This window comes from Nicotiana attenuata, unplaced genomic scaffold (assembly GCF_001879085.1).
Source record: "Nicotiana attenuata strain UT unplaced genomic scaffold, NIATTr2, whole genome shotgun sequence".
Taxonomy (NCBI): domain Eukaryota; kingdom Viridiplantae; phylum Streptophyta; class Magnoliopsida; order Solanales; family Solanaceae; genus Nicotiana; species Nicotiana attenuata.
The window spans coordinates 1-72,089 of record NW_017671904.1 but is presented as its reverse complement, the minus strand read 5'-3'; the positions used below and the strand labels follow the sequence as shown (position 1 = coordinate 72,089).

The 72,089-nt window shown below is 39.3% G+C and overlaps 2 long non-coding RNA genes across 2 annotated transcripts; both read left to right on the top strand.

Annotated features, from left to right (window-relative positions):
- The first annotated feature begins 48,858 nt into the window (after positions 1–48,858).
- On the top strand, positions 48,859–54,352 carry LOC109210826. Its single transcript, XR_002065613.1, has 3 exons — positions 48,859–49,099; positions 49,317–49,370; positions 54,089–54,352. It is a non-coding gene; the product is annotated as an uncharacterized LOC109210826 (long non-coding RNA).
- A 3,376-nt stretch (positions 54,353–57,728) lies between these two features.
- LOC109210818 lies at positions 57,729–58,944 on the top strand. The gene is made up of 3 exons (XR_002065612.1): positions 57,729–57,957; positions 58,663–58,751; positions 58,842–58,944. It is a non-coding gene; the product is annotated as an uncharacterized LOC109210818 (long non-coding RNA).
- Positions 58,945–72,089: the final 13,145 nt, after the last annotated feature.

Genomic DNA, 72,089 nt, shown 5'->3' with positions numbered 1-72,089 from the left:
CTTCTCGAGGCGACCCGCAACCAACAGAGTCTCTTTCAGTTATCTGTATTTATTTTTTGTCCAATATTGTGTTCCGGACAGTTGTTGTATTTTTTTTCCTTCTTAGTAAATGCTCATGCACTTGTGACATGGGTTCTGGGATGGTTTGGAAATATTTTTGTTTAACTGCTTATTATTTAGTTTGAATTGAAGTGATTATCTTTTATTTATAAAAATGGAGGAAAATCATAGATTTCAAGAGTATTAAAACAAGAATTTAATTAAGTAATTTGGTTGGCTTGCCTGACGGCTGTGTCCGGCGCCACCACGACCCTTAGTGAATTTTGGGTCGTGACAATTTTTAAATCATTAGTACATAAAATTAACTTAAACTCAAAAAGATTCCTATACTTGCTGTTAGCTATAGAACTCTCTGATTTTACTCCATGTTAAACCAAATACAGCAAAGACAAATCTTGAAAGCTTTCCTTTTCCATTCAATAATCCAATTAGTTTTGTAGCAATCGCTACATTTGACGCACAAATTAAAAGGAATTGGAAAGGCAAAAACACCGAGAATTAAGAAAAAGGAGGAAAGCCTCCATTATGTTGCTACAAGAAAATACCATTATTTTTGGTTTTGAATTTCAAATTATTCCCCCAGGAGGTCCAGACCCATTGTTATCCTTCGAGAAAAAAATTCAGCTCTTCTTGAAAAATGGGAGGTCTATAGTCAATTAATGAATAGAGTTTTTTTTTTTTTTTTTTTTTTTTTTTTTTTTTTAACTTTTGTTGTTTTGTCAACTATTTCCTATTTATATAATTTTAGAAACCTACAACAAAAAATAGATTTTGGAGAGAAAATAGAAAGAAAATTAAGAACTTGTTTTGCATCGCTCAAAAATGACAATAAGTCTTAGAGCTCATTTTTTTTAAGATTAAGACGTCTGAATATGAATACACATCTGAATATCAAGATGTGCATTAAGATTAAGACATCTGAATCTAAATATATATCTAAATACTAAATGATTAATACTGTTTATTTTTTAACATCTGAATGTATAAAAATTATCTTTATTTGAATAAAATACTAATTAATATAATATTCTATCAATAATATATATATATATATATATTTTTTTTTTTTTTTAAATATGGCAGTTAGTGGTGGTGATGGCTAACGGTGGTACTTGTGAATGCTGACTAAATGCGGTGGTGATTTTGGGTGATGGTGGTGGTTCTGAGTAGTAGCTAGTGATAATTGATAGTTGTCATGACCCAAATTCCACTAAGGGTCGTGATGGCGCCGGACACCATTGTCAGGCAAGCCAACACCAAATAACTAGTAATTTCTCGTTTTAGTTATTTCTGAAATCACTTTTTTTTTCATTTAGACAATAGATAATAAATTCCACCGAATAAGTAATGATACCTTTAACAATTTTAAAATAATGAATAATCCCATAGACATCCCAGAATCCAGTGTCACAAGTGCATGAGTAATTTTTAGGAAATAATATAGTACAACAACCGTCCGTAATACAAATGGGACAGTAGAGAAAATACAATACAGTGAAAGAGACTATGCCCGCTGTGGGTCGCCTCGAGAGATGCAACTCACCTAAGTCTCTATATCATCCATGCTGCTACGCCCATTAGGCCGCTAGAGGTACAAGTGCCCGTGCAACAAAAATGCACAGCAAGTGTAGCATGAGTACAAAATTAACATGTACTCAGTAAGTATCCCGCCTAATCTCGAAGAAGTAGAGACGAGAGGTCGACTTCGACACTTACTAGTGGTCCAGTAATGATACACCAATAATATAATAAATCAAGGATTTTTATAAACATGATTGTAACTTAATAGAATGAAGCAAGTGAACAATTCTTTCTTTTATAGAAAATTTCCAAATTCCTTTTCATTATTAATGCATTTATCTCAGTCTAGGGAGAACAAATATCAACATTTATAATTTTTAAGGCAAACTTTACAAGTATGCGCAAATCATGCTGAGGTCGTACGACCCGATCCAACATAATAATAAAATATGCACTGCCAGAGGGTCGAATGGCGCGAACCAGAGATGTATCTATTACCCCGCTCGCGAATCATTCATGCGACACAGGTACACATAGAAACATACATTCAAACAGCCAATCAAGACTTCATCAGAAAAATAATTATTCAAAGAAAAGTCAATTCTCTTTTAACGATTTAAGAAAATAAAGTTCAACCTTTTTAGAAATTCATTTATTAATTCAATATGATTTAAGCAACCTAAGTTGTCAATAAGATTACAAATATTTCAGGCATAACATGCTTTTGGGTCCTAGACTACCCGGACTTAAACATAATGTTGGAACCTAAGCGTTCACTAGACTGTATAGAGAACCGTGTTCTCTATGAGTTTCCATTGAAGATACCGATGAACCAAACTGTATAGCGATTTGGTCCTATATCAGTTCCCCCAGTGCTAACTACTGAACCAATATGTAAATGAGACACATGATAAGTTCCTACTGTATAGAGAACCAGATTCTCTATCTGCTCCCACTGTAGGCAACGGCCTGTAAAACCAACTAGTATTGGGAATCAAGTTCTCTAATTGTTCCACAGTAGCTCGGCAGTAAGTAAAAAACACAGAGGATTTTTACGTGAAAAAATCCCAACTCAAGGGGACAAAAACCACGACCTACACTTGTAGGCTTTCAACTTCACTAAATTGTAAACACCTATTACAAGCCACTTTGTAATGACTCTATTACAAAGAATTCAACTAACTTGTGGTACTCTTACCACAAGCCACTTTGTGAATCCCTAGTTACAAAGACTTTAACTAACTTGTGATGCTCTCACTACAAGCCACTTTGTCACTCTATGGTTACAAAGGCTTTTACTCACTCTAACTTGTAATAACACTTATTACAAGCCACTTTGTAACTCTCTAGTTACAAAGACTTTAACTTATGACTAAACCTAGTCACAACATAAATTGAAGAGTTTACGGATTTTGGGTTTCATACAAGTAGCTTCTAAGAAAGCAAGATAGGAGTTACAATGAAGAACAAATAACAAAGACTCAACAAACCTAAGGACTTAAGATATCTTCGATCTTGGATCAGGTCCTTGAGGTTGCAACAACTTTGTTCTTGAGAGAGGTTGTTGCTAGCACTTGAGAGAATATTTCATTTTTAGATTTTGCAAGTGTTGAAGAGTCTTGTGCCTTGCACCAGGTTTATACTACAAAAGACATCACCTTAGTGATGTCAAATCATGGTTAGCACATTCCTTTTCTCAATGGGAAGTGACTGCTGCACTGTCTGCTGAACTGTTGCGTGTACAGTTGCAGACAGTCACTTTCTGCAGTTGCTTTCCCGCTGTACAGTTGACTTATACTTCTGTCAGGGGAACACCAAGGTATCAGGTCCTTAATCTGGTTCTTGTGAATCTAAAGGCACACTGCCCAGATTATCTTGAGTCGATCAACTTGAATAATTGTACCAGGCATGCTTCAAGTCCTTTATCTGGTTCTCTCATGATGTAAGTTGTTTTACCTTCCTTAATTGTATTTATACGTGTGTGACACCACATACAATGATGTAAGCAAGGTAGGTAAAAAGCATTCCATAGAAAGTTGATTGCTGCACTGTTCCTGTGCAGTAGCGTGTGCAAGCAACAACTTTCCTACTGGAGAGTTGATTTCATACAGTCTCCTTGGGAACTGGTAGGAACCTGTTTCCTCAGTTGTTTCTTCAACTATGAAGAGTTGAGTTATATCCCACGCTGGATCCCAACCATGAACTTGTGATCTCGAGGTCTTGTAAATGTGTAACAGGTTCCTTATCTGGTTCTGGATGGTAAGTTTGTTAGATCATCAAAACATAAAGTAAAGTACCTATGCCGAAGGTACTTGTAACCTATCACATAATAGTAGCAACGCATGGACTCTCGTCAGCTCGTGCGTATGTAGCCCCCACAAATAGAAGCACATAACCCATTATTTTACCTATAGGGACAATTCCCCCTTACAAGGTTAGAAAGGAGACTTACCTCGCTCCTAAGTTCCATAACCGGCTTCCAAGCCCTTTCGACGACTCAAATTGGTGCACAACGCTCCAAAACTAGCCAATAAATGAGAAAATCCATAACTATATGCTCTAATACTCACAACTATTAAATTTAGATAAATTCCTAACTCCGCTCGAAAAGTTGACAAAATTTCCCTCAGGCTTACGTGCCCGTATTCCAAAAAACTGACAAAATCCGACAACCCATTCCGATACGAGTTCAACCATACCAATTTTATTAAATTTCGATAAAAACTTGACCTCCAAATCTTGAATTTTCGTTCTTGAAAAGTTTTGCAAAAATCTTGATTTCTTCCATTTAAATCCGAAATAAATGATGAATATAACCATACAATCATGAAGTATAATTACTTTTAGATATAGAACACTTACCCCAATCCATATGGTGAAAATCGCCTAAACATCGCTTCAATCCGAGCTACATAGCTCCAAATATGATAAAAATGGCCGAAACCTCGAAAAATAGCTTCTGTCCAGGTATTTACTCTTCGCGATCGTGAAGCACAACATTTCTCAGCCCAAAATTTGCCCTTCGCGTTCGCGAAGACCAAATGCCCAGCTCTTCCATACAGTCTCTAGTATAATGGCCATAACTTTTCGTAAAAAACTCAAAATTACAAGTGGTTTAACTTTCTGAAAACTAGACTCCAAGGACTACAACTTTCTTGCTCTGCACATCTTCAGTTCCTTATAGATTACGGGATGTAAGCTTCCAAAGTCATCCACGTGCAGCACAAATTTCTTCTGCGCGATTTCCAAATTCTTCCGGGATAGGCTGTAGTGTACCACTCATAACTTTTTGTACACAACTTCAAATACAAAATGGTTTGACTTTTTGAAAACTAGACACAAGGGACTACAACTTTTAATTTTTGTATCATCTCCAAATTCCTTATAGATTGCGAGATACAAGCTTCTAAAGTCGGGTCACTGCAGTAGAAACTTTGCTCTACGCGATCGCGAATGGCCTTCCGTGATCGTGAATCACTTGCCATTTTTTCCCACTTTACTCAACGCGATCGAGTCAATTCCCCGCAATCGTGTAGCATACTGCTGTAGCCAAAACCCATCAGCTAAAAATGGCCTAGAAATGATCAGAAACCACCCCAAAACTTACCCGAGCCCCTCGGGACCCCGTCTGAACATACCAACAAGCCTCAAGACGTATCACCGACTTAGTCGAGGCCTCAAATCACATCAAACAACTCTAAAAACACGAATCACACCCCAATTCGAGTCTAAGGAAACTATGAAATTCCAATTTCTACATTCGATGCCGAAACCTATCAAATCACGCCCGATTGACATCAAATTTTGCACAAAAGTCACATTCGACATTACGGACCTACTCTAACTTCCAAAAACGGAATCCGACCCTAATATAAAAAATTCCACTCCTGGTCAAACTTCTCAAAAATCTTCAAATTTCTATCTTTAGCCAAATGACTCCATGACCCACGGACCCCCGAATTCACTTTCGATTGCGCTCCCAACACCAGAATCACTATATAGAGATATTCCCAGAATTGGAATCCCAAACGTACATTGATAACACTAAACTGCACTTCAACCCAAACTAATGAAATTCTTCCAAAAATGCTAACTTTCACAATAGGTGCCGAAACATTCCCGGGTCTTTTGAAACCCGATCCGGACATATGCCCAAATTTGAAATCATTATACAAACCTGTTGGAACCTTCGAATCTTGATTCCGAGGTCGTTATTCATAAATCCAATCTTAGTCAATTATTTCAACTTAAAGCTTCCGAAATGAGAATTCTCTTTCCAAATCAACTCCGAACTTCCAAAAATTCAATTCTGACCATGCGTACAAGTCATTATACCTGAAGTGAAGTTGCTCATGGTCTCAAACTGCTGAACGACGTGCTAGAGCTCAAAACGACCGATCGGGTCATTACAGTAGTGATATCGATAATGGTTGAGAATGGTGGTAGTAAGTGGTAATAATTAATAATGGTGGTTGTTGATGGTGGTTTTGGTTGTGATTGAAGAAGGTGGTAGTAGTTTATAATGGCGGGAAATACCGACTATTGTTGATGATGATGGAGTGGTTAGTCGAGGTAGATGAGTTTGTGGTTGTGATTGAGAATGATAGTGGCGGGGGTAGTGGGGATTTTGGGTGGTGGTTGTCAATAATGGTGGGAGGAGGTGATGGTGCTTGAGTATGGTGGTGGTGGGTGGCATGACAATAGTTGATAATGGTAGGAGGTGGTGGCAATTAATAATGAGTATGGATGATAATGAAATTAAGTGTATGTTATATATTTAATCATACAGACCTATTAAGACCCATTAAGTGGTTGTGAAGTAAAAAAGAACAAACAAGCTTAATGATTAAGATCTAAATGATTAAGATTCAGACTTTAAAAAATAATGCACTTAATATCTAAGATTTGAATGATTAAGATTCAGACCTCTATTAAGTGTAAACAAATGAGGCCTTACTGAATTTCATTAACCAATTTTAAAAGTAAAAGAGAAAATATTTCATTCATTCTAATTAACATGCTATAAAATGGTGACTACAGCTGAATAGAAAGTTGTGAAGCACATGGACCTTGGTGACATCACTATCCTAGCTAGCAAACTAGCAACAGACTCCAACTGAAAAGAAGTTGAAGAAATAGGACTAAACTGTAAACGTATATACTTCATCCTGATCTAGCACTTCTTAGCAAAAATGTACTACTTTAGGAGGTCAAGGTACTGCTATCATGGGCGGATCTACTAAGGAGGAAGAGGGTGGCACACCACCTGCACACCTCGATCGAAACGTTATATGTATATGTATGTATATTTATAAATTTGGCTAAATTATTAAAGTGGCACCCAGAGTAACAAATGGCTACTGGTGCACTAGTTCTATTTTGCTGCTTACGGGAGATTCGTTCTCCTTTTCTCTTCTTTTCTTTTTCTTTCCTTGTTTCTGCTTTTCTTTCCTTTTCTTCAATTGCTGCTAACTCTGTTTTCCTTGTGAGTTCCTATTGAATTTCTTAATTTATATGTTCTTGCTTCTATTTTAAAGTTTTTAGTGTTCTATAAAAAAAATCTAGTGATTATTAAGTAAGATTTTGCTTTGAGTATCTAAATATGAATCTATAGCGAGTTTTAGTTCTATTTGCCCATCTTTTAGTCAAACCCTAACTCCAGAATAATACTAATATTTTGTTGATATTAGTTACATTATTGAAGTTTTATGCTTTGCTCACCATACTTGTTAATTTTTTTTGATCGATTTGTACCACAAGGCGAATAACCCGAACCGAAACTCAAAAGAGATCAAGTCAAAGTCCAAAGTAATACGACACCCATAATCTTCAAATTCTGGATCCGCTTCTGACCACCATTCGTTATACCGTTACAATTGTGTACGTGCCATGCTATGTTAGCACATTTATGCTAGAGGTATCGCTTTCGTGCTTTCTGAATTTTCCTCTTGTGGTTTGTTTACCCTTAAAAATAGTTAACAATTGGATTTATACGGAGTTTTAAGAATACGTAGTGATCAATAACATTAGATACATAAATTAACGATAAAATAAACAACCAAATCAATTGTAGTATTGAGTCCGGGCTCGGTTTTGAGCTTAATAATTAGTTTGCCTTTGATTCAGAGCCAAAATATATATGTAAAGCTACGAACAAGAATGAGAACCTTCGAATAGCTTAGAAACAGAGAGAATAAATGTATATTGCATTGATATACCTGTTACAGTGTGTTTATTGAATAATAAACTTCCCCTTTATATAGTAGGGGAGTTTTACTATAAGTACAATTCTAAGAAAGATAAAAATCTTCCTTTTCGCTAATCACTGATCTGCTACCGATACAGGCCGAGATCCACGTTGTAATATCTGGTTGGGCACAGATATCACGGCCCATTATTAATCGTGTGCGGATGTTTGGTAATGCTTTTCGATGTCTTGGAACTCGAACCAGATCGGGGCGGGGGGGGGGGGGGAGGGGGTTGGGGGTGGGGTGGTGGTGGTCTCGATGGCACCGGGGAAAGGTGTTTTGTTTGGGCCTTGATACGAGAGGCTCCCAGCTTCGATTTCGATTCCTTATAGTTACGTCCTTGCTTCATTTGCCCCACCAAGAAATCAGGGTGCTCATTAGCCTCGGTTTTACCCGTATACGGATAGTCCCCTTGTTTCTCAGAGAGCCAGTTTGCCGAAACGATGAGAAATGATAAGATGTTCTCTGGTTCCTACGTTATAACAAAAACGACAAAGAAGTCAAAACGTCCCATCAGTCGCGTCGTTCTAACTTCATACACGTGTCAACCATCGGCTGGATGCATCCGAATGCGAAGCATCGCATACTTCCCCTATAAAAGCTTCTATCCCTGTTCTTTTTCCACTTTCCAATCAAGCTTCTACCTTCTAATTCTCTAGCTATCACCAACTTCCATCAAATCATCATATCTTCATCCATGATCTTCAAATTTTCATAGTTGTTCTTAGGTTCTTACCAAGATTTTCTTCAAATCTTCATACTCTGTCCTTCAGCCTTCAAACTCGTTCTTTCAAACCTTCGTATTATTTCTTTAAATTTTCAAACTTTTTCAGATAACAATGGCTAAAACGTCTAAATTAGTTCCTCAATAGGTTGCCCCTTCATTTCCCATCCGGTCGCAGTATTGAAGCAGTCGCTCCCGAAATAGTTGTCCTCGAGATGGTTGTTCCCGAAGTGGCTGCCACCGAACCGGCCCCCGATTCCCCCTTGAAAATATTTATTCTCGGGGGTTGTTTAATTGCGAACGACTTTAAGGTCGAGAAACCCTCATCCAAACAGGATCGAGGTAAAGGAGCATCGAGCTATATATGTTCCGTTACCATAGACGTCCTTCCCGTGGTCCGAGAGGACTATAAATGGGAAGGCAAGGATATAGTAGTCCCCGGGCCCGAGGATGCTATTACTACCCACATGGAGGGGTATTTAAGTGTTTATACTTACCCTTCACATTGGGCCCGGTAGGCCCAGTCATTTTAGATTTTTACAAAAGATACGAGGTGTGCTTGGAGAAAATCCACTCGTCTCTTTGGAAGATCATAATCCTCCTCCGTTATTTTATGAATAACAATGAGTCTCATCGGTTTACCCTCGACTACCTGCTCCATCTATACAGTCCCCAAATTTTCCGTGGGGGACTAATCAAGCTTACTCACCAGACCAGCAAGGCCCCCTTTTCGAGTATTGATGAAGATCGAGACCGAGGCTAGAAGGGATGCTTCGTTCGAGTGAAAATTGAAGACTTGATCCCTCCCGAGTTAATGACATTCTTCGAGAAGTGGAGTGCATCTCGTAAGTGCAGCCTTTCCTTAAGTGTCTATTTTCTTCATTTCCTTTCTCATCATTCGCATTTGTGGTGGTGTAGCTGTTGCCTGGGTTCCAAATGTTGTCCCCCAGCTCAAGGAGTGGTCGATGGCATCTGTAAGCAGATGTCATACTTCGAGCGCTCATGGCGCATGCTTTCAAAGGGCCGACGGGAGGCCCGTTCTCATGGTAAGGTTCTCCTTCAAATAGTTATTACCGTGTTCTTAACTCACATCATACTGACCTTTTTTCTTTCTTTTGTAGGTTTGTCTAGGACCACCAAACTTAGGCCTTTGGAAGGGGACAAGGACGTATCCTTGTCCATTAATCCCTCTGTTACGGGCTAGCCGAGGCTGCTGCGGGGTAAAAAAAGAATAAGAATAAAAAAAGGCTTCAGGCTCCCCGAGCTCCGAGGTGGAGCCGAACCTGAAGCAAAAGAAAAGAATGGCTTGTAATCCTAAGAAGAGCTCAAGCTCTTGGGTGCCAAATTCTGATTCGCTTCTTTGACTTAGGGATGAGTCTGAAGATGATGATAATTTTGTTGCCCACGGATCGACCCCTCTCGAGGAGTAGGACACAGCCAAAGGGGCGGACCGTGAGACCGACCTCTCTTCGACTCAAGAGGTCGAGATAGATATGGGGGCTGAGACCCCCGAGATGCCGATTCTGCACGAAGGAAGCCACCAGTGTAATAGAAGTCATAGGGACGCTCTCTTACAACGAGTCCACTCTCGAGGAGGCCCAGGCAAGAAAAGAGAAATCAAGTGAAGGAGTCCCTGGTGCGGACAATCTTTCTCCGGTACTGTGTCGAGAACAATCAGGTCGAGCTCGAGTTCAAGGAGCAGGCTCAAAAAAGGAATATGTACAAGCTTCTCAACGAGCGACAAGACGGGGCTATCAAGGACCTTCAGACCGAGATGAATAGGGCTCAGAAGGAAGCTTCGACCCTGAGGCGGGAACATGTCGACTTGGCCGAAAAGGAAAATGTATTTGAAGTTAGAAACAAGGAACTAGTCATGGTGACTAAAGATAAAACCTCGCAGGTCCAGTAGAAGATCGACCTGATCGACCAACTCCGAGTTGAAATAAACGAGGTTTAAGCTATGGCTGATGGGTGGAAAAGAAAAATGGACCAACTGGCTTTAGAGAAGGAAACTGCCCAGGCAAAGCTAGCATCGGTAGAGGTTCAACTTCGGGTAGCAAAAGAGAAAGCCGTCATGTGGTCCCAGCTCAATGATAATCTCTGAACATACCCGAGCTCAGCTCTAACAGAGCGGGATGCCCGCGGTAGAGAATGCGAAGAAATAAAGTCCAAGTTAGACACAATCTCTGTCGATGCCGAATAGATGATGGCCCAGTACAAGGCCGATGTCGAAACTGCCGAGGCCCGCCTGAAGATCAATGCCGAATATATGAGGCGGTTGTCTTGAAGGGAGACCCTCAAAAAGATCCACGCCCAAGGCTTTGACCTGTCGGTCGAGATCGAGGAAGAAAAAAGGCTTGAGGCTGAGGCTGAGGCTGAGGCTGAGGCGAAGAAACTATCTGAGCCCGAAGGTGGAGAAGACTCAAGGGTTCCGAAGGCTCCGACGGTTCTGGAGACGAATCGAGCGTACCTCGAGTCATTGGTCGGGATCCTCCACGAACGTTGTTCTCAGGGTTGGTCGGTTGGTTGGTGTCGATGGCCACATGTGAGTTGGCATCTATTGGGTCTGCAACTAGGACTCCGTTGAGATCAGTAGGGGGCACCTCGTTACTAGGTACTATAACGTTATTTCAGACTCAGCATCAATGTTCAAGTGAGCAGACTGAGAGTTAGACATTCTTAGGTAGATCAAAAATTAATTTCTCAAAGAACAAGCGTAAAACAGAGTATGTTATGAAAATTTGTACCAAATTACAACTATTATCCTTAGGCCCACAGTGGACGCCAAATTATTTACCCTTTAAAATGGATAACAATTGAATTTATACGCGATTTTAAGGATACGTGGACTAATTTAATACAAGTGATCAATAACATTAGATACGTAAAGTAAAGATAAAATAAACAGCCAAACCAATTGTAATATTGAGTCCTGGATCGGTTATGAGCTTAACAATTAGTCTGCCTTCGATTTGGAGCCAAAATATATATATGTAAAGCTATGAACAAGAATGATAACCTTTGAATAGCTTAGAAACAGAGAGAATAAATGTATATTGCCTTGATATGCCTGTTATAGTGTGTTTATTGAATAATAAACTTCCCATTTATATAGTAGGGGAGTTTTACCTTAAGTACAATTATAAGAAAGTGTAAAAATCTTCCTTTTCGCTAATCACTGATCTGCTGCCGATACGGGCCGAGATCCACGTCGTGATATCCGGTTGAGAACAAATATCATGACCCTATTTTAACCGTGTGCGGACGTTTGGTAACGTTTTTCGAGGTCTTGAAACTTGAAACGTTGATAACTAGGGATTCTAGCCTATTTTATGCTCCTTTTAGCTTAGGTTTTGGATTAAAAGTGTATACAAGTATTTCCGAAAGCTAACTAATTGTGCTTGTTTGTAGTGTTTGGTGAAAAAGAGACAAGGAAGTCATAACCAGCTCAAAAACAAGTGAAATATGCACAAGTTCAAAGCTGAGTCAAAAGGGCGCTGACAGCGAAGAAATAGACGCGAACGCAGAGGGTCTACCGCTGAGGCGGTCTTAACTGCGTTCTCAGTGGTGGAAAGGTTCAGAGATTCATGTTTTGGGCTTAACAGTCACTGCTGCCCGCGGTGAAATTGCACGACAGCGGTATCATCTGACGCGATCGCGGTCCAATTGTCACCCTCAGCGGAATGAAGAATCAGAGAACATTAGTTGGGAGCTTAATTGAAAGGCGCGGTCCGCGATCATTTTTCGCGGCCGCGGTTGAAGGAGCACTGAGACAGGTGTTTTTTTGCTCCCAGCGGACTCAAGTTCAGACCATCTCAGAAGAGAAGAATCGCGGTCCGCCCTTGCTTTTGCGCGGCCGCGGTAGTTATAGCGCTGAGGCATCCTATTTTCCGCTATCAGTGAAATCCTCGTAGGGGCAATTTTGCCCAGAAAATTTAGCTGTGTATAAATAGTTCTTTTTCAGATTTTTAGGTGATCTGTTATTAGAGGAACACGTTAACAACAACTTTTTGCTCTTTTGAGTAATTTTAAAGCTTGGTTAACCATTAATCTTACATTCTTCTCTTGTAATAACTTTATATAAGTTATATTTAATCTAAATCTCTGATTTCTTCTTTGATTATGAGTAGATAAATCCATTAGCTAGGGTTGTGGCTCAACCCTAGTATGGGCGTGTAATGGGTCTTCAATTTTAGGGCTTAAATGTTTATGGGTGAATGGTATTTAGTTTGATTTATTCTTTAAATGTTGAATTGGTGGTTGCAAATACTGATTTGTGCCTTTTTGACTTAGGCTCTTCTTGAGAAAGAGAGACTAACGAAATTCAGGCTAACAAGGAATTTGAGTGCATTCAAGAGATTGATAGCCCCAATTAAAGGGTTAAACCTAGAGACAGTAATACCCGACTTGAGCCAATTTTGCTTGTACTGTTTGAACACCCAATTGGGCTTGAGAAAGCCAATTAGGGCAAAGTCACTCAAACTACTGAGAGGTATAGAGTGAGTAGTTTTGTGCAATGGCTATGTCATGATCCTAATTATAACAAATTTGCCCTAAGTTTTAGACCCCGTTAGACACTCACCTAGGTGTAAGTCACTTCCCTAGTGTCGTTTTACCAATTAAGAAAACCCTTACAAAAATATCATACCTAGCTTATTTTCCTACTTCATTAGTATTAAAGTAGAATAGTAAACAAACAAAGAATGATTGGAAGTGCAACCAAGAACATCGGACATTGCTAGATTAGATAGGAACCCAATTCCAAACCTATCTTCGCTCTATATGGAAATCGATCCCGACCCCTTGGGTAATAGCTGCATCGACCGCTTTTGCCTTTCTATAGTGGTATAGGGTTGGAGCCAATAACTTTTTGGAGCCGTTGCCGGGGAAGGTCTCCCAAATTATAGGCACCTCATAGTCGACTTCGCAGTCTAGAATCACAATGTCAGCAGGCAAGATAAGCTTGTCCACCCGGACAAGAACAACATCAATAATACCAAACAACTTCTTCATTGTTCTATCCGCCAATTGCAATCGCATTGAAGTAGCTCTCGGTTGACCAATACCCAAAGTTTTGAACATAGAATAAGGCATCAAATTTATGCTTGCTCCCAAATCACACAATGCCTTTGCAAAATCCGCACTCCCAATTCTACATGGAATGGTGAAAGCACCAGGATCTTCAAGATTTGGAGCTATCGAGTGCACAATTGCACTTACTTGACGAGTCATTTTGATGGTCTCACAATCCATAGATCTCTTTTTAGTCACCAAGTCTTTCATAAACTTGGCGTAACCCAGCATTTGCTCAAGAGCTTCCACCAAGGGAACATTGATCGACAAGCTTTTCATCATCTCAATAATCTTCATAAATTGGTTTTCATTCTTTTGCTTCACAAGTCTTTGAGGGTAAGGTGGAGGAGGCCTTGGCAAGGGAGCCTTAGCCTTGGGCACTACCGTTTCCGGTATGTCTATTACGTGTTCCCTCGACGGGTTCACGTCATTTAGAGTCTCCACCTCATTATCTTGAATACCAATTATACCACTCTAGAATGTCAAGAGCGGTCGATACAGCCTTTACCCGAGGGGTCGGGATCGATTTCCACAGAGAGCTAAGATAGGGTTAGAATTGGGTTCCTATCTAATCTAGCAATGTGCGATGTTCTTGATTGCACTTCTAATTATTCCTTGTTTGGTTACTATTCTACTTTAATAATAATGAAGTAGAAAATAAGCTAAGTATAATATTTTTGTAAGGGTTTTCTTAATTGGTAAAAAAGGCACTAGGGAAGTGACTTATACCTAGGTGAGTATCTAACGAGGTCTAAAACTTAGGGCAAATTTATTATAATTGGGATCATGATATAGCCATTGCACATAAATACTCACTCTATACCTATGGGTAGCTTGAGTGACTTTGCCCTAATTGGCTTTTTCAAGCTCAATTGGGTGTTCAAACAATGCAAGCAAAATTGGCTCAAGTCGGGTATTACTATCTCTATGTTTAACCCTTTAATTGGGGCTATCAATCTCTTGAATGCACCCCAATTCCTTGTTAGCCTGATGGGTAGACCAATGAATAACATGATGGGTAGTCTGATCCCCATACCTCCACGGCCGCGCCCGGTTTTCCGTGGTCAGGGGTGCTCACTCCGCGGCCGTGCTCCTTATTCCGCTCTCAGCAGGTCTAAAAGTTTTTACAATACAATCAATTGTTCTCTGATGTTCTTTACTGCCTCTTTTAGCACCACTACTAACAATCTTCCACTAAATATGTTGCAGACAATGGTTAAATCTAGAGGTGGCAGTGAGAAATAAAAGGGAAAGCAGAGTCCTTCTGGGGTAGGGGACGAGGGCAAATCAGGTTACCCCCTGCAGTATGGAAATCAATTGGGAAAATATAGAGAAATATTAGAGCTGCATCCCACTCAGAGGGAAGTGACTATGTTCCCTCCTGGGAGGCCTCAGAGGGTGACTCGGTGCCCACACATGTACCAGACTTCCCGGTTGAGGTTTCATTTGACAGAGGAGCCTTTACCCCCAGCCTCTCCTACTTCTCCTGCTTCTTCTGAGTTGTCTCATAGCTTAGTCGAGAATAGTGAGACCTCAGCTTCAGCCTCACCTACAGCTTTGTCAATTGGACAAAATCCCATAGATGTAGATGTTGAGGCACCGAATGACCGGAGAGGGGATGATGCCCAGATTGGAGGTTTGGATAGGACAAGAAACCCATTGGTATGGCAGCAAAGGTTTGTCAGTGAGCACGCCTACCATAAATTCAGGGAGTGGTGGCCTAGTAGGTCACTCATACATGAACGTATCTTCTGCCCCCACAATGTGAAACAACACTTTGATGAAAGAGTGGGGTGGAAATACTTCACAAGCAGGGTGTTAGATGATAATGAGCACCTAGTCAAGGAATTCTACACCAATGTCGCCCATATCAAAAAGGGCACATTTGTGACTAAGGTGCAGGACTTGAAGATCAAGTTCGATGGAAAGACTCTGAATGACTACATTGGTTTCAATGATGAAGATGAGTCGTTGTACTTAGAGAAGGTGGCAATGGATGAGGCGGCCCGCCCGTGGTTGGCATCATTACTTGCTCTCCCGAATACTACTCCAGCTTGGTTGGCAGCGGGGGTCCCTAGCTTCAGGAACACCCTGAACTTCAAGGCAAAGGGTTGGAAGACATTTGTATGCAGTAGAATAGACCCCACTACTCATGACAGTGACATGTCGGTTTCCAGGGCGATTATAGTGGCGGCTATCATGGCGGGGTTCCTGATCAATGTCGGGAATATCATATCCAAGGTTATCACCAGAGTTGTCAACAAGGGTGAGAGATCCTACCCCTTTCCAAACTTCCTCACCATGTACTTGGAAGATCAGGAGGTTGAGAAAAGGGAATTTGATACCAAGGTAAAACCTAAGAAGCCCTTCTCATGGTACACCCTTCAGGGTCCAGATAACCCCAAATCTAAGGGCAAAGCTAGTACTTCTATTGGCCAGTCTGAAGAGCCAACAGTGGTAGTCACTACTTCTCAACCTCCCACTGCCATACCAAAGCCTCCCTCAGGACCATCTACTTCCACACCTGCCTCAGTGCCCTCCTAGTTAGCATACCCGTTGGCTGCTCATAGGTTGAACCAAACACACTCCAGCATCAACAACTGGATGCAGACAACAACTTCTAAGCTATCTGTACTATCCAGTTCAGTGGTAGCCCAGTCAGTTCCCGCACAACCCCAGGTGCCAGCTTCAGTGGAGGAGTCCCTCAAAGAGCTTCTGGACAAACAGAAGAAGCTCCTGGACAACCAAAAACTTATCATGGATGCTCTTGTAGTTCAAGAAAAATCGATTAAGGATCTGAGCAAGCAGATAAAGAAGTTGAAAAAGACTCGGGCCTCAAAGGAGTCGGTGGAGCTATTGAGAGGAGAGGTGGAGAAGATGAAGTCAACTGGCGACTTACCATTGGAGTTTTTATTGGAGGATCCAGTGCCCGCAGCTCAGGAAGAGCAGGTTCAGGACCAGGATACTGAGGGAGAGCCCAGGAGGAGGAGAATGATTCCCCAGGTTGATGATGTGGAGATTGAGCTAGAGGACCCTGAGGGAGGTGCCCCAGTCCAGCCACAAGACCCCGAGCCAGATGATCCAGGGACCCAGCCATAGGACCCCATGTAGACAGAGGACCCATAGGGAGTTTTCTGTATTCTCTAACCCCTTTTTGATCTTGTTTTTGGTTATTTAGCATTGAGGACAATGCTAGTTTTCATTTGAGGGGTGGTCCTATTATGTTGATTTGATATTTGGGTTGTAATGATGATACTATTATGCTTATTTTGCACTTTTGGTATGTATATAACTTCACTATTTAATTTTTCTTTATGCTTATTTTGCACTTTTGGTATGCATATAACTTTACCATTTATTTTTCTTACTTCTCATTATTTTTCAATTTTCGTATAGTTTATAAAGTTACTTTTCCATGTATATATTCATTCCCTCTTATATATATTTGTCTCAATCCCCTATTGTACATATTAGGTTTACTTTCCGTATTTTACTTCAGAAGTTCTTTTGCAATTTTTCATAATAGCATAGCTTCTTATTTCATTTAGTAGCTCATTTTTCAGTTCGTAGCTTCTTATTTTACAAGTTTTTGGTGATCAATAAGCCTTTGATTTTTTTAATGCCACGATTCTTTCCAAAGGCGGAGTTTGTGTGAACTGGATGGCTTTTCCTGATGATGGATGGCATCACAACCTTCTCAAGGGTTTGGGTCTATTTTCTTTTTGTTTTTGTGTAAATAGTAGCTAGTGAGCAATAGTGCCTTAGGCAAAGCTTCACTTGGGCCTAACACATTTACCTTTGACCTTATGGTTAAAAACAAATTGATATGTAAAGGATGGTGATAGTTGTGACCTTGAGATTCTTGTGTTGGCTAAACAATCATCGAGTGGTTTTTCGAAACCATTAGCGTTGCTCAAATCTTAGCTAGGGTTGTTGTGGGCCCTCAACTCTGTATCTTTGGCAATCCTATAGCTTTTGTGGTGAGGTATTGATTTGCAAGTCCATGTCCCATGCCAATAAGTCTAGAAAGTCTAGAACTTGCCCTGAATGTTTGTCTAGGCGAAATCCTAAGTGTAGCTCGGCTTGAGAAGTGATTATAGGCTCTCCTTGATCCTAATTGAGACTTGAAAACATCCATAGTTCACCAAAAATGACATCCCTAGTCAACTCCGTTGAGTCATAACCCTTATTCTTTCAAAAACCATAATACAAGCCTTTATCCGTTCTAAAATGATCCTCTCTCGACACCCGATCTTTCCTTAGCACAAATTGGTAAAAGTATAAGTTTGGGGAATATGACAAGGAATGCAAAAGTGATATAAGGTAAAAAAGGAAGAAAGGGAAGGAAAAAGAAAAAGAAAGAAAAAAGCCAAAAAGAGAAAAAGATAATGAACAATGTAGAAGAAATGAAGTGATTCAATAAAAGCAAAGATGAAAGGCTTGGAAAGACTAGAAAGGAGAAAAAAGGATTGACATGAACAAGAAAGAGGGACAGTGTGTCTCTCTAGTCCCCTAGGGAAGAAATAAATGACTCAAAGAGTCAAGAAAATGTGAGCCAAAATAAAGTAAATGAAGTGCTTAAGGAAAGACGAAACCTTCATAGACCAATATATCCTACCTTGAACCAAAAGCCTTCATTACATTCCCGCAAAAACGCTATATGATCTTGAGTTGATGAGATTACATTAGTGGTGACTCACATAAGGGGTAAACTTATGCTACTTAGAGCTGGACTTGTGACCATCCTTTGCGAGAGATGAGTGTATTTTCCACAATTCTCGTTCTGAGTGCTACAATCTAAAAATGAGGTTTACTTATGGAGAGTCGAGGAGTATGAGTTTGGATTCCACAGTTACCAATGTGATAGAAAGAGTTTCCTTGATGAGTTAAGTCAACTCTTGATGCTTTTGTGTCGCACTAAAGCCATGATGCTAAAAAGGTTGCGTATTGTTAATGATGCATTTGAGTTGAGGGTAATTGTTAGTCCCAATTGATGCTAGATGAGGTTACTTTAGGACAGCAATTTTCCTTTCTTTTATCTTGAGGAGGTGGGAATTTCTTTTTGCTTGAGGACAAGCAACAACTTAAGTTTGGGGGAGTTGATTATTAGGGATTCTAGCCTATTTTATGCTCCTTTTTGCTTAGGTTTTGGATTAAAAGTGTATACAAGTATTCCCGAAGCTAGCTTATTGTGCTTGTTTGCAGTGTTTGGTCAAAAAGAGACAAGGAAGTCATAACCAGTTCAAAAAGGAGTGAAACATGCATAAGTTCAAAGCTGAGTCAAAAGGGCGCTGACAACGAAGAAATAGACGCGGACGCGGAGGGTCTACCGCTGAGGCGGTCTTAACTATGCTCTCAGTAGTGGCAAGGTTCAGAGAGTCATGTTTTGGGCTTAACAGTCATCGCTGCCCGGGGTGAAATTGCGCGGCAGCGGCATCATCTGACGCGGCCTCGATCCTATTTTCGCCCTCAGCGGAATGAAGAATCAGAGAACATTAGTTAGGAGCTTAAATTGAAAGGCGCGGTCCGCAATCATTTTTCGTGGCAACAGTTGAAGGAGAGCTGAGCCGGGTGTTTGTCCGCTCCCAGCGGACTCAAGTTCAGAACCATCTCAGAAGAGAATAACCGCGATCCGCGCTTGCTTTTGCGCAGTCGCGGTAGTCATAGCGCTGAGACGACCTAATTTCCGTTGTCAGCGGAATCCTCGTAGGGGTAATTTTTATCCGCAAAATTTAGCTGTGTATAAAGAGTTTTTTTTAAATATTTAGGTCATCTGTTATTAGAGGAACACGTGAACAATAGCTTTTTGCTCTTTTGAGTAATTTTAGAGCTTGGTTAACCATTAATCTTACATTCTTCTCTTGTAATTACTTTTTATGGGTTATATTTCATCAAAATCTTTGATTTCTTCTTTGATTATGAGTAGCAGAACCCGTTAGCTAGGGTTATTGCTCAACCCTAGTGTGGGTGTGTAATGGGTCTTCTTTTTAGGGCTTAAATGTTTATGAGTGAAAGATATTTGGTTTGATTTATGCTTTAAATGTTGAATTGGTGGTTGCAAACACTAATTTGTGCCTTTTTGACTTAGGCTCTTCTTGAGAAAGAGAGACTAAGTCTAGGAAATTTAGGCTAACAAGGAATTGGGGTGCATTCAAGAGATGGATAGCCCTAATTAAGGGTTAAACCTAGAGATAGTAATACCCGACTTGAGCAAATTTCGCTTGCTGTTTGAACACCCAATTGGGCTTGAGAAGGCCAATTAGGGAAAAGTCACTCAAACTACCGAGAGGTATATAGTGAGTAGTTTTGTGCAATGGCTATATCATGTTCCCGAGTATAACAAATTTTTCCTAAGTTTTAGACCCCGTTAGATACTCACCTAGATGTAAGTCACTTCCCTAGTGCCTTTTTATTAATTAAGAAAACCCTTACAAAAATATTATACCTAGCTTATTTTCCTACTTCATTAGTATTAAAGTAGAATAGTAAACAAACAAAGAATGATTAGAACATCGTACATTGCTAGATTAGATAGGAACCTAATTTCAAACCTATCTTAACTCTTTGTGGAAATCGATCCGACCCCTCGGGTAAAAGCTACATCAATCGCTCTTGCCATTCTATAGTGGTATAGGGTTGGAACTGATCAAACCGCATCCGGGGGGCGTGGTCTCGATGGTATTGAAGGCAGGTGCTTTATTCAGTCCTTGATACGAGAGGCTCCCAGCTTCGTTTTCGATTCCTTTCAGTTACGTCCTTGCTTCATTTGCCCCACTAGAAAATCGGGGTGCTCATTAGCTTCGGTTTTACCCGTATACATGGTTAAGGTGCTTAGCACATCGGGCTTCTTGAGTCATAAGTACAGAACGAATTTAATTTATATGCACTGACGATACAAATAACATTTATTCAATTAGGTTACTTATAAGATAATTATAGACAAATCTATATGATAACTATTAATTGGTAACATTGTAAAACTAATAACTAACTTGCTAGTAATATTCACTGACGTGAATATAACTTAAATCTGTAACCAAAATTCTATATAACAAGAGGGAATCATACATGTCTAACAATGTGGTTAAATTCACCACAGACACTAGCCAGAGCAAAATCTGCACAGATCAAACTGAAACGTTTGCAGTTGAAAGGTGCACTGCTGGACAAGAACCAAGTTGCAAATATTCCAAGAAACAATATTAATTAATTGAAGAAGAAAAGCTAACACATGATTTTCAAGTTATAAGAAAGAAGAGCTTAACTCACAGGTTAGCGGACTTATTACAAGAGGAGCCACAGAACTTCCGCTTCCACTCCAGCAACTAATCCTTGAGTTTTTGCCTATCTTAAAAATTAACATAATTGACGGACGTTTGTAACACTGAAATAATTCAAACGGCCAGCTAGTAAAAAAATAATCGACGTTCTCTTGTACTTCCCTCTCGTAAGAGAGTAGCATTTAAAGGAAAAGAGATTTCTGTGGGGTCCATGCCATAAATGTGAAAGGAAGATAAACTTCCTTTTGACATAAAGTACCATGCTGCCAAGTCTATAGTAAATGTTTTCACAAGGTGAAAGTTTGACATTTATGCTATGATGATGTAATCCATGATACAAGCAAGAAGTATTGGACGTCTATAAATAGATAGCTCCTGATTCAGTTGAAGACACACCAACAAAGAGAGAAAGAAAGAGCGAGGCATCACAGACAGGGTATAAGAAAATAGTTTGTAAGAAAAATAGAGAGTGAGCGATAATATAGTGAGGTGGGAATATCAAAAGAGGGTTATTTCTTTTGAATGTTGTAGTGGTCTTTGGAGTATTTTAATCGAACCTACAAAGTGTCAAGTTCCTTGCTATAGTAATATCAGTTGCTCCTCTCGGGGGCCATGGTTTTTCCCTTATTCAAAAGGGTTTTCCACGTAAAAATCTTGGTGTTGTTGTCACTCTTTTATTCTTGTTAATTACCGTATCTCGGTGCTACATTATTATTTCTCTTTTATTACCGTGAATATTATTTCTGTGGGGGTTTATTCCTAACAACTGATCAGAGCACATGTTCTGCTCGTTCCCAGAAGTACTATTCACTGTCGGTAGTACTATACTCGGTGGAAAAAAATGTCTGAAGTAAAGTACGAGGTAGCAAAATTCAATAGAGATAGCGGTTTCTCAACATGGCAAAGAAGGATGACAGATTTTCTCATCCAATAAGGATTACACAAGGTACTAGATGCTGGTGCCAAAAAGCCTGATACCATGAAAGTTGAGGAGTGGGCTGACTTGGATGAAAGGGCTGCTAGTGCAATCAAGTTGCACTTATCAGATGATGTGGTAGATAACATCATTGATGAAGACACCACATGTGTCATTTGGACAAGGTTGGAAAGCCTATACATGTCCAAACGCTGACAAATAAATTGTACCTGAAGAAGCATCTATACGCCCTACACATGGGTGAAGGTACAAATTTTTTGTCATATTTAAATGTGTTTAACGGACTAATCACACAGCTCGCCAATCTCGGAGTGAAAATTGAGGAAAAAGATAATTGAACTCGTTGCCATCTCGGACTATTGAACTCGTTGCCATCTTCGTACGATAATTTGGAAACAATCATCCTGCATGGTAAGTCTACAGCTGAGTTAAAAGATCTCACATCGGCTCTTCTACTCAATGAGAAGATAAGAAAGAAGCCTAAAAATCAAGGACATGCTCTCATTACAGAAGGTAGAGGCAAGAGTTATCAGAGGAGTTCGAGCAACTATCGTAGATCCGGAGCTCGTGGGAAGTCCAAGAACTGATCCAAATCAAGAGCCAAAAATTGCTACAGTTGTGATCAATCAGGTCACTTCAAAAGAGATTGTCCAAATCCAAGGAAGGGCAAAGGTGAAAGCAGTGGCAAGAAGAATGACGACAACACAACCGCCATGGTGCAAAACAATGATAATCTTGTACTCTTTATAAATACAGAAGAGGAATGCATGTACTTGTCAAGTCCAGAGTCAGAATTGGTGGTTTATACAACATCATCTTACCATGCCACACCGGTAAGAGAAACTTTTTGTAAATATATAACATGTGATTTTGGAACTGTGAGAATGGGTAACATGAGTTACTCAAATATTGCGGGGATCGGTGACATTTGTATCAAGACAAATGTCGGATGCACATTGGTTCTAAAGGATGTGCATCATGTACCTGATTTGCGGATGAACTTGATCTCGAGAATTGCTTTAGATCGAGATAGATATGAGAACTATTTTACAAATCAAAAGTGGAGAACCACCAAAGGATCATTGGTGATTGCAAAGGGAGTTGCTCATTGTACGTTGTACAGGACAAATGCACAAATATGCCAAGGTGAATTGAATGCGACACAAAATGAGATTTCTACAGATTTGTGGTACAAAAGAATGGGTCTTATGAGCGAGAAGGGATTGTATATTCTTTCTAGAAAATCACTCATTTCTTATGCCAAAGTACAACGGCAAAACCTTGTGACTACTATTTATTTGGTAAGCAGCATAGAGTATCATTTCAAACATCATCTGAAAGAAAATTGAATATACTTGATTTGGTATATTCTGATATTTGTGGTCCAATATAAATTGAATCCATGGGCGGTAAAAAATAGTTTGTTACTTTTATTGATGATGCTTCACAAAAATTATGGGTTTATATTTTGAAAACCAAAGATCAGGTGTTTCAAGTTTTTCAAATATTTCATGCTCTAGTGGAAAGGGAGACAGGTCAAAAGCTAAAGTGTCTTCGAAGTGAAAATGGAGGTGAGTACACTTCAAGGGAATTTGAAGAGTACTGTTCGAGCCATGGGATCAGACATGAAAAGATAGTTCCTGGAACCCCACAACACAATGGTGTAGCTGAGAGAATTAACCGCACCATTGTTGAGAAGGTGAGAAACATGCTCAGAATGGCTAAACTGCCTAAGTCATTCTGGGATGAAGCAGTTCAGACAACCTGTTACCTAATCAATATGAGTCCATTAGTTCTATTAGAGTTTGACATCCTAGAGAGAGTTTGGACCAACAAGGAGGTGTCCTACTTGCATCTAAGGTGTTCGGTTGTAGAGCTTTTGCACATGTACAAGATGAGCAAAGCACAAAATTGGATGATAAATATGTTCCCTTCATATTCATCGGATATGGAGATGAAGAGTTCGGGTACAGATTGTGGGATCCTACAAAGAAGAAGGTCATTGGAAGTAGAGATGTAGTCTTCCGAGAATGTGAAGTTGGAACGGATGATGATATGCTAGGGAATGACAAGAATGGTATAATTTCTAACCTTATTACTATTCCTTCTACTTTTAAGAATTCCACAAGTTCAAAAAGTAGGACCGACGAGGTTGCCGGGCAGGGGGAGCAACCTGATGAGGTGATTAAGCAAGAAGAGCAACTTGATGATGGTGTCGAGCAAGTGGAGCACCCCACTCAGAGAGAAGAACAACCTCAACCTCTGAGGAGATCATAAAGGCCATGGGTAGAGTCATGCAGGTACCCTTCCACAGAATATGTCCTCATCAGTGATGAATGGAAGCCAGAAAGTCTTAAAGAGGTGTTGTCCCATCCAGAAAAAGAACCAGTGGATGAAAGCCATGCGAAAAGATATAGAATCTCTACAGAAAATGGCACATACAAGCTGGTTATACTTCCACAGGGTAAAAGACCACTCAAATGTAAGTGGGTCTTTAAACTCAAGAAAGATGAAAATGGCAAGCTGGTCAGATACAAAGCTCGATTGGTGGTTAAAGGCTTCGACCGAAGAAAGGTATTGATTTTGATGAAATTTTCTCACTTGTTGTCAAAATGACTTCAATTCGAACAATTTTGAGCTTAGCAACTAGCTTAGATCTTGAAGTGGAGCAGCTGAATGTGAAAACTGCATTTCTTCATGGAGACTTGGAAGAGGAGATTTATATAGAGCAGCCAAAATGATTCGAAGTAGCTGGAAAGAAACACTTGGTGTGCAAATTGAATAAGAATCTTTATGGATTGAAGCAGGAACCAAGGCAATGGTACATGAAGTTTGACTCATTCATGAAAAGTCAAACATACATAATGATTCATGTGTATACTTCAAAAGATTTTTTGATAATAACTTTATTATATTATTGTTGTATGTGGATGACATGTTGATAATAGGACAAGACAAGGGGCTGATTGCAAAACTGAAGAGATATTTGCCCAAGTTATTTGATATGAAGGACTTGAGCCCAGCACAACAAATATTGAGGATGAAGATAGTTCGAGAGGGAACAAGCAGAAAGTTGTGACTAGGTGTCACGACCCAATTCCATAATAGGTCATGATGGCACCAGACACCGTTGTCAGGCAAGCCGACGCGGAAGTATAATTTAAATTCTCAATTGATTTCTTTTTACTCTTCCTAAAATTTAAGTGCAACAGATTCTCAGATTTAAAGTCGAGAGCAGAAATGATCAATAACGTATCAAAGTGATAACCCAAAAATAAATGTCTACTCGCGTGTGTGCCAAGACCCGGTGTCAAAAGTAATAGGCATCAAGTAGAATATACAAAAGAATATCTCTATCCTACTATCTGAGATAGAAGAGACAGCAAAGTAATAAAAGACTCCATCCGGCTGCTGGACGGCATAGGGAGGGGAGCAACTCATCGTGGAAGTCTCGGCCTATGAATCAGGGGCACACACCAGACTGGTAGCCAGATGTACCTGCCTCAGATCCTGCACAATTAAGTACAGAAACGTTGTATGAGTACATAAATAATATGTACCCAGTAAGTATCCTGTCTAATCTCGAAGAAGTAGAGACGAGAGGTCGACTTGATACTTACTAAGGTCAAATAATATGATGAAATGCTATGCTAAGCATGGGGATCATCAAGAATCAACAGTTATAACAAGAGGAAAAATCATGTTTTTCACAATGTTCCAGTTAACTATTTACATTTCAGAATATTAGTTAAAGCAATTCAAGTATAAGTTTTCACATAGATATCATGCGCACATTATGCCGAGGTTGACGGCCCAATCCAACAAAAAATAAACTGTGCACTGCGGAGGGTCGAACGGCGCGAACCATAGATGCATCTATTTATACCGAGGCGATCGGCCCGATTCACAAATAACAGAAATATCAAGAGTACACGCGAAGGCACATTTATATTCAAGTAATTCATACAATGGATCCACAAGTATACATATTTACTATTATTCCGTTTCAAGTCTCTAGCATCTCCTAAATGATCAAATTAGCAATAATTATAGTGATATTGACAACTACGACATGATGTGGGTCCTAGACTACTCGGACAATTAACATAATAGTAGCTACGCACGAACTCTCGTCACCTAGTGCGTACGGTAGCCCCCGCATTTAGTAGCAATTACTCAATTATTATACCTATGGGGACAATTCCATCTTACAAGGTTAGAAAGGAGACTTACCTCGCTCCAAAGTGCACTTCCAATGCCAAGAACAAGTCCAAGCCCTCAATTCGGAGCCGACGATCTCAAACTAGTTAAACGAGGTAAGAACTAGTTAATATAGACTCATAAGATCGAATTCTAGCTATTTGAACAATTTCCCAACCATGAACACAAGTTTTCCTAAAATCCGACCCCGGGCCCACGTGCCTGAATTCTGAAATTTTTCGAAGGAAGTTGTTTTCTACAACCTAAGGATCAATAATATATGATTCCTAATTAATTCCATAACAAATTTCGTGGTTAAATCCAAGTTTTATTAAAACCCTAGTATTAGCTCTAACCCTTTGATTTATCCTAAGTTCTAGTGTTTACTCTACCTAAAATACAAGTATTAAACTAATGATGGGTGGAACAAACTTACCTCTTGATGCTAAGTGAAGACCTTCTCTCTAAAGCTCCCAAATCGCCCAAAGGAGGAGTGAAATGTCAAAAAAATTACTTAGAACCCGTCTTTAATAAACCTCACTGGTTCAGTGATTTCCGCTTCTGCGGTCAGGGGACCGCATCTGCGGTTCCGCATCTACGAAAATGCGACCGTATCGGCGAAAAGGGGAGGGAAGGCTGGGACCGCATCTGCGGCTTGGGAGCCGCATTTGCGAAAATGGCCTGGTCGCCCTGGGCCGCTTTTGCGATTGGAGGGACGCATCTGCGGTCCAAGAATCGCAAATGCGGTTATGATAGAAGCAGCAGTTCTTCAGCACTCTCTCTAAATTTCCTCTTCACTCGAGCCTAGTCCGATTGCCGCTCGGGGCTCCTGGGCCCCGCCCGAACATACCGACAAGTCTGAAATCAGGAGACGGACCTACTCGAACCTTCGGAACACCCGAAACAACGCTAAATCTAGAAATCACCCCCTAAAACCAAATGAATCAAACTTATGAACTTCAAGTTCTCAATTTTCCTCTAACGGGCCAAAACGCCCTAAAACTACTCGGATTGACACCAAATTTTACAGGCAAGTCTTAAATGATATTTCGGACCTGTACCGGGCTTCGGAACCAAAATACGAGCCCGATACCTAAGAAATAACTGATTACTTAGTTTCTTTAAATCCTTAAAACTTTAGATTAACAATTTCTAATAAAAATTCATTACTCGGGCTAGGAACCTCGAAATTTGATTCCGAGCATACGCCCAGGTCCCATATTTTCCTACGGACCCTCCGGGACCGTCAAATCATAAATCTGGGTCCGTTTGCTCAAAATGTTGACCAAAGTCAAACTTAGCCTTTTTAAGAAAATCCCAAGGAATCAAATGGGCATATTTCACCCAAAACTCTTCCAAATCTCGAACCAACCGTCCCTGCAAGTCGTAAATTAGCTAAAGCAAGCACGAGAAGTTTTATTTAAGGAAATGGGGTTCTAACAGGAAAAACGACCAGGCGGATCGTTACATTCTCCACCTCTTAAACAAACGTTCGTCGTCGAACGGACATAGAAAAGTACCTGAGCTGCTGAATAAATAGGGATATCTGCTCCGCATGTCCTCCTTGGACTCCCAGGTCGCCTCCTTGACTGGTTGGCCCCTCCACTGAACCTTTACCGCAGAAATCCTCTTGGATCTCAACTGGCGATCCTGCCTATCAATAATGTCAACTGGTTCCTCCTCATAGCCCAATCTCTCATCCAACTAAATAGTACTGAAGTCTAACACATGGGAAAAGTCGGCATGATACTTTCGAAGCATCGACAAATGAAAAACTGAATGGACTCTCGATAAGCTGGGGGGTAATGCAAGCTCATAGGTAACCTCCCCAACTCTCCTCAACACCTCAAAAGGGCCAATAAACCTTGGGCTAAACTTGCCCTTCTTTCCGAACCTGATAATGCCCTTCATGGGCGAGACTTTCAAGAGAACCTTCTCGCCAACCATAAATGATATATCCCGCGCCTTCTGATCCGCATAACTCTTCTGTCTGGACTGAGCTGCGCGAAGCCTCTCCTAAATCAACCTCACCTTATCCAAGGCATCCTGTACCAAGTCTGTACCATACAACTTAGCCTCACCAGGGTCGAACCATCCAATAGGGGAACGACAACGGCGACCATATAGAGCCTCGAATTGAGCCATCTTAATGCTGGACTGATAGCTGTTGTTGTATGCAAACTCCGCCAAAGGCAAGAACTGATCCCACCGCCCTCCAAAGTCAATCACACAAGCTCTAAGTATATCCTCTAAAATCTGAACTGTCCGCTCTGACTGCCCGTCGGTCTGAGGATGGAATATTGTGCTAAGCTCTACACGGGTCCCCAACTCACTCTGAATGGCTCTCCAGAAATGGGAAGTGAACTGAGGGCTTTTGTCTGATATGATGGAAATAGGCACATTGTGCAATCGGACTGTCTCCTGAATATAAATCTGGGCATACCTCTCCGATGTATAGGTAGTAGCCACTGGAATGAAGTGGGCCGAACTGATCAAACTTTTGCAAGGTCCGCGGCAACCCCACTACGAAATCCATGGTAATGCGTTCCCACTTCCACTTTGGTATAGGCATCTGCTGAAGTAGGCCACCCGGTCTCTGATGTTCATACTTGATCTGTTGGCAATTTAAACACCTAGCCACATACTCCACTATGTCTTTCTTCATCCTCCGCCACCAGTAATGCTGCCTCAAGTCACGATACATCTTCGTAGTCCCTGAGTGGGTGGAATATCGCGAACTGTGTGCCTCTTCTAGTATCCTCTCCCTCAGACCATCGATATTAGGAACACATAGACGATCCTGAAGCCGCAAAACACCATCGTCGCCAATAGAAACTTCCTTGTCACCTCCCTGAAGAACCGTCTCTCTGAGAATTGCCAAATGTGGATCATCAAACTGTCGGGCCTTTATCTCCGCCAGTAATGAAGACTGAGCAACCATACACGCAAGAACCCGATTGGGCTCCGAAATGTCCAACCTCACTAGTCTGTTAGCCAAGGACTGAATGTCCAAAGCTAATGGTCTCTCCCTTGCTGGAATGAATGCCAAACTTCCCATACTCTTAGCCTTTCTGCTGAAGGCATCCATGACCATATTTCCCTTGCCCGAATGATAAAGAATGGTGATGTCATAATCCTTCAGTAACTCAGCCACCTGCGCTGCCTCAAATTAAGATTCCTCCACTTGAACAAATGCTGCAAGCTGTGATGATCGGTATAAACCTTACATGAAGCCCCGTGCAAGTAGTGCCTCCATATATGAAGAGCATGAACAATCGCCACCAACTCCAGATCATGCACAAGATAATTTTTCTCATGAATCTTCAGCTGACGGGAGGCATATGCTATAACTCGCCCCTCCTGCATCAATACACAACCAAAGCCAACGCGCAAAAGCATCACAATAACTGTATACATCCCTGAACCGGAAGGCAACACAAGGATTGGTGCTGTAGTCAAGGCTGTCTTGAGCTTCTGGAAGCTCGCCTCGCAATTATCGGACCAATAGATGAAAAGCCCTGAACGAACCTCCTGTAATAACCTGCTATCCCCAGGAAACTCCGGATCTCGGTCACTGAGATGGGGCGTGGCCAACTCTGAACTGCCTCGATCTTCTTGGGGTCTACCTTAATACCCTCTCCTGACACAATATGTCCCAAGAATGCCACAGACTCTAGCCAAAACTCGCACTTGGAGAACTTAGCATATAGTTTCTGTTCCCGCAAGGTTTGAAGCACTACTCTAAAATGCTGTCGTGCTCTCCCAGGCTGCGAGAATATATCAAAATGTCATCATTAAAGACGATGACGAAGGAATCAATATAAGGCCTGAACACCCTGTTCATCAAATCCATAAATGCTGCTGGGGCATTAGTCAAGCCAAAGGACATCACCAGAAACTCGTAATGGCCATATCTAGTCCAGAATGCAGTCTTCGGAATATCCGAGTCCCGAATCTTCAGCTGATGGTACCCCGACCTCAAGTCTATCTTAGAGAACACCCTCGCACCCTGCAGTTGGTCGAACAAATCATCGATATGAGGCAACAGATACTTGTTCTTGATGGTGACTTTGTTCAACTGGCGGTAGTCAATGCACATCCGCATGGTCCCATCCTTCTTCTTCACAAATAACACCGGTGCACCCCATGGCGATACACTGGGTCTAATAAACCCCTTTGCTAACAACTCCTCAAGCTGCTCCTTCAACTCGTTCAACTCCTTAGGAGCCATGCGGTACAGTGGAATAGATATAGGCTGGGTGCCTGGAACCAAATCGATACAGAAATTAATATCATGATCCGGTGGTATTCCAGGGAGATCAGAAGGAAACACATCGGCGAACTCTCGGACTACGAGAACTAAATCAATCGTTGGAGACTCTGCGTTGGTATCTCAAAGATAAGCTAGATAGGCCAAACACCCCTTCTCGACCATACGCCGAGCCTTCAAGAAAGAAATAACCCTACTAGAGGTATCAACTGTGGAACCCTTCCACTCCAACCTCGGCAACCCTGGCATCACTAGTGAAACAGTCTTGGCATGGCAATCTAGGATGGCGTGATATGGAGACAACCAATCCATGCCCAGGATGAGCTCAAAATCGATCATATCCAGCAACAGGAGATCTGCTCTAGTCTCGAAATTATAGAATGTAACCACACAGGACCGGTAGACCCGGTCTACAACCACGGAATCGCCCACAGGAGTGGACACATGAACAGTAGTGCCCAAAGGTGCAGAAGGAATGACCAAGAATCGAGCAAATAGTGATGATACATAAGAATAGGTGGACCCTAGATCAAATAATACCGAAGCATCTCTACCACAGACGAAAATAATACCTGTGATGACGGTGTCTGAGGCCAATGCATCTGGCCTAGGTGGAAGAGCATAGAATCTAGCTGGAGCGCCGGCTGGCTGTGTTGACATGTGATTTTTGACCCTCCCCGTTATTTTACCCATTTTAGCATGTAAATATTTAGTTTAGGCCTAATATCGCCATTTCAACTAATTTTTACTATTTTACTTTATTTTACTACAAGAAATAAAAAATTACAAAAAAAAAAGGTTTATTAATATTTTATAGTCATTTTTAATCTTAAAAAAAAAATACAAAAATAGTACCCTATCTTTATTTTTATAATCTTGAAAACACAAAAAAATAGTTTTATGTTTTATANTCTTTTTATCTGCACTACCCGTTGTAATTAGATCTAGCAATTTTTATACTGTTAGAAAGTGCAAGTATCTTTGATACAATTTTTTGCATATTTGTTTGAGATATTTTGTCGTCTTTCTGTGTGCTCTTGTATCTTTTGAGCGTTGAAATAGAGTGAGGGGAAATAATCAATTTGTATGTTGGTTTATTTAATTATTTGTGCTCCTTCTTTCTGTGGTTTCAAATGGTTATACTTGGATTTTGTTGGTTATGCTCTTTTTTGTTTAGTAAGAGCCAATCTCAATTACAGAAGTTTGAGCGTTAGAAATATCCTACGGTTTTATTCTTTTACTTTTGATGTTAGGATGCTTTAGGCACACAAATTAATCGAATCATCGTGATTGTGTACACGTTCACGTGACATAATTATGAGCCCTTAAGGATAGATTGAGGTGAGCCGTAGTAGTTAATAAATAGTTATGGCCCTCTGAACTTTAGTTGAACATCCTTTTAAAATGTAAGTGAGATGAGCCTCGCCAAACAAAACACATAAATTGCGGGGCCCTCATTAAATGCTTATATCAAAATACTTAGAATTCGGGACGTGCCGTTTAGCGAATTTCACGGCCTCCCGCAAAGATAATAATACGTTAGTCACTTTAGGCGCGCTTTTTAATAATTTTACCTTCCTAAATACGGGTGTGCATTTCATGCGACCCAAATCCAAATCCGAAAACGTTGAATAAAAATGTGTCGAGGATCCGGGTGCATTTCATGTGACGTGATCCGAAAACATGTTTTTAAACAACGTTCACTTTCTTAAAAATTAACTAAAAAGCGGCAATCAATCTTTAAATTGCACTATAGGTTGGAGCATGTACAAAAAAATTAGATTTTAGCCATTTATAATAATTTAAGCGACCGTGCTAGAACCACGGGATCCGGGGGTGCCTAACACCTTCCCTCGGGTCAACAGAATTCCTTATTCAGAATTTCTGGTTCGCAGACTCCAATTGGGAAGTCAAAATTTTCCTCGATTTGGGATTTAAATTAAATCGGTGACTTGGGACACCAAAAGCCAATCCTTTCCCAAGTGGCGACTCTAAAAATAAATAAATAATCCCATTTCGAATAATGTCACTTTAAATGGAAAAACTCCCTTATACATTATCCTTCGGGGTAGGTGTGTAAAAAAGGAGGTGTGACAGGCTGGCCCCTGCCTGAGTGAGCAGTAGCTGGCTGACCTCTCCCTGTCTGACCTCCACCTCTAGGATGGCCCCTACCAGCCTACCCTCTACCTCTAGGTGGCTGCGCATCTGGTGCTGAAATCATGGGCTGTTGACCCTACTGCACTACCTTGCCCCGAAGTCTAGGGCAGTGTCTCCTCATGTGACCAGGGTCTCCACACTCAAAACAACTATGCGGCGCGGCAAACTGCTACCCTGATGACTGACTCTGAAAGCCCATAGACCCACTGGAAGAAGCCTAGATAGCCGGTGGGTGGTATGAACTCTCCGGCATAGCACTAATATAGGAACCAAAAGAATCCTGGGACCTGAATACCCACTGGAGGAACCCTGAATATCGCTGAAATAGAGGCACGCTGGAGCACCCCGAGTAGGTGGTGGTGCTGAGTATGGGGGCCTGCTGGGCTGACCCCTCCCGAACTGGCCTTTACCCTTAGCCCGGGCACCTCTGAACTCTCCGGAAAACCTAGCCCTTTTATCATGCTACATCTGCTCTCTACCCTTCTGACGATATCCCCCAATCCTACGAGCAATCTCAACCACTAGCTGATACTTTGTACCCATCTCTACATCTCGAGCCATACCCGATCGAATACCGAGGTGCAACCCCGCGACAAATCTTCGCACTCTCTCCGCATCTATGGGAAGTATCATGAGTGCATGGCGAGACAACTCAGAAAACCTCACCTCATAATCGGTCACAGACATCTGACCCTGCTCAAGATGCTCAAACTAATACCGCAGCTCCTCCCTCTCAGAAGGCGGAATGTACCTATCCAAGAATAACTGTATGAACTGGCCCCAAGTGATGGGAGGTGAACCTACTGGCCTGCCAAGAACATAGGACTACCACCATCTACGGGCCCTGCCCTCAAGCTGAAAAGTAGTGAAGTCAACTCCATGCGACTCCAATATCCTCATGTTGTGCAGTCTGTCCCTGCACCTGTCTATGAAGTCCTGAGCATCCTCATGACGCTCACCCCCGAAGACCGGAGGGTGAAGTCTATTCCATCGGTCCAATAGCTTCTATGGGTCACCATCCGCAGCTTGTCTGGGCTGGGGCACCACTGTGGCAACTGGCTGGGCCCCATCTACGGGTAGTACACCCGAAGTCTGATACACTGCAGTTGCATGACTAGGAGCCTGAGCAGTAGGGGTCTGTGCTCCCCCTCCCACCTGTGAGGTAGCTGGATCTGCTGGAAATAAACCAGCCTGAGTCATAGTATCCATGAACCGCAACATACAGCCCATGACCTCATGAAATCCCGGTGCTGTCATAAAGTCTGCCGGGTCGGCTCAGCTGCAGGCACCTCGCCCTGCTCCTCAATGATAGGATCTCTTGCGGGATCTGCTGGTGGTGGTGCTAGAATAGCTCTGGGATGCCCTCGCCCCCTACCATGGGCTGGTGCCCTCCCCCGGCCTTTGCCTCGGCCTCTAGCAACGGGGGGAGTGGCCCCGCCCGGGTTTGGAACGTCAGTCGTGTGTCCTCACCATCTGTGAGAGAATAGAAGGGGAAAACTTAGTATACCAATCACTGCACGATAGGAGATGAATAAAGAGTAGTTTTTCCTAATACCCTATAGCCTTTCAATGATAAATACAGACATCTCCCTACCGATCTACAAGACTCTATTAGATTTGTCCATAACTTGTGAGACCTACGTGAACCTAGTGCTCTCATACCATGTTATCACGACCCATTTCCATAACAAGTCATGATGGCGCCTGACAACGTCGGCAGGCAAGCCGATGCGGAAGTATAATTTAAGTTCTCAATTGATTTCTTTTTACTCTTACAAAAATTTAAGTGCAACAGATTCTCAGATTTAAAATCGAGAGCAGAAATGATCAATAATGTATCAAAGGGATAATACAACCCAAAAATAAATGTCTACTCGAGTGTGTGCCAAGACCTGGTGTCACAAGTGATAGGCTAGTAGAATATACAAAAGAATATCTCTATACTAATGTCTGAGATAGAAGAGACAACAAAGCACGAAAAGACTCCATCCGGCTGCTGGACGACAAAGCAAGGGGAGCAGCTCACCGTGGAAGTCTCGGCCTATGAATCAGGGGCGCGCACCAGATTGGTAGCCATATGTACCTGCCTCAGATCCTGTACAATTAAGTACAGAAGCGTAGTATGAGTACATAAATAATATGTACCCAGTAAGTATCCCGTCTAATCTCGAAGAAGTAGAGATGAGAGGTCGACTTGATACTCACTAAGGTCAAATAATATAATGAAATGCTATGCTAAGCATGGGGATCATCAAGAATCAACAGTTATAACAAGAGGAAAAATTATGTTCTTCACAATATTCAAGTTAACTATTTACATTTCAGAATATTAGTTAAAGCAATTCAAGTATAAGTTTTCACATAGATATCATGCGCACATTATCCGAGGTTGACGGCTCGATCCAATAGAAAATAAACTGTGCACTGCCGAGGGTCGAACGACGCAAACCATAGATGCATTTATTTATACCTAGGCGATCGACCCGATCCACAAATAACAGAAATATCAAGAGTACGCGCGAAGGCACATTTATATTCAAGTAATTCATACAATGGCTCCACAAGTATACATATTACTATTATTCCGTTTCAAGTCTCTAGCATCTCCTAAATGATCAAATTAGCAATAACTATAGTGATATTAACAATTATGACATGATATGGGTCCTAGACTACCCGGACAATTAACATAATAGTAGCTACGCACAGACTCTCGTCACTTAGTGTGTACGTAGCCCCCTCATTTAGTAGCAATTACTCAATTATTATACCAATGGGAACAATTCCCTCTTACAAGGTTAGAAAGGAGACTTACCTCGCTCCAAAGTGCACTTCCAATGCTAAGAACAAGTACAAGCCCTCAATTTGGAGCCGATGATCTCAAACTAGTTAAATGAGGTAAGAACTAGTTAATCTAGACTCATAAGATCGAATTCTAGCTATTTGAGCAATTTTCCAACCATTAACACAAGTTTTCCTAAAATCCAACCCCGGGCCCACGTGCCCGGATTCCAAAATTTTTCAATGGAAGTTGTTCTCTATAACCTAAGGATCAATAATATATGATTTCTAATTAATTCCATAACAAATTTCGTGGTTAAATCCAAGTTTTATTAAAACCCTAGTTTTAGCTCTAACCCTTTGATTTTTCCTAAGTTCTAGTATTTAATCTACCTAAAATACAAGTACTAAACTAAGGATGGGTGGAACAAACTTACCTCTTGATGCTAAGTGAAGAACTTCTCTCTAAAGCTCCCAAATCGCCCAAAGGAGGAGTGAAAATGTCAAAAAATGACTTAGAAACCCGTGTTTAATGAACCTCACTGGTTCAGTGATTTCCGCTTCTGCGGTCAGAGGAACGCATCTGTGGTCCCGCATCTGCGAAAAGGGGAGGGAAGGCTGGGACCACATCTGCGGCTCCGCTTCTGCGGCTTGGAAGCCGCATTTGCAAAAATGGCCTGGTTGTCCTGGGCCGATTTTGCGATTGGAGGGCCGCATCTGCGGTCCAAGAACTGCAGATGCGGTTATGACAGAAGCAGCAGTTCTTCAGCCCTCTCTCAAAATTTCCTCTTCACTCGAGCCTTGTCCGATTGACGCTCGGAGCTCCCGGGCCTCGCCCGAACATACCGACAAGTCTGAAATCACGAGACGGACCTACCCGAACCTTCGGAATACCCGAAACAACGCTAAATCTAGAAATCACCCCCTAAAACCAAATGAATCAAACTTATGAACTTCAAGTTCTTAATTTTCCTCCAACGAGCCAAAACGCCCTAAAACTACTCGGATTGACACCAAATTTTACAGGTAAGTCTTAAATGATATTTCGGACCTGTACAGGGCTTTGGAACCAAAATACGAGCCCGATACCTAGGAAATCACTGATTGCCAGACTTATCGGGCAGGGAATCCCATCCTTAGCGAAACTTAGTTTCTTTAAATCCTTAAAACTTTAGATTAAAAATTTCTAATAAAAATTCATTACTCGGGCTAGGAACCTCGGAATTCGATTCCGAGCATACGCCCAGGTCCCATATTTTCCTACGGACCCTTTGGGATCGTCAAATCACGAATCCGGGTCCGTTTGCTCAATATGTTGACCAAAGTCAAACTTAGCCTTTTAAGAAAATCCTAAGGAATCAAATGGGCATATTTTACCCAAAACTCTTCAAAATCCTGAACCAACCGTCCCCGCAAGTCGTAAATTAGCTAAAGCAAGCACGGAAAGTTTTATTTAAGGGAACGGGGTTCTAAAAGGTAAAACGACCAGGCGGGTCGTTATACTAGGGGTGTTCATGGTTCAGTTTAGGTCGGTTTTTTCCTAAAAAGAAACCAAACAAAGTAAGTCGATTTTTCAAATATTGGAACCAAAACATACCAATTAAGTCGGTTTTTTTATTCGATTTTTGTCGGTTTTTTCGGTTATTATCGGTTTTTTTCTTTAATATGAGACATACACTACCAAACGCTTATTCCGGCGACTACATTTTTAACGTAACACTATCAAACCAATTGCTCTTTGAGAAATCTATAATTTACCAAGATATATTGATGCTAATTGAATCATGTAGTGATAAGTAATTTAAGTACTCAATTAAAAATTGATTATTTTTAACATGAAATAAATTCTTGTACATAGCAAAAGAAAACTACCAATCAAACTAGAATGTAAAGGCAAAGAAATATATTATTATAATAGTAAAGAATCAGACTAAAACTACAAACGACTAAATATGTATCATAAAATTTTAGAAACTTTATATAAAAATATACATACATACATACATCATAAATATATATATATATATATATATATATACTATATATATATATATAATATAGGTATAGGTAATATATTATAATATATAATATATATATATATTATATATAATTATAAATTTAAATAGCTACTTTTATAGTCATTTTTTTCGGTTATTTTTTCATTAAAACAAAAACCAAACCAAATTTGATCGGTTTTTAAAATTCAAAACAAAAACCAATCCAAACCTAAAAAGTATCAGTTTTTTTGGTCAGTTTGGTTTGATTTTGGTTTGGTTCGGTTTTTCAGGGTTTTATGAACACCCACAATTGTGGCTATCTCAGGAGAAGTACATTGAACGCGTACTACAACGCTTCAACATGAAAAGTGCTAAGCCAGTCAGCAAACCTCTTGCTGGTCATCTGAAGTTGAGCAAGAAGACGTGCCCTACAACAGTAGAGGAGAAAGGAAACATGGCTAGAGTTCCTTATTTTCAGCAATCAGAAGCTTAATGTACGATGCACCAGACTTGATATTGCTCATGCAGTTGGTGTTGTTAGCAGATTCCTGGAAAATTGTGAAAAGGAACAATGGGAAGTAGTCAAGTGGATACTCAGGTACCTAAGAGGTATTGTAGGAGATTGCTTGTGTTTTAGAGGATCTGATCCAATCTTGAAGGGCTACACGGATGCTCATATGGAAGGTGATCATGATAATCGTAAATCTACTACAGTATACCTGTTTACATTTTCGGAGGGAGCTATATCATAGCAGTCGAAGTTGCAAAAGTTTGTTTCACTCTCTACAACTGAAGCATAGTATATTGCCGCTACTAAAGCTGGAAAGGAGATGGTTTGGCTGAAACGGTACCTTTGAGAGCTTGGATTGTATCAAAAGGAGTATGTCGTCTATTGTGACAGTCAAAGTGCAATAGGCCTGAGCAAAAATACCATGTATCATGCAAGGATGGAGCATATCGATGTGAGATATTACTAGATTCAAGAAAGGATAGATGATGGATCTATGCAGGTCAAGAAGATCCATACAAGTGAGAATCCTTCGAATATGCTGACAAAGGTGCACTATAAAAAAATAGAATTAGCTATGAACGTCGTAGCTAATTTGTCGCTAAATCGCCTGTAGCTAGCAGAATTTTTTGATAATCTGTCTCTAAAACAAGATGTTTTAGTAGTAGTGGTACCAAGAGACAGGATCGAGCTATGTAAGGAACTTGTTGGCATGAACTCTATATGAAAATCTGGAGATACCTCCTTCAGGTGCATGGGACTGGAGAGGGAGATTGTGGGGTCCATCCTATGAATGTGAAAGGAAGATAAACTTCCTTTGACATAAAGTACCATGCTGCCAAATCTACAGGAAATGTGATTTGGGTTGGCAGATTTTTCATTGCTTTCACAAGGTGGAAGTTTGACATTTATATTATGATGATGTCATCCATGGTGCAAGCAAGGAGTACTGGACGTCTATAAATAGATAGCTCCTGATTCAGTTGAAGACACACTAACAAAGAGAGATAGAAAGAGTGAGGCATCACATACAGGGTATAAGAAAATAGTATGTAAAAAAATAGAGAGTGAGCGATATTGTAGTGAAGTGAGAATATCAAAAGAGGGTTATTTCTTTTGAATGTTGTAGTGGTCTTTGGAGTATTTTACTCGGACCTACAAAGTGTCAAATTCTTTGCTATAGTGATATCAGTTGCTCCTCTCGGGGCCGTGATTTTTCCCTTATTCAGAAGGATTTTCCACGTAAAAATCTTGGTGTCGTTGTCACTCTTTTCTTTTTGTTAATTACTGTATTTCGGTGCTACGTTACTATTCTACTTTAATTACCATGAATAGTATTTTTATGGTTTATTCCTAACAATTTAACAAACTCTGCCTACAATTATTTTCAGCATTCTACAAAGTTGAGAACAATGAGGCATGGATTGTAACGAATAGACAATCTGAGCACATTGAGACTGGAGTCCTCTGATTTTTCAACTTAAGTAGGTATTTGGACATGAAATCCAAAAAAAATCAAATTTGGAATTTCACTAAAATTTGAATTAAAGATGAAGTTGTGTTTGGCTATAATTTTTGCAAAATATTTGGATTTTTTTTCAAAATCATGAAACATGATTTATACCCCACAACTTGTATAAAATATCAAAACCACCCCAATTTGATTATCCTACTTGAAATAAACAGTCAAAATGCTTTTTTTTTATCAAGTAAGTGAATATTATTAATCAAAGGCATTAAGCAGATACAGATGTTACAAGAAACAGAAGCAGCGGCCCAAAAATATCAACAAAAGATCTATCATAAATAATCAAAATGCTATCGTTTAACTGTTATAATATTCTGCTTTACTGCAATACACAGAAGATGCAAAATCAATATCACTTTTTATAATTCTACGAACATGTTATTCTTTAATATAGTCCTCCCACATTGTATGAACAATCTTTTCACGCCGAGCATGTATTACTTGATGAGCTGACCAAGAAGTCTATAACGACCCGGCCGGTCATTTTAGGAATTAATGCCCCGATCCCCTATTAAATGCATTCCCTGTGCTTGTTTCTATTATTGTGAGTCGCCGGGAGGATTTAATTTGAGTTTGGAGTGTTTTGGGATACTTAGTCCCTAAATGAGACTTTAAGTTGTAGAATTTGGACCATGTCAGAACAGGGTGAAGACGGCCTCGGAATAGAATTACGTTGGTTCCGTTAGCTCCGTTGGGTGATTTCGGGTTTAGGAGCGTGTTCAGATTGTGTTTTGGAGGTCTGTAGCTTATTTAGGCTTGATATGCTGAAAATTGAATTTTTAAAGTTTTCCGTTCGATAGTGAGATTTCGATATCGAGGTCGGAATGAAATTCCGGAAGTTGGAGTAGCTCCGTAGTGTTGAATATGTTGTGCTTGAAAAATCTCAAGTCATTCGGACGAGGTTTGACATACATTTTGATCGAAAGCGTAAATTGGATGTTTTTGAAATTCTTAGGCTTGAATTTGATGATGATTTGGTGTTTCGATGTTATTTTAGGTGTTTTGAAGATTGGTATAAGTTTGGATAGTGGTATATGACTTGTTCGTGCTGTTTGTTGAGGTCCCGGGGGCCTCAGGGTAATTTCGGATGATTAACGGGAGATTTTAAGTTGAGCTTGCAGCTGAAGTTTTATGGTGCTTTCATAACCGCATGTGCAGTTGGGAGGCCGTAGATGCGAAAGCAAGCCGCAAAAACGGCCAATAGGTGAGTCAGGCAGAGCCGTAAAAGCGAGCATCTGGACGCATCTGCAATGTCGTAGGTACAATAGATTGACCACACGTGTGGTCCAGACCTTTAAGTGAAAATCCGTAGGTGCGGTGGGTTAAGCCGCAGAAGCAGGCCCGCAGAAGCGGGAAATGAACCGTAGGTGCGGTATCCCTGGGTCACAGAGTATATATATTTCATCCTTCGCGATTGTCAGACCTTCTTCACATTTTTAAACCGGTTTTTTGATCTTTTTGGGGGATTTTGAAGAGGGAATCAAAGGGAACTTCATTGAGGTAAGATTTTTGAACATAAAACTCATTCCTATGGTGTTGTTTCATTGATTGGGCTTGAAATTTAGGAAAATTTGTGGGTAAATATTGAAGAAACTAGGGCTTGGTTAATTGGAGAGTTTGAGTGGTCATTTGAGGGTCCATTTGAGGTACGATTTTGGTACTCTTAGTATGGCCGAACGCGTAAGAGTGTGAGGATTCCGAATTTGTAAATTTTACCCGATTTTGAGACGTGGGCCAGGAGGCGTTTTGGTCATTTTTTCTAATTTCGCATATTAGTTTAGAATTAATTAGTGGAATCAGTTACTTGAAGTTTTATTTACATTATGCAATTGATTTGAATAGATTTGGGCTATTTGCAGTCGAGTGCCCATGGCAAGAGCGTAGTTTCGGATTGATTTTGAGCCGGTTCGAGGTAAGTGACTTGCCTAACCTTGTGTGGGGGAACTCCCCTTAGGATTTGGTATTGTTGATATTTGAAATGCCTTGTACGTGAGATGACGAGTGCATACTTGTGCTAATTGTTGAAAATTCATTTTCATTATGTAACTATAAATGTGATTCCTTTTCCCTGTTTATACTGCTTGTAATTTAGGCCTGTTGTTATCTTAGGGAAGCATGTCTAGGTGACTTAATTGCTTTACTTGCTCAAACTGCCTTATTTGGATTATGTGTAGCATGCTAGGTTAGAAATACCTATTTTACCTTGGTATGTAATTGGCATTTGAATTGTGTATTCTTCGTGTTGCTGCTGTGTGTTTACTTTGGGACTACGGGAAAGTATCCCGAGAGATCCCCCTGCCTATTTACTTTGGGACTACGGATTGGTATTCCGGGAGCTCCCCATGCACTTTTATATTGGAACTACGGGACTGCACCTGGTAGATTCCCCCAGTACTGGGTATTTACATTTGGGACTATGGATCGGGATTTTCGGTAGATCCCCGCACACTATGAGTTGGACTACGGGATGGTATACCGGAAGATCCACTGGATATTTAAGTTTGGGACTACAGGACGGTATCCTGGGAGATCCCTGATAAAGTAGGATTTTAACGTGTTTGATGCCCCTACTTGCCTATTGCTTTGGTTACAAATTGCTACAAAATAGTCCCAAAATGCTTACAAGTTGTGCTTGATTGCAGGTTTGAGCGACAAAATGACAAATGTCAAAGATCGGCTCGAAACGGAGTGAAACCTGCTCAAGTGTCAAAGACCAAGTGAAATGAGGAACAGGAAGCTTAGCGCGGACCGCGCAAGAATGAACGCGGCCGCACTAGGAGATTTAGAGACCTACCATATCAAGCTACAAACCTACGCGGCCGCGGTGCATATTAGTGCGATCCGCGTTAATGAGATTCAGAGAGTTGATATATCAGGCTTGAGGCAACACGGCCGCGCTACCTTTTTGCGCGCTCCGCGTACAGGAGAATCAGAGACTTGGATCTTTGGGAGTTAAAGCCACGCGGCCGCGCTACCTTCTTGCGCGGTCTGCGATACTGAGGTTCAGAGACTGGTGGATTTGGCCAAGCCAAGCAATGCGCTCCGCGTTACCTTTTTGTGCGGACGCGCCAACTTCCACCGCGGCCGCGCTGCACTTTTGCGCGGTCCGCGGTCCTCAACTTCAGAGAGTGTAAATTCATGAGTTCAAGAGCCGACGCGGCCGCGCTACCTTTTTGCGGGTCCGCGCTGACCCCGTAGGGGTATTTTTGTCCAGTTTTTCCAGCCACTATAAATAGAATATTTTACCATTTTTAGGTTAAGTTTTGTACCAGATATTGAGCTGCGCTCGTTAGAACCGAAGTTTTAGCCTATTTTGGCATTTTAGCATTAATTTCTCAATAGATTCTTGTAGTTTCTTATCATCAATTAATTATTATGTTTAGTTCTTCTTCTATTTCTCCTATTTCTTCTTTAATTATGTCTAGCTAAACCTATTAGCTAGGGTTGTGGCTCAACCCTAGTGTGGGTAGTTGATGGGTGTTTCCATCTAGGGTGAGATTGAGATTGGGTGTTTGTTATTTGGGTTAATTTTGTGTTTCAATTTTGAATTTGTGGTTGCAAACACAGATTCAAGCTTAGTGGGTCTAACTCTTCTTGAGAAAGAAAGTCCATCACCCTAAAATTGACCCAACAAGGAATTGGGATGGACCCATGAGAAATGGTAGTCCCAATTAATGGGTTAAACCTCGAGAGAGTAATTACCCTACTTGAACCCTAGCTGCTTGGTCTAATTGGCCTACCCAATTGGTCTCGAGAGAGCCAATTGGGCAAAATTGTTCTCTCTACCGAGAGGTGTGAGAATGGGTACAAATGTGCAACGGTTATAGCAAAAGCCCCAAATATATCAATCTCCCCTTAGTAACTTCTACCCGTTGACTAGCCACCTAGGTAGTGTCACGACCCTAGTCCCTTTCTCTATATTAAATACAACTTAGCAATATTCTTGTAGCTTAATTTAGCCTTAATCATTAGTTTATATCAGTAGTGATAAATACAAAAAACCCCAAAAAATGTTAGAAGTACAATTAGAAGCACATACACAACTCTAGGCTAGACAGACAATTCAACTCCATTCCAAGCTCCCTGTGGAAATTCGAACCCGAACCACTATTTGGGTAAAAGCTGTTGCGACCCGCTCTTCCTACCATTGCGTAGTATCGAGTTGGCAGCGATCAACTTTTTGGCACCGTTGCCGGGAAGTTTACGGTGTAGACTATGTGTTTAGCTAGTTTTGTGTTATCCTTCTCTTTCCTTCTTGTTTACTAATTTTGTTTGTGTTGATCAATCAGGTACAAATGGCTCTCAATGCAAATGACCCTCTCGGCAATGTGATAGTGGGGGAGGAGGTAGAAGATCTAGAACAAGATGAGGTTTTACCTCAAGCTCAAAGGAGAGGTAGAAACGGTAATGCAAATGCTAATCCAAATGAGAATATTCCAGACCCTCCTCCGCCACCGCCGAGAGTGGCTCCCAGAGTTTTACCAAATCAAGGGTACGCCAGTGCTATTGTTCCTCCCCAAATTCGGGCGGGGAACTTTCAAATCACAACTGTGATGTTGACCTTGCTCGAGCAACGAGGGTATTTCACGGGCGCCTCCAATCAAAATGCCTACAAGCACTTGAAGGGGTTCGTAGATACATGTTGGGTTAGCAAGCAGTGTCCGAGGATGCGTTGAGATTGAGGCTTTCCCCGTTCTCTCTTCGGGGTAAAGCATTGGATTGGTTAGAAAGGCTTCCAAATCATTACATCACAACGTGGGATGAATTGGCGGACAAAGTTATTGCCAAGTTCTTTTCTCCAAGTCACATGGCGGCTCTTCGGGATGAAATTCTAGCCTTCAAGCAGGAGCCCACGGAACCTTTGCACGAGATATGGGAGAGATTTAGAACTATGGTGAAAGAGTGCCCAAATAATGATATGACAGAGGTGATGATTCAACAAACCATCTATCGGGGCATCAACACTACTAACCAATGTATTGTGAACCAGTTGGCCGGAGGCAATTTTGTTAAGCTTCCTTACGATGAAGCTTGTGAAGTTTTGGATGAAATGGGCGACACCTCTTCGGCATGGCAAAGTCGAGCAAATGTGCCCCAAGGTGACTCCACGCTCATCCATTTGCACAAGGAATTGTATGATCATGGCCAAGCTATTGCCGAGCTTACAAAAACTATGAATCAATTGGCGAAGGCGCAATTGCAACAAGTCCAAAACCCGCGCCAAGTCAATGCAATGGAAAATGTTTCTATGTTAAAAAGGAGGCAAAGAGGGCAACAACAACCTCAAGGAAATGGTGAGCAATTTGACAACAATAATGATGGTCGTGGTTATTCGAATGAGTGCTAATGAGCAAAGCGAAGAATGTCAATATGTCAATAATTACCAAGGGAATAGAGGAAATCAAGGGAATCAACAATGGCGTCCCCAAGGAAATTGGGACAATCAACAAAGTGGTGGCAATTGAAACAACAACAACCAAAACAACAATTGGGGTAACCAAGGTAACAATCAAGGCAATTGGAACGGGAACAATAACAATTGGAGCAACAACAACAACAATCAAGGAGGGTGGAATAATAGCGGCAATCAAGGCAACCGAGTATGTGGGCACTAAGATAAGCCAAGTATTAATGCAACAAGTGGCAGAACGACCAAGAAAGGTAATTGCTTACTTTTAACGAAAGCTGAGAATGCCCAAAAGAAATTATTCGATCTATGACCTAGAGTTAGTTACGTTATGAACACACTTAAGATTTTGGAGTGTTATCCATGCAGCATATATGTTAACAATGATACAACTATAGGAGACTGTAGTATAGGTTACCAGAAAGAGTTGAGCCACATCACAGACAAAATCTTGAATTGCTAGAAGGTTAAATTATGGATGTTCCATAGAGTCCACGAGGGGTAAAGTAATAACTAATACCCTGAGACGCAGATCAGAATATAACGTAAGCCTCCTTAAAGGCTGAGATAGAAGAGGAAACTAAAGAGTTACATTAGCTAATTGAATTAGGAGTCTGATTATTAGAGCCCGATGAGTATAGAAATTGTGATTCAGAACATTGTAGAATCACTCTAAATATCAGAGGTACAAAAGAGATAGTATAACAGCCATATTCTATAATAGCTCTACGATAAATCTAGTTAGAAGAGTACCAACCTCATAAGAAGTCAGTATGAAGATCCTGCTGCATTGTGTATGCACATGAGGTGCAAATATTATAGTAGAGCGTTAAGGTGTGGACGTGAGTTCCACCTATGTGGAAGGGAGGTTATGAAATAGATAGAAGATGCTATGCAATATTTAAATGTAAGTAAGGTACAGGTGAAGAAGGTACGAGATCCCTAAGAACAGAAGGTTATGAATAATCCATATATCAGATAGAGGGTTGGAAGCGCCGTAATTCTATATCAAGAAATGATAGTGGTATCGTCAGTGGCATATCTTCCAGGCTATTGTTTCTAGGTATAAAGGGGTCTAGTTAAGAGAGTAAAGAAGAGTTAGATACGATATGATGTCTCGCTTGAGGTTCTAGAATAACATAAGGAAATCTATGTTGCTAGAAAGTTAAAGAAAGGTTGTGAGTAGTATAAATAGATGTATGTAGGTCAGAAGCTAAAGTATGGTAGAGCGACTAGGTTATGGGTAGACAAGAGTAAGGATAAGGAAAAGTGAGTGAGAAGGTGATGAGAATAGGTAAGTCCTCAGGATTAAACCCATCACAACAAGAGAGCTGATTGTTTCCATAAGTTATAACAAGCTTAGTATAGCCTGAGTGAACTTAGAGGAGTTTAAGACTAGGAGAATTTAGAAGATATGGAATGCTTCCCTGGTGGTAGAATAAGGGTGTAATTCTGATAGATAAGAGGATTATGGTTAGGCCTTCGATTGAGTAATGATTTAGAGAAAAAGGGATTTCTTGAATTGTACAGGATTAGAATACCCCCATAAGATGAACTACATTGAGATGCTATGAAATATGATTAAACAAGTATTGTATCGTACTAGGCAGATCAAGCAAATAACTTCAAACGTTCCAGATGAGACGTGAGCCCTAAGGACAATGTATTATGTAAGAGGTTGCAAGTTATCAGTGGTAGATTATAGATAAACATTAAGGTGAATCAACAATAATGGATGAATGTTACAAAGTTTGAGATGAGATTAGGCTGTCATTCTTAAGATGAACAGTAATAAGGAAGAACTAAAGGACTTAGATTTATACATATAGGATAAACAGCGAGAGAGTAACTTGGAGTTGGGTAGCAAACTTAAGTAATAATAAACCGGAGTAAGTGTTGTGGTATAATATAAGCTACCTAGATATAGTAAAGCCATAAGCATAGATAATCGAGGCTATGAAATAGGAAATAGCAATAGTCGTAAGTTTGACAGTAACCGAGCGAAAAACTTCAATACACCTATAGATTCCCAGAAGGGCAGCTTGTCATAGTTCTGTATATGTTCACAAAATGAGGCCTAGAGATTGGATAAAATCTGAAGGAAAAAGGATAGAAGAGTCACATAGGCGCACATATAAGGACAGAGTCATACAGGCTGCATTACATAAGATAGCAACAGTTACGAGATTGAAACAATTCTGACCATAAGTCGAGGTGTGAGGAAGAGGCCAAAGGGGGGAATGCCCTGGCCTTTGGAATTATTCACAGAATAGTTGCCTAGATGTCGAGGAAAATACTAAAGTACTCATAAGTGCTATAAGTTATGATACCGGTAAGTGCATTCCAAAGGGGGGGGGGGGGAGAGGAATGATGTTACACCCCATAGTTTCATATGTGAGAGTACGTCGTAAGTCAATTGATGTAAGCTCTGAAATGAGATCAACTATGAAATTACATAAAGTAAGTTAATCATGTTAACTTGGAGGTTAAAAATATTTAAGATCATGGACTGCAAGTACCAAGAGGGTTGGAAGGCTTAGAAGCTAAACCAATTGAAGAAATTAAGTTTCGTCGAAAGTCGACAAGTTGAGAATATTATAACATGTACTTTTGGGGTAAGACTAGGGTGATCAAAATGATAAGGAGGTTATTTTATGAGTTATTTTGTCTTATGATAGTCGTGTGTTATGTTTTGAAGTCAAGTGCATTGTGGAACAAAAGTTGGCAAAGATCTTCACAAGTTACATTCATAAATATGCTGAAATTTAGGTCAAATGTAGATGAGCTTTTCTCCCAATATACTTGGAATTAGGGGATGATATGCCTACCAAATTGAATATCTACGAGTCTATTTTCTAACACTTAAACCGTTTATCAATACAGCACAGGAGTAGAGAGATATATGCAGTTTTGCGAGACTGCGCAGACTGCATAGGTGACAAGTATGTGTGTCACTAAAGCTTTTTGAACAATACATTTCGTGTTTTATATGAGGTTCTTTTGAGACATATTATATACCAAATGGAAGGTCATGGAATGTAGTTTCTACACTCTTAATCTTTCGTTCATACGACATCCGGATAAAAAGATATAAACGTCTGAAGAAGAGCCAATAATAGGGTGCCAAGCTAGCACCTCTTTGACTTTTGAAAAAAAAAAGTTTTATATAGGCCTTATGTCGTCTCTTTCATCACTTTTACATATACTACGACCAAGATTTTCCAAGAATATTAACATCCCGGGTACGAAATGAAGAAGCGATAACTCTAGAACGACCCCTACGACGTAAGTATCGCTATATCGCCTCTCTTTTTCTTTGTAGTTTGAGTTTTGGAAGGTACTTCATAGTTAGTAAAACGTCTAATTTCTGTATTTAAGCTTTAAATATTAAGGAAGTTTGATAAATTCATTTCCTAATAGTTAAGACTTACGGGACGGTGATCGGAAGCCGTGAGTTCGAGTTATTCGACTTGTAGTGGATTTTTTTGTGGGCTGTTTCGTGTTGATTTTGGGCTGTCTATTTTGCTGATGTTTTATGGAGTTTTTGTTACACACCATATTTTTGTACGTGAAAGTACTCCATAAGTAAAGTGATGGAAGCTCGGAAATGAGATGTTATATTCCGCATTTTCATACGTTAAAGTTTCATCAAAAGATAATCGACGTAAGCCCGGGACAGGATTATTTCGGGGTTATAAGTATTACGCTATTTCAAACAAGTGATACATAAATTCGTGAAGATGAGAAGGTAAGCAAATCGAAGAAAATGAGTTTCGTCGAAGTTTGAAAATTTGGGGATAAGATATGGTCCAAGATATAATACCGGTAATTATGGACTAGTGCCATACAAGGTACCAGATGATTATGATAGTCAGGTGTATAAAGTGTGTTAAAAGTGAGTTGGTTTTTGAGTAACTTGAGAATATTCTTGATTATGTGGGTAATTTCTTAATTATTGGTTTAGTGGGAGATTAACCAAATTAATTAAAGGTTATGAATAACCAAATTAATTAAAGGTTATGAATAATTATTTAAGTGAGATTTGAATAATTATTAGGGGGGACAACAATCCATGTGGGATTATAAGATATGGCACCGAATTGCCAACTAATCTTATACTTAAGGAGGTGGTGGCACTATCCATGTGCACCTTATCTCATTTTTGGGTTGAAAGATTCTATTAAGGCTTCTCCAAATTCTCAAAGTGAAAGGCTTATGTGTTTTAAAATTACAACAACATACGGATGAGGATTATGACAAAGTGGGATGTCTTAGTTCATTTTGGGGTAAAGTTGAACAAGGTCTCTATTACTAAGTTACTATAGCGTTGTTTGCTAAAGGACCAGCAACGTAATTTAATAATGGCAAGATGAACAACATGTCATTGAGGGCAGAAACATTTTGCTAGGTAAGAAAAGATTAAGCTTTCTCTACTTGATTCTCCCGTTGAATTTACGATTCTAATATTGATTCCTTATGGTTGTTGGCGGATCGAAGTTTATTTCGTAGTAATATAAAGTGGAAGTAAGTTTAAAAGAGGGAAACAAAAGTACACTCCATCATCAACGACCTTCTACAAGCTTGCCGCTAATCCATTGTTGTTGCGTTATTGTCGTGTCTTGTAGATTAACGTGTGTTGGAAGGGCTGTCTTTGTGGTTACTAAAGAAAGCCAACACAGGTATGTTAAGGCTATCCCTTCTTTCTTTTTGGCATTGATCCAAATGATATAAACGAAACGAGCAAACACACAGCTTTCATAAATGACTCTATTCATAGAAGTACTAGGGGTGTCTATGTTCTTGATTTCCCCATGTGACATATTATTATATCTCCTGTGCAAGGGTCTCAGAAAATATGTAAGATGATAAAGTTTACTTCATGACATTAATCAAAGGCATAATGGTCTTATGACGTTCCGAGAGATTTTATTGACGTACTTCTAATGAATTGCATTCATTTATACATGTACATTGACCCATGACCAGATGGCGTTATATACGTGTAGATATGTATATGTGATATGGGAAAATGTTACGGCGTTATATACGCACCACCACCTGATCAGCTGGTATACGTTGATGATTCTGCATCAAGAAATGATAGTGGTGTAGTCAGTGGCATATCTTCCAGCCTATGGTTTCCAGGTACAGAGGGGTCTAGTTAAGAGAGTAACGAAGAGTTAGAGACGATATGATGTCTCGCTTGAGGTTCCAGAATAACATAAGGAAATCTATGGTGCTAGCAAGCTAAAAGATGGTTGCGAGTAGTATAAATAGATGTATGTAGGTCGCAAGCTAAAGTATGATAGAGCGACAAGGTTTTAGGTAGACAGAAGTAAGGATAAGAAAAGGTGAGTGAGAAGGTGACGAGAATAAGTAAGTCCTGGGGATTAAACCCATCACAACAAGAGAGCTGATGGTTTCCATAAGTTATAAAAAGCTCAGTATAGCCTGAGTGAACTCAAAGGAGTTTAAGACTAGGAGAATTTAGAAGAGATGGAATGCTTCCCTAGTGGTAGAATAAGGGTGTAATTGTGATAGATAAGAGGTTGACGTTTAGGCCTTCGATTGAGTAATAATTTAGAGAAAAAGGGATTTCATGAATTGCACAGGATTAGAATATCCCCATAAGATGAACTACGTTGGGATGCTATGAAATACGGTTAATGAAGTATTGTATCGTCCTAGGTGGATCAGGAAAATAACTTCAAATGTTCCCCGATGAGACGTGAGCCCTAAGGACAATGTAGTATGTAAGAGGTTTCAAGTTATCAGTGGTAGATTATAGATCAACGTTAAGGTGAATCAACAATAGATGGATGAATGTTCCAAAGTATGAGATGAGATTAGGCCGTCATTCTTAAGATGAACAGTAATGAGGAAGAATAAAAGGACTTAGATTTATACATATAGGATAAGCAGCGAGAGAGTAACCTGGAGTTGGATAGCAAAACTCAGTAATAATAAATCGGAGTAAGTGTTGTGGTATAGTATAAGCTACCTAGATATAGTAAAGGCATAAGCATAGCTAACCGAGGCTATGAAACGAGATATACCAATAGTCGTAAGTTTGACAGTAACCGAGCGAAAAACTTCAATACACCTATAAATTTCAAAACTTTATGGAACAATTATTTATTTAATTTATTGAATTCAATAAAGTACCATTTTAAATACATCATATGTTACATATGTGTCCTTTAGTTATGTAGTAGAAAATTTAGTGTATGGAGTCTTAGCTCATACATTGAAGATTAAATTGTCGGATCTCATAATTAATAAACAATGACCACAATCAAAGATATTATTGGGCAAAATATCTTGATGACTGTAGCACAAGATTATAGTATAATTTGTCTTGATTATGGGAATGGTTTTACTCTAACTTCTTGTGCTAGTATACTTAGTGTATATTGAATAGACCAAGTAGAAAAAAGATATTTTTGTACTGAATATATATAAAATATTTTCTCTCTAATTCATTAAATGGTACCCCTTTATGTAAGCTTAAAAGTTTTCATGTGAAAACCCGGTCGGTGGATTTTGTATATGTCATATGAAATAGTTTAAGCGAAATTATAAAGGATTTAATTAGTTGACTAAATTAAATTGTCAGTTATTTAATTTAATTAACTGGTATTTGGGATCTTAACATGGGGAGTTAAAATAAGTGTTAATGAATTTTTGAAATTCATATTGAGGAGTCTTCTTGCAATTTTTTTAGTGGAATAAACTATAATTAATTATATTAGGAATTAATTCATGAAAAATTTTGAATTAATACTATAATTAGTAGCCTCTTATTACTTCTGTGGTCCTTGCTATACCTAGTAAAAATCTGGACTGACTTGGGTAAAAAGTGACTTGGGAGAAAAGTCATCCGATAGAGTTAGAGTAGGATTCTACTTGCACAAGCAGAATCCTACACGTTTTTGGGAGCCCTATTTTTGTCTGAAAAACATGTCTACTTAAGGAAGATATTTTTCACCCAATAACTCACTTTTAGAGTTGTATTGTTCTTGACCACTCAAAGCAATTTTGTCCAAGGTCTTACTCGGACCATAGCAGAAGACTGCAGCCCTAGATTCTTGCTCTGTGGAGGACCCGTGCAATGTTTTTAAGAGGTTAGTTGTTTCTTGTAACGACCCGGCCGATCATTTTGAGAGTTAGAGCCCTGATCCTCCATTAACTGCTTTTCCCGTATCTATTTCTGATATTGTGACTTGTCGGGAGGTTTCGTTTTGGTTTTTGAAGTATTTTGGGACACTTAGTCCCTAAATGGAAGCTTAAGTCTTAGAATTCGGACCGTAGTCGGAACTATGTGAAGATGGTTCCAGAATGGAATTCTGTCGATTCCGTTAGCTAGTTGGGTGATTTTGGACTTAGGGGCGTGTCCGGATTGTGTTTTGGAGATCTGTAGCTCATTTAGGCTTGAAATGACGAAAGTCGAATTTTTGGAGTTTTGGGCCGGTAGTGGAATTTTTGATATCGGGGTCGTAATTCGATTCGAGAAGTTGGAGTAGGTCCGTATGCTGAATATGACTTGTGTGCAAAATTGGGGGTCAATCGGACGTGGTTTGGTTGGTTTCGGCATTGGTTGTAGAATTTTGAAGTTTTAAGTTCTTAAAGTTTGGATTGGAGGGTGATTCATAATTTTAGCATTGTTTGATATGATTTGAGGGATTGACTAAGTTCTATGGTGTTTAAGGATTGGTTGGTATGTTTGGTCGAGGTTTCGGGGGCCTCGGGTGTGTTTGGGATACTCAACGGGTCATTTTTGGGACATAAAAGGATAGCAGATTTTACTGGTTTTTCTGTTGCATACATTTGTTCGCAAAGTGGAGCTCGCGTTCGCAAAGAAGAGATGGGTCAGTAAGAGAAATTGTTCTTCGCATTCGCGAAGGGGAGCCCGCGTTCGTGAAGGTTGGCCAGTCGAAGCATCGCGAACCGAGGAGCTGAACGCGTTCGCGAAGAGGAAGGTGGAACAGTTGGGACCTCAGGAATTTGCTCTTCGTGTTCGCGAATAAAGGGTCGCGTTCGCGAAGGTCCTGGCAGCTGAAGCTACGTGTTCGCGAGAGGGAACTCGCGTTCGCGAAAGAGGAAAAATTAAGCAATGGACTTTTGTTCTATGCGAACGCGAGGTGGTAGTCGTGTTCGCGAAGAAGGGCGTATCTGGGCAGATTTAAAGTTCAAAAAAACGGGGTTTGAGTTCATAACACTAAATTTGATTGAGAGCTCGGTAGAAGGCAAAATTTGGAGAGATTTTCGGAGGAAGTTTGTGGGTAATGATTCCTAACTCCTTCATGATTATATCCCACTAATCTATGCTTGATTTCATCATTTAATTTCGGATTTGGGGTGGAAAATTGGGAAAACTGAGAAAAGTTCTCAGGCCGAATTTTGGGGTTTTGATCGTGTATCGGATTTAAGTAAATTTGGTATGGTTAGACTCGTGAGTGAATGGGTGTTCATAATTTGTGACTTTTACCCGATTCCGAGACGTGGGCCTAGGGAGTCTTTTTGGGTGTTTTTCTATTTTCTTGCCTTAGCTTTTATCTCATTAGCTAAATTAGTTGCTTGTAGCTATATTTACGTTATATAATTGATTTGCCTACATTTTGGCCATCCGGAGCCGGATATTCGTGGAAAGAGCATTGTTTCGGATTGAATTGAGCTTGGTTCGAGGTAAGTGGCTTGCCTAACCTTGTGTGGGGGAACTCCCCTTAGGATGTGGTACTGTTTGATATATGAGCGTCGTGTATGTTAGGTGACTAGTACGTACGCGGGTTATTTGTTGTAAAACTCCATTTTTTTTCACTAAGTCGTAACCTGTTTTCTCCTTGTTTGAACTACAATAGCATATGTAACTACATTGTTTAGATTAAAAAAGCATGCCTACGTGTTTTAAATGCATATTTGAACTCTATGCAACATGTTTAGTGAAATTACTTGTTTTCTTTGATGTGAACTTAGCCCAAACTGTAGGTCTCCTTGCTGTAACTGTTATTTATATTGATTTAGCTGCATATTTACTCTGGGACTACAAAACGGTATTTAGGGAGATCCCCAGCACTGCATATTTACTTTGGGACTACGGAACGGTATTACGGGAGATCTCCCTGCACATTTACGTTTGGGACTACGGGATGGTATTTCGGGAGATCCCCTATTGCTATAATTGTGTTCTGAGCTGTTAGCTGTCATTGAATTTTATTCCTGTTAGATTTCTGTACTTATTTTACTGTAATATTTCTTTCTATCTTATTTCATTATATTTATACCAGTAGGGCCCTGACCTGATCTCGTCACTACTCGACCGAGGTTAGGCTTGGCACTTATTGGGTACCGTTGTGTACTCATGCCCTTTCCTGCACATGTTTTCCGTATGCATATCAAGGTTCTATCTACCAGCCTCGAGACTAGTTGCGTGGCTGCTGCTTCAGGAGACTTCAAGGTACATATGCCGCCTCCGCAGATCTCGGAGTCCCTTCTATCCCCTTGTGTTGATTTTCCCCTTGTTTTCTTCAAACATAAATGTATAGAGCAGTTAGAAACTCTTAGAAGCTTGTGACATTGCGACATTCTGGGTTTTGGGAAAAATGATTATTGTATATGCCGAGCGGCATCGTTTCTGCTTATTAACTATATTCGTTAGTTGTTATCTTTGTGTTTCTATTTCATTTTCGCAATATTAGGCTTACCTAGTCGTAGAAACTAGGTGCCGTCTTGATAGTTCACGGAAGGAGAACTTGGGTCGTGACATTTCTAATCTCGTAATTATATCATTGTCTAGTTTACATGTATTTGATGCCTGGATTGTATGCTTGCTTCCGCTTCGCATGTTCTAACATCACTAATGCTTGAATTATGGTAGACTGTCTACATTACATCCTTTGGGTGCGACTCTCCTGGAATCCTACGTAAATGCGAAATGCATTGTACAACGGTTACCTTCCCCAGATTTTATGTGAATGCTAGGTGCTTTGTGCAGCGAGCTATCTCTTTTAACTGGTAAAAGACGATCCATAGGTCTTTAGTGCCTACCCACTTTGCTTTTATGTCTTTTCTATCTTGAATTATAACAAAAAAAATTACTTTGATAACCGAAGTAAATGAGAGACTGAAAGATATTTCATTGGTAAATCACTAATAAGTGGCAATCTTTTATGTAATAGGTGCAATGTTTGATCTCGCGATCATTCTTTTCTTTTTCTTACCCCAAGCCTAATAACACTCAACTTCGATCAGTTAATTATATGGTGTAAATAAAGAAAATATGATTTCAGGAAATGTGATCCATTTAGGGAACGGATGCAGTGCAGAAGTTATGGATTAATTGGAACTCAAAATCTTAAAAGCTTAGACCTTATATATGTGTTACAATTTTCTAAAATATGTACGAAAAAAAAGGTAAATTTCGAACCTAATAAATCAAATATGCAGTGGATCCACATCTGATTCCACAAGCTCTATCCACTGACTGAAAGAATAAATTCAATGGTGTAGAATGATACGGTTCTAAACTTATCTCATGTTCAATGAATTCCAATAATTTAGCTGCCTTTACGCCGACTACCGAATAAGTATAAAAGTATAAATTTTGTGCTCTCTCACTTTGGTATCTTTAATTAAAATGAAAAATTGGGGTTGGAAATAATTAAAAGGATAGGGTAGGGATAGGAGAAGGGATGGGTATGGTGCATGCATGTATACCTTCCCATCTCTAACGTATAAGTCTAGAGGCGGAGCCACAGTATCGGTTATGGGTTCGGCCGAACAGTAATTTTGGTTCAAATCATGTATTTGTCTTAATTTTTTTTATTAAATATATATAAATTATTAATTTAGAACTCACTAACTTAAAAAAATTTAGGATCCCGAACCAAAAAGTTTGAAATCTTAACTCTGCATCTGTGTATAACGAGATTGGCAGATCTTGATTACGAGTTACGTGAATAACTTTTGTCCACACTCTATATATATATATATAAATTCATCAATATAATTTTAAATCCACTTCTTATACCGAGTCCCTAAAAGTATATTTGAAATCAACCATTATTCAAATACAATGATAGGAGGTCGTACTGTGAGAATATGAATAGAGTGCTTCTAAAAGAAAAGAAAAAAAAACAAATACATTCCATCGAGCAAAAGTAATGACCGATATGGAAAAATCCTTTGCAAAGGAAATATATTAGTTATATCTATATATGAAAAATCGATATTTAATGATATAGGACAAGATTTTTCTATCAATGAATTGACTTTTAAATGGTTCAAATTAAGATCCCAAATGATTCAATGAATATATATAATATTATATACATGTTATGTATAAATTATTAAAGGCGAAGCCAAGATTTGAAACTTATGGGTTCAGGATTCAAATCAAGTTACTGGGTTCTAAATTAATAGTTTATATATAGCGGGATTTGCAGTCGTATCCTATATTTGTGACACCTTTTAACATGTACCCTATTTTAAAATATTATTGATTTGGTAGCCAGCTGACAAAAAATTTATAATAATATGACAATTACACCCCTGACAAAAGATATAAAACCTGCATCACGCATTAATCGCGTGATCTGCAACCTCATTCGTGAAAAAAGATCTCCTCCTCTCCTCTCAGCAGCTTTATCAAAAAATTAGAAACTTATCCAGATTCATCTTCAGAATCACACTTGCATGAAGTTGTTTCACGTTGAAGCTAAAACTTCATGCTAATGTAACATGAAGTTGTTTCATGACGAACCTAAAACTTCATGCTAAAATAGCATGAAGTTGTTTCAGATTGAAGCTAAAACTTCATGCTAATTCATGCTGAAGTTATATATCCTTTAATAGACAATTTTGTCATGAATTTTATCCGAAACTTCAAACTAAACATGCTTAAGTTTTTTAGTTCATTTGCTAAAACTTCAGACTAAACATGCTTAAGTTTTTTAGTTCATTTGCTAAAGTTTCAGACTAAACATGCTTAAGTTTTTGTCTTGCAGTATGTAATTTTCTAAAGAGTTTTTGCTAATGCATGCTGAAGTTATTTAGTTCATTTGCTAAAACTTCATATCACAACATGCGAAGTTTTGTAATACAGTCTACAGTTTTGTCATGAGTTTATCCGAAACTTCAGTTTAAACGAGCTGAAGTTTTTTTAGTTCACTTGCTAAAACTTCAGCCTAAACGTAACATGCTTAAGTTTATGTCCTGCAGTTTGTCAATAGTCTTTTATTAAATAAGAGAAATATCGTCTTTTTAAAACGTTGTTAACAAAAAAATGGGTATGGATGCAAACGAAAAAACAAAACGGGTATAAGTTAAAAGGGGGCGACCAAATAGGGAGCCCCATGCAATTTTTACTTATACATAATCAATGAAATTCTTAAAAGAAATACGGGGTTTGATCAAAGCTACTGGGTTCGGCCATCGTATGTTAGCTCCTACCCGATAAATTTTATATATATANTTAGGATTTATATATATATATATATATATATATATATATATATATTGTACATTTCTTGATTACAATAATTAGTTGAGCGATTGGGTGGCCGACATTTAGGTAATGCTTCTAATACTATTACTTAATACTTTATAGGAGTATATACTTTTCATATTCTTTTTTTTTCTTAAATTCTTTTTCTTCAAATTTATTACTCCCTCCGTTCCAATTTATGTGAACCTGTTTGACTGGGCACGGAGTTTAAGAAAAAAATGAAGACTTTTGGAATTTGTGTTCCTAAACAAGTCCAAATGGGGCCCAGAGTATTTGTGTGGTTATAAAAGCTTCTCATTAAGGGTAGAGTTGTAACTTTAACCTAAATTGTTACCAAATTTAGAAAGGGTTCATTCTTTCTGGAACGGACCAAAAAGGAAATAGGTTCACATAAACTGGAACAGAGGGAGTACTATTTAGAAGCGGGAGTTGGACTCTTCTTCGTCCTACTTCCGATTTACAATTAGGTCACTTTTTTGGATCAAAAGTCGGAGTATTTTTGTCACCCTGCTCACTTTTTATTTTTTGTAGCGTCTTTTCACTTCGCGCGCTCTCCTATACGTGCCTTTCCCATCAACGTGGAAGACAAACCAGTTCTTGCTTCTGCTGCTGTCAGCTGTCTCTCCAGATGTTTAAGACCTGTATTTGGATGGATATCCGATTAGGGGTGACGCCAATAATATATGCACCAGCTTCTGTTCTGCTTGAGTTTCCTGGCTTACTGCTCTGTTCCTTTTGATCTCTCTGCTTGCTGGTTGGAACAAGTGAGTACTTCTTGCTTCGTTTTCTACCTCCTTTAGATTTCTGTGTGTTCTTACACACTGCATCGACCTTTGATGCAATTAAGTATCTGATGATACGCTTGGAAAAACTAAACGATTCTTATGCTCTTCTATGAGAGGAAAATCCATGAAAAGTAGAAGCCATTTTTAAAGGAATGTAAATAATTTGAATGGACAATTTACTGTTAATGTCCAAGTTTTATGCAATAATGATTCTGGAATTGGATTGACTTTATATGAACGTTCTTATAGGATTGTTGACAAATATTTGTTGAAATTTAGAAGGCAAATTGACCCATCCTTTCCTTGTGCACTATCTTTCATTAAACATTAGTAATATTCCAGTATCATGCCTAGGAAAGAATTCTCTAAGTTCCTATGATAATATATTACATAACTGCTGGATTGACTGACTTATTTTGTTCAATCCAGTATTGTTGCACTTTTTATTCCTGATAAAAAAAATACTTATAAAGTAGTATTACTTTATCTGTACAGGTTTTCTAAGACATTCTTGTGCTTGAATTGATCTATACTTTCTACCTTGCACTTTTATTTCCCTTGTATTGGTATAACTGACTAAGATTATGCAACATATTTTTCAATATAAATTGTGGTTTACTGATAAAAAATTTTGGTTGACGAAAAAAGGCATCATTATAGATCTTACGTCTGTTTTGTTCGCAGGGTGTTATAACTATGTAAAATGCATGTATATGCGTCTTATCCTGCTATGTAAATATGTGTTTTGAAGATCGCCAACTTCTGTTTGACAGGTAATGCAAAGAACAACCCCTACTTTTTTCAGCTACCAGAAAATGTTACCACTTGCCCTTACTGACGTCGTTTTGTTTCCAATATTGCAGAAAACTTGGACAATACAATTCACTTTGTGTAACTTACTGGCATGTACATTTATATTTTTTTTGTTAGCCGGTAAAAAATATTGGCGTTGTAACTGATGTAAATAGTGGGTTGAAAGACTGGTAGTAAATATGACCTCCTTTTTTTGGCTTGAATTTGTTTTCTTCACTTTGCTATATATCCAACTTTCTAAGACTGAATCGAAAGAAACTTACTGCCATCCAAAAGATAATTTAAAGGGATTACGACGCACTTCATCCTAGAGACCATAATGTTTAACAAATCAACCCACATATCTTATTACATAATTGATCAAAATGCAAGTTGCTCTCTATAGAAAGCAATTTATTTCTATTTTTATCAAGTGAGCCCGGGCCATTCCCACTAGTATGCTTATATATTAGAATTGACCACCGACCTTATCTCTTCAAAACAGGCGATACAAAAGCCATGTTCTTCTTGGTTTTCATTTTTTTGAACTTTGCATCAAAAGTATTAATCTTAAATAAAAAAAGAGGATTACTTTCTTCTTAAGGAAAAGGAAGTGATTGCTAAAGGGACACATGTTCTTGTTACCGTAAGTAGCTGATAATTATTAACCAAATTATCTCCACAAATTTATTAAGTTAATGGGAAGATAACATAATCTATATTATATTAAAAGGAGAGTAGTTTGCAATATGGTTAAGCCAAGTGGCAAGCTAAAACGAAGCCACTTGGCAATTTTAAGACAACATAAAAAATTTGGATTATAAATGGAAAAATATTTAATGAAAGTAGTAGTCCAAGATTTTCTATAGGTATCTTTAATTAAATCTGTGTATAATTCAATTATGGTTGGTATCCTATTTTTAGCAAGAATCAATTAAAATTTCACTGAAAATCTTATACACTAATTTTAAGTTGAAATAATAATTTTTTATTTTGTATAAGTTTTGTATCTAACCTTATTTGGGAACAATATACATTATTATAGGTATCTTAATTAAATTTTGTGTATAATTCAAGTTATGGTAGGTATTTTTTAAAGAAAAAAAAATATTTAAATAGACATTTTTTGTATCTTACAAAATCGATAGTTCATAATCAAAACGATCCCTTACTATTGAAAGTATTTGTTATAAATTTTACTTTAGAGCTAAAAACAATTTTTTTTAGAAACATGTGATTGTAACTAAATTATTGAAATTCCAAATGTTTGTTAATGCAGGCTTTATATGATGAGGTTTAAATTATTGAAATGAATCTTGCAATTGTTTTTAAAAAATAATTTTTAAGGAAAAAGACTCCTAAACTGCCATAGTCTCTTACATATCTTTTAGACTATTATCCTTAATGAAAAATAGAATTAAATAAATCACTCAGATAATCTATATGTATATATTATTAAAAGGAGAGGAAAAAGCCCTCTCCTTAAGTCAAGTGGCAACCTTTAAAAAAACTGCCACAATAATAGTTATTTAGTTTATAATTAGTTATTGGTTATTATTTTTGAATTTAAATATATAAAAAAAGAAAATAAGAAAATAAAATAAAAGATATATATATATATATATATATATTATAAATATTATATTATGTATGTATGTATTATATATATATATTATGTATGTAATTATGTATGTAATGTATGTGATTAATTGGTTACTTATTATTTGGATTAATAAATATAGATATCTTATAATTAAATATAAAAAAAAAAATAAAAATAATATATAAAAAAAATAACTACCACTCAAGATTTGGGGTGGGAGTAGTTTTCAAGTTGGACATTTATTAAATATCTTAAAAATAAAAGCAAAAAAAAATTAGCTTATAAGAAAAAACGAAGAAAGAAGAAGAAAAACTACCCGCATTCAAATCGGGATGTAGTTTCAAGTTTGGAGTTTCAAATAATATTTTAAAAAAAAAAAAATTAAAAAAATAATAAATTACAAATTTTCAAAAATTGGGGATTTAAAGTTTTTCAAGTTGAGGTTTTTAAAACTATTTTAAAATAATAATTAAACCGAAAATAAAGACACAAAAACTTTCAGAGAAAAATATTTAATAAAGTAATATGCCTAATAAAACTTTCTATTAACAATGTAATAATAACTTATATATATTTAGAATGATATAATAAAAAATATATATAACAAAAAAGTTATTCATGCGCTCCCTGTATAAGTCCGTTGTTTTAACAGATTTGTTTCATTAAAATTTAATAATATTATTAGAACAATAAATAAATAAATTTAAAAATAAAAAAAAATATATTCAAAAGTAATAAATTATAAATCTTCTCATATTATGAAAAAAGAAAAAGCGAATATTAAAATATTGGTTAATAAAAACTTCTATTTAACAATGTTAATAATATTAAGATTTCAGATGATATATATAAAAAAAATACATAACAAAAAAGTTTATTCAATGCGCTCCCTGTAATAACGTCCGTTGTTTAACAGAGATTTTGTTTTCATTAAAATTTAGATAATATTATTAAGAACAATAGAATAAATTTAAAAAATAAAAAAAATTCAAACGGTAAATATTATATATATATATACTATATATAGTATATTTATGTATATTATGTATATATATTGTATATGTATGGTAATGTATTATGTATACTTATATGTATGTATGTATGTATGGTTATTTATTGGGATTAGTCAATAATAGATATCTATAATTAAATATAAAAAACGAAAAATAAAATATAAATAAAAAATAACTAACCGCATCAAATTGGGTGGGAAAGTAGTTTCAAGTTGGAGTTTTTAATTATTTTAAAATAAAAGGCAAAAAAAATAGCTATAAAAAAATGAAAAAAAGAGAAGAACTACCCATTCAAATCGGGAAGTAAGTTTCAAAGTTGATTTTAAAATAATTTTAAAAAATAAAAAATGAAATTTAAAAAATAATGAATTACCATCAAATTTGGGGTAGTTTCAAATTTGGAGTTTTAAAAATTATTTTAAAATAAAAAAACGAAAAAAAAGAAATTAAAAACTTTCAGAGAAAAATATTAAATAAAGTAAATATGCTAATAATAATTTTCTATTAAAAATGTAATAATATTAAATATTAGATGATATAATAAAGAAAAATACCAAACAAAAAAATTTTATTCAATGCGCTTGTCACGAACCCATATTCCAACCTGGTTCGTGATGGCGCCTCTCGTGAAGACAAGGCCAGCCAAACTAACCCAAATCCTTTTATCAATTAACAATTATCAAACATAAATAGATAGAAGATACAACTTTAATGGGCATTTAAAATTGTGTTAAAATTTGATACCCGACCGGGGTGGTACAAAGTCACGAGCATCTAAAGAGAACCTGAACACAACTACAGGGCCATAATAATATATAAAGAAAAATTCCTGGAAAAATCAAAGACAACATCCGGTGCGCGAATGCTTGGTGGTCCATCTTGGCTCAGCTACAATAGTCCCTACCTTCAATCATGCTAATAACCCGCTACCGGTGAAACAATAACCTGCAACTGCACGCGAGGTGGCAGAAGGGAGTAAAGTGGAGTACTTCCATACCTCAGTGGTAAAAGAGTAAATAATAACTGAGAGTCAAGAATCACGTAAAGAGCACTCCATCACTATATAGGACAGTAACAACTCTCTCAGAAAAACAATGAAACCGTGAAAATCCTTTAAGAAAATATCTGACTCAGTTTAAAACCTCTTTTTGAAAACATCTTTTTTCCAACAATCGAGCCAAATGAATGCGTAATCAGATAGTGAAGTCCGCACTAGATCAAGCCCCTTCGGGCACAGCACTCCACAAACCAATTAAACACCAGGGCGTTGATAAGCAGTACACAAGAGTAGCATGGATGCCAATGAATGAAGTGCTAAAATGTCATGACAGCGTAGTACAAACAGGAACCAATGCATGAATGCAATGCAATGCATATGCACCGTTGCGGCGTGCAACCCGATCCATCTGGGTACCCGCGCTCACATGTGGGGGTTTCAGACTCCGGAAAGGCTTCCTACATAGGCCAGACCAATATCATCATAGCATCGGCTGCGGCGTGCAGCCGATCCATCCTCAGTCCAGAACGCAAATGAGCCCACTCGGCAATGTCAGGTATAGTCCTTTTTAACTCAAAAACATCAGAAAAATGCAATTTAAAGTCTTTAAAACTTTAGCATATGACTACAATTTCAAAACAGGGTTTAACTAGGACTGAATCATTTAATCATGCTAAGTGTCATGAAACAGTGATAATAGTCCCTAAAGGATTCAAATAATTGGCAACGAAGCCCAAATGATCAGATCAACCAATAATGATGATAACAAGTAGTTTCAGTCAATTACGCATAAAAAACCAACACCAGTACGGACTACAGTCACAATCCCCAACTGTGCTCTACCCCACGCTCATACCTGGCGTGCAAGTCACGCACAATAACAAGCATCTGATGATAGTGCAAATCGGGGGTTTCAAAACCCTCAAGGATATCATTTACAAGTATTACTCACTCGAAACCGGTGAAATCCTAGCTCGCGACCGCCTTTGCCCCTCGAATCGGTCTTGCACGGCGGTCGAATTCTAACACAAAATCAGAGCGAAATACATTATGATATGCCAAGGGAACAGTAACCCATCGAAAAACAATCGAAAATTAGCAAGAATCTCGAAACTAGAAAACCCGAGCACCGGGCCGCGCTTCTCGAAAAATTACGAAATTCACATTACCCTGGATTCCTCGTCTCAACCATGAAGTCCATAACATACCAAGGAACTCCCAAATCCGAGCTCAATGAAACCTATCAAATCCCAATTTGAAATATTCAAAATCCCAAGCGCCTAGTTCCTCAATTTAAGGCTTAATTCATAAATTTCTAGGTTATAATTTTTCACATACTAATCATGTTTTAGGTTCAGAAATCTTACTTCTCATTAATTACCCCCGTCGAAATCCCCTTTCAATTCCGTCCAAATTAGCTCTCAAGCTCGCTTAAAAAAATGGTGAAATAACATAGGCTTCGCGGAACAAAAAATGAATATAAAAACCCTTCTGGCTTCAGGGTTTCGCAGCTTCTTGCCGGTCCCACACCCGCTTCCGCGATAGCGCTTCTGCGCTCTATATTCCCGCTTCCTGCGTAATTTCATCACTAAAAAAAACCCTAAGGCCGCTTCTGCGACGTATTTCCGCTTTTGCGGAACTCCATCTATAGACCAAGATCGTTCTTGCGATCGCTCCGTCCGCTTCCTGGAACTCCTTGTGCGGAAAAGGTTCGCTTTCTGCGGAACTACCCTACTCAGCTTTGACCGCTTTTTGCAGACCACCATTACGCTTCTTGCGGAAACCGCTTCTGCGGTCCATTTCCGGCAGAAAGCGAAAATATAGATACCAGCTATAACCTGCAAATTCTCAACTCAACTTCTCCGTTTTAACCTCACCCGAATTCACCCGCGAGCCCTCCGGGACCTCACCAAAGCACCTACATAGATTCTATTAACCTTATTCAAACTTGACTCGAACCAATCAAAACACTATCGTTAACCACAAAATATTATGCCTCGAAAATCCAAAGCCTAAGTTTTCCTTAAAAAACTTCCGACTTTTTTTTATTGACATTCGATCAAGGAACCCGATCAAAACACCTCCGAATGACCTGAAAATTTTGCCAACACATATCCAAAATCACACTAACGGAGCTACTGCAACTCTCGGATTCTTATTCCGAACCCTCGGATCAAAATCTCACCTATCCACTGGAATTCGCCAAAAATGCAACTTTGCCAAATTCAAGCCCTAATTCTACTCCGGACTTCCAAATCACTTCGATCGCACTCCTAAGTGACAAATCCACCTCCCGCAAGCTAACCGAATCACCGGAATTCACATCCGAGCCTTCTAACTAATAAGTCACGTTCGGCTTGATTTTTTTTTCAAACCAAACCTTCCTTAAAGAGACTAAGTGTCTTCATTTCCTATCCAAACCAATTAAATTCAACTCTAACTCACGCCGTTGGCTGATCATAAAACATGAAAGAGCAAATAAATGGGGGAAACGGGCTGTAATACATGAGAGGACGGGTCAGGTCGTCACATCCTCCCCAACTAAACCAAGCTGCGTCCTCGATGTCGTACCTAGAGTTGTCCTAGAATGACTAAACCAACAGCCGAATACTTTTACCAGGGGTAAGCATATACCCGGGTGATCTCAACGTCACCCTATCTCATATAGGTCCGACAACACAATATAGCCGAAATCTGCACAGTCCATTTAAACCATAACCATAGAACCACATTGCCACTTTTCGAAAATCATAACAATTATCAGAACCTCCATCTAACCCAGATAAACCGAGACCAGCTGTAATAACCCATACTTGTCAACCTCAGGTGAGTACTCATATGATACCACACAATCCAAACCACTCGAAACGATGGCCTCTATTCACAACAATTGCCCACAAATAATCGAATACCGATAGAAAACCTTTTATTAGCTAAAGTCTTATTCCACACTTGCATATACCGCCGACGGGCAAACTGAAAACACGCGATAAACCGTAACCATCTCTCAGAATCGAGCCCTTCGTGAAGCCACTTCCTTTGACTAAATATCACCACAGATTTCCGGTCAAACCTCGATATTATCTTCCCTAAACAAGCTGAGATGCAAAATCTGTCCGTTATTCATTAATGTACTCCAAACGATCAACCTGAGTAATACGCAACACACCACTCTGGTGGATTGACACCTCACAAGTACAGGCTAGCCACAACTTGCATAACACACGCACCAATGAGGAACGGTCTGAATCATACTCAAATCATGACAAAATAACTCAAACGAAAGAGCTGTACTCAAGGTTCATCAAAACACACATTACTTTACACAAGGCTTGATGACCCCGTCTCACATTATAGGAATAGAATGCCTGAATCTACCCTTTCGAAGGGTCATAACTCCACGTTGCTTCGCTACAATGCGCGTCATACCCAAACACTGTTACACATAAAGACCTAAAGTCACTATGATCAAAATCGACAGCCAACACACATTTGATGTCTGAAACCAAGCAATTCATTACATCCACGGTGAAACCAATAACATATAAACACAACCGATAGGCCATAACCCAATGTACTCCATTTAACTGAGCAAACACTCAGGTTACCTCTTCCCGCTCGACTTCCTCTATGAATTCTCAAATAGAACTGCACCAAAAAACCAGTGCCCATAATCAACAAATCATAACGGCCTCACAGCAACAGAAAAGCAATCATAGATCTCCCCAGATCACTAACAAGTTTCAATAACGATTCGAAATCAACGCTATCCCCTCAACATTCCAAACTCGGGACTAACCAAGCTAAGACTCAAGCCAAATACGTAGCACACATCGGCCTTGCCAACAGAACTCAAACAAGAAGCTGAAGCTGCTCCTTCCACCACTAATAACTCCTGCCGGAGCCGTACGATACGGTGCCCCCCGACACCAAAATCAAATACTCGAAATCCACCAACCTCGCCCGGGTAACTGCCGAGGGCCGGCCACAAGAGACGCATCCGAAAAGTCCCTCAAACCAGAACTGAATCAAAATGGTAGAAACCTCTGTACTGACATCACGCCCAACTAAAGTACAAATTACGAAATGCATCCTTTCCCAGTCGTCCGCTGGTCTTTGGGAATACAATCTGATGTCACCTCGCCACGCAATCTGATGCTTGCTAAGAACACAATCTGATGCACCTCGCAACGAACCCTGTGGCATTTTCAACATATGCCTGTAGCACAATAGTCTAGATAACCCAAACACTAAAGACCAACCAGTCTAACAATCCAATATCATATCCAAAATTCGGCATACCAAGCAAAAGAAAGATCCACTCGAATCTCTAATTCCCAATAACCACTAGACGGTGCCAATAACACAAGATTCACAACAACAGCTATAGCTTGAACAACGAGAAACTCCTAGTCTCACTCCCAATATAGGCACACAAATCACTATAACCTGATCAATTGCGCCGTAACGAACTACATATCACACCTCAAAGTACCCAATCTTTCCACACGAAAGATATTCTAAAATTTCCCTGTGCATCAAACACAAACTCCCATTATCACAGTCGATCGCCGAATGCCGCAACACTACGCAAGTACCATTCATTTACATTATTTGCCGCTTTTTCTGGAATACAATACCCCCGTCGAATCACTATGGTTGGCAATACCATATTTCCTTAATCATTTGAAGATCGATTCTTTTAATCACCTGCAGCTGCCCGTGTGCTTAAGATTTAATTGAATTTCCAATTATGAACTGAACGCGTAAACCTTACAAAACTCAAATCACCAATCCTCCGCAACAATATCGCATATACCATACCACACTAGATAAAACACGAAGAGAACTCCAATTTGCAACTAGCTAAACGTGCCAGTGACTGAATCCTTCTAACCCGATACAAGCTAAGCAAGCATGTCGGAACTTCAAGAGCCTTGCTGCACAATAATGTAAAAAGCCCCTTACCTGCGAACACATAACGAAGAATTAATCAACATCCTTACCATACCGAATTCCGGTCTACTATACAAGCTATTCCATCTTTTAATATTTCCTTTTGATTCATCATCCACTTTGATATTTCTCCTCGCTGTAGCATCAGCAATGCCTTCAATCCAAGCTTTACCACACCAAGACTCGAATCATAAGTCCACATCTGTCTAAGACCATAGCCACTGAATACTCCTCAAATATGTTCCCAACAAACCAGCCATTCCAGAAATAGTTTATACTCTAAAGAACTTTCTGCAAATCTAAACTCGTTACCTTTACTTTCTCAGAGGTAATCTGGAAGGGGTACGACATAGGCATCCATGTATTCAACATAGAAATACCACAAGTCTTTGACATTTTCTTATTGAAAACAGCTGTCTTAGTCACATACACCACCTTAAAACACCTGAGTAACATGTAGATTCTTGAACACATTAAAAACCTTTTCCTCGAGAGTCATTCAACTCTTATTCATCCCCTGCAAATCACCTTATTTAACGACAGAACCACTCGTGCTTTTAATTGGCACTCCGATACCGTAAAAATGAGACGCTTCATCCAATACAACCAAAGCAACTTCTTGCTTTAATCACCGAGCATTTTTTTACCAAACAACACCTCCAGACATTCCGTAATTCTCTACCCTATGGAACATAATATAACCCTTTGTCGAAAATTTTGCTTCACTTTCGTGCATCCTCGGCTTCAATCTCTGTAACTAGAAACTAATTCGCCAGCTACTTCCGGGACGTAACCAAACCAATAGCACATAACCGTGCATATCAGCTAATCAACAGCAACCTCCCCCAATTGGGCTCGAAGCCATATATCAAGACAACACTTAACAACTCATAACACTTTTACTCTAATGGATGCAACAATGATATAGTGAGATTAACTCAAATCATCTACGATTTAATGAAAACACAGATCATCTGGTAAGCAAAAAAAAAAAACTGAAATCCTCTGCAAAACCTCGCATTCATCCCCACATCAGCTGAGTCCGTCTCTTCTTAAGCGACCCAAATTTTTCCAAATTACAACAACGTACTTTCAATTACACATGGGATCTTCTAATGTACACATAAGTTATCATAACCACTCAAGACACTCCGCAGGAAGATAACCCACCTGCTTCGACTCAATTTAGTATTTCAGGACACCCCCACTGTCATACACATAACCACAGTCATTTAGTCTTCCTGAGTCTGAACTCATACCGCCACAAACGTAATTGTACTTTAGCTTTCCACTAGAGAATACGAGATATTATTCACGCACACCATTATTCGGCTAAAACACAATCAAATCAACAATAGGAAACGAACCACTTTAACGGTTCATCTATTATCCAGGCAGACTTCTTTCGTCATTAACCGAGGTCAATATAGATACAATCACATGTACTAACATACTCATTACATGGATATCTAACCGCCATTCCGGCTAATAAGGGACAACACCGACATATAAAATTTCAAACTTTGCTCACAGGCACAATCAGCACCTCGGTGCTCAAGGCCATAGGCAAAAGATCCGGCCTCAAGTCCTCCAGACTGCCATCATAACTCACACAGATTACCTCCTCGCACCCTCGACTCGGGGAATCACAAAGCCAATCAAGGCACATATAACACTGAGGCGGATCATGTGCGCATACAGACGTTGGAAAGGAAATTTCAAGAAGTTAATATCTCAAAGCCGAATCAAGTAACGCACCGATAAGAATTCCAAAGAATGTGAAGTTTTTCCTAAAGGTTCTGCAGCCTCCTCGAGGAATAAATACAGACGTCTCCAAACCGATCCGGTAAGACTTACTAAACCTAGCCTCATTGACTTGTGGAGACCTAGTAACCTAGGCTCTGATACCCAATCCCAACCTGGGTCAGGACCTAGTGCGGACCGCGCAATTGTGAACGCGTCCAACTAGGAAGGATCAGAGGATGGCAAATTCAAGGGAGTCATGCTATGCGGCTCTGCGGTTATTTCCATGGGTCGCAAGTCAGGCTCCGCGGCCGCGCTACTCTTTTACGCGGGTCCGCGGAGCAGAGGTTCAGAGAGCCAAAAATTTGGCCAATTCCAAACGCAAAGCGGACCCGCCGTTCAATTTCTGTGCGGCCGCGCCAACTTCACCAGCGGCCGGCGCTAACATTTCCACGCGGTCGCGCGTCCTCAACTTCAGAGAAGCAAGATAACCAGGAGTTCAAGAGGCCAGTGCGGCGCGGTCATGTTTTGCGTGGTCCCGAGCTGACCCCTATTACCCCGCAAGGTATTATTTTGTCCAGTTTTTTCAGCCCAGTATAAATAGGACCTTTTTCCATTTTTAGGTCAAAGTTTATTGTTCTGAACGCAGTTTGAGCTCATGAGACCGAATATTGTAAGCCATTTTTAGGCAAACTTTTTGCTCTTCATTATTTGTATTTTTCTTCCTAGAAATTAATTAAAATATGCTTACTTTCTTCAATCTATTTCTTTAAAATTTCTGTATATAGCATGAGTAGCTAAACTCAACTAGCTAGGGTTGTGGCTCAACCCTAAGTGTGGGTAATTGATGGGTGTTGCATCTAAGGTTAGATTGATATTGGGTGGTTTGTTATTGGGTTGATTTTAGTTTTAATTAGGATTGTTGGTTGCAAAACACTGATCTAGCTTTGTGGGTTTAACTCTCTTCTTGAGAAAGAGAGTCCATGACGCCCAAAATTGACCCAACAAGGAATTTAGGATGGACCCATGAGAAATGGTAGTTCCCGATTAACGGGTTAAAATCTCGAGAGAGTAATCAACCCTACTTGAACCCTAGTTGCTTGTCTAATTGGCCTACCCATGGTCTCAGAGAGAGTCAATTGGAAAAAATCAACTCTTACCGAGAGATGTGAAGTGGGACAATTGTGCAACGGTTATAGCAATAAGCTCCAAATATGTCAATTCTATCCTTAGTAGCATCTACCCGTTAATTATCCACTAGACAATGCCACGACCCTAGTGCCTTTTCTTCAATATTAAATACACTTAGCAATATCTCCGTAGCATAATTTAGTTTTAATCAATAGTTTTATAATAGTAGTTAATACGAATCAAAGAAACAAAAATGGTTTGAAAGTGACATTAGGAGTACACGGCATCCTATAAACTAGACAGATAATACACTCACACTTACTAGCTCCTCTGTGGAAAATTCCGATCCCAAGAACCACTATTCGGGTAAAAGCTAATTGCGACCCGCTCTTTCCTACCTTAGTGTAGCGTCGAGTTGGCAGCGATTCAACTTTTTTGGCCGCCGTTGCCGGGGAGCTTACGGTGTTGACTATCTGTTTGGTTAGGTTTTGTGTTTTGCTTCTCTTTCCTTCTTGTTTACTAATTTTGTTTGTGTCGATCATCAGGTACTATGGCTTAAATGCTTAAATGACCCTATTGGGCAATGCCATGGCGGGGGAGGAGGTAAGAAAGATATTGGATCAATGATGAGGTTCCGCGTACCTCAAGTTCCCAACGTAAGAGGCCGCAGGCCAATGACAACAACCTATTTCCAGACCCACACTCCTCCCGCCAACCCGCAAGAGCAAGTCCCAAGAGTTCTCCCAAATCACAGGTACGCCGAGTGCCATTGTTCCTCCCCGAATCGGGAGGGAAATTTTCAAAATGCACAAAATGTCATGTTGACCTTGCTCGAGAATCAGAGGTATTTTATGGGCGTCTTCCGATCAAAAAATGCATACAAGCACTTGAAAGGGGTTCGTAAGATACATGCTGGTGGCAGCAAAACAGAACAAACCGTGTCAGAGGATAGTCGTTGAGATTGAAGGGCTTTTTCTCGTTTTCTCTTCGGGGTAAAGCGTTAGATTGGTTTAAAAGGCTTCACCAAATCTATTCTATCACTACATGGGATGAATTGGCGGAACAAATTTATTGCAAAGTTCTTTTCCTCGCAAAGTATATGTGCAGCTCTTCGGATGAGATTCTAAGCTTTCAAGCAAATGCCAAATGGAACCTTTGCAACGAAATATGGGAAAGATAAGAACAATGGTGAAGGAGTGCCCTAATAACGACATGAACCGAGGCGATGATACAACAAACATTTTTATCGGGGCCATCAACCAACACGAAATTAGTGCATTGTGAACCAATTGGCCAGAGGGAACTTAATGAAACTTTCTTACCAAGAGGGCATGTGAGTACTAATGAATGAAATGGCCGACACTCTTCGCATGGCAAAGCCCAAGCGAATTGTGCCCTAAGGTGACCCCACAGTCATCCATTGCACAAGGAATTGAACGATCCATGGCCCAGATTTTGCCAGGAGCTTCTATGAATAATTGGAGAAAAGGCGCAATTGCACAAGTCCAAACCCTCTTGCGCCAAGTCAATGCAATGGAAGGTGTTTCTTATGTTAAAAAGGGAGTCAAAGAGGCAACACAACCTCAAGGTAATTTGACAATTTGACAACAACAGATGATGTTGGTAGTTATTCGATGAGTTGCTATGATGAATCAAAGCGAGGATGTCAATATGTCAATAACTACCCAAGGGAATAGAGGAAGTCAAGGGAATCAACAGTGGCGCCCCCAAGGAAATGGGGCATCAAACAGGTGGCAGGTAAATTGGAATAATAACTTAACAACACAGGTGGCGCAATTGGAACAAATCTAAACAAATTGGGTAAACCTAGGTAACAATCTAGGCAATTGGGTAAACGGGACAATAATATTTGGAA